The sequence below is a fragment of the Urtica dioica genome, chromosome 7 (genome assembly GCF_054948205.1).
Source record: "Urtica dioica subsp. dioica isolate 48M chromosome 7, U.dioica_male_clone48M_v1_H2, whole genome shotgun sequence".
NCBI lineage: Eukaryota > Viridiplantae > Streptophyta > Magnoliopsida > Rosales > Urticaceae > Urtica > Urtica dioica.
In genome coordinates this window covers 47,850,686-47,911,867 of record NC_142762.1, presented here as the reverse complement: position 1 = coordinate 47,911,867, position 61,182 = coordinate 47,850,686, and the positions used below count along the sequence as shown (strand labels likewise).

At 35.2% G+C, this 61,182-nt stretch overlaps 8 protein-coding genes across 11 annotated transcripts; 2 read left to right on the top strand and 6 right to left on the bottom strand.

The window, feature by feature from the left end:
* Window positions 1-14,541: 14,541 nt before the first annotated feature.
* Window positions 14,542-17,135, bottom strand: LOC149392431 (DNA-directed RNA polymerase). 3 transcript variants are annotated; one of them, XM_089618663.1, is made up of 7 exons: window positions 16,938-17,135; window positions 16,555-16,706; window positions 16,130-16,239; window positions 15,960-16,045; window positions 15,347-15,451; window positions 15,151-15,269; window positions 14,542-14,814 (listed from the first exon to the last, which is right to left on the bottom strand). In XM_089618663.1, exons 1-6 carry the CDS (start codon window positions 17,045-17,047, stop codon window positions 15,164-15,166), a joined length of 669 nt encoding a protein of 222 aa, XP_089474789.1. In that variant the 5' UTR covers window positions 17,048-17,135; the 3' UTR covers window positions 14,542-14,814; window positions 15,151-15,163. The 3 variants fall into 3 exon arrangements, with proteins under 3 accessions (XP_089474789.1, XP_089474790.1, XP_089474788.1); XM_089618664.1 differs by having other exon boundaries at window positions 14,545-14,719; XM_089618662.1 differs by lacking the exon at window positions 14,542-14,814 and having other exon boundaries at window positions 14,854-15,269.
* A 12,142-nt stretch (window positions 17,136-29,277) lies between these two features.
* MP (Transcriptional factor B3 family protein / auxin-responsive factor AUX/IAA-like protein) lies at window positions 29,278-34,177 on the top strand. The gene is made up of 14 exons (XM_089620273.1): window positions 29,278-30,370; window positions 30,462-30,574; window positions 30,683-30,781; window positions 30,874-30,930; window positions 31,018-31,170; window positions 31,268-31,352; window positions 31,430-31,520; window positions 31,610-31,774; window positions 31,857-31,979; window positions 32,075-32,150; window positions 32,234-32,369; window positions 32,448-33,499; window positions 33,590-33,780; window positions 33,866-34,177. Exons 1-14 carry the CDS (start codon window positions 30,271-30,273, stop codon window positions 33,999-34,001), a joined length of 2,577 nt encoding a protein of 858 aa, XP_089476399.1. The 5' UTR covers window positions 29,278-30,270; the 3' UTR covers window positions 34,002-34,177.
* A 2,857-nt stretch (window positions 34,178-37,034) lies between these two features.
* LOC149392429 (putative methyltransferase At1g29790) lies at window positions 37,035-38,735 on the bottom strand. Its single transcript, XM_089621066.1, has one exon. It carries the CDS (start codon window positions 38,601-38,603, stop codon window positions 37,329-37,331), a length of 1,275 nt encoding a protein of 424 aa, XP_089477192.1. The 5' UTR covers window positions 38,604-38,735; the 3' UTR covers window positions 37,035-37,328.
* A 1,598-nt stretch (window positions 38,736-40,333) lies between these two features.
* On the top strand, window positions 40,334-42,878 carry LOC149392428 (TLD-domain containing nucleolar protein). Of its 2 annotated transcripts, none has more exons than XM_089619563.1 (7): window positions 40,334-40,633; window positions 40,701-41,321; window positions 41,417-41,604; window positions 41,717-41,955; window positions 42,045-42,244; window positions 42,342-42,467; window positions 42,567-42,878. In XM_089619563.1, exons 1-7 carry the CDS (start codon window positions 40,475-40,477, stop codon window positions 42,663-42,665), a joined length of 1,632 nt encoding a protein of 543 aa, XP_089475689.1. In that variant the 5' UTR covers window positions 40,334-40,474; the 3' UTR covers window positions 42,666-42,878. The 2 variants fall into 2 exon arrangements, with proteins under 2 accessions (XP_089475689.1, XP_089475688.1); XM_089619562.1 differs by having other exon boundaries at window positions 42,042-42,244.
* On the bottom strand, window positions 42,861-43,610 carry LOC149392427 (39S ribosomal protein). Its single transcript, XM_089619564.1, has 2 exons — window positions 43,186-43,610; window positions 42,861-43,071 (listed from the first exon to the last, which is right to left on the bottom strand). The coding sequence occupies exons 1-2, from the start codon at window positions 43,540-43,542 to the stop codon at window positions 43,042-43,044; spliced, it is 387 nt and encodes a 128-aa protein (XP_089475690.1). The 5' UTR covers window positions 43,543-43,610; the 3' UTR covers window positions 42,861-43,041.
* Window positions 43,611-43,899: 289 nt separating this feature from the next.
* Window positions 43,900-44,430, bottom strand: LOC149392426 (uncharacterized). The gene has a single exon (XM_089620112.1). It carries the CDS (start codon window positions 44,428-44,430, stop codon window positions 43,900-43,902), a length of 531 nt encoding a protein of 176 aa, XP_089476238.1.
* Window positions 44,431-46,581: 2,151 nt separating this feature from the next.
* On the bottom strand, window positions 46,582-49,672 carry LOC149392425 (Zinc finger C-x8-C-x5-C-x3-H type family protein). The gene is made up of 4 exons (XM_089621064.1): window positions 49,261-49,672; window positions 47,967-48,182; window positions 47,732-47,856; window positions 46,582-47,645 (listed from the first exon to the last, which is right to left on the bottom strand). Exons 1-4 carry the CDS (start codon window positions 49,318-49,320, stop codon window positions 46,853-46,855), a joined length of 1,194 nt encoding a protein of 397 aa, XP_089477190.1. The 5' UTR covers window positions 49,321-49,672; the 3' UTR covers window positions 46,582-46,852.
* A 3,693-nt stretch (window positions 49,673-53,365) lies between these two features.
* Window positions 53,366-57,610, bottom strand: IQD32 (IQ-domain 32). The gene is made up of 6 exons (XM_089618934.1): window positions 57,261-57,610; window positions 56,020-56,607; window positions 55,775-55,948; window positions 55,440-55,517; window positions 53,855-55,349; window positions 53,366-53,753 (listed from the first exon to the last, which is right to left on the bottom strand). The coding sequence occupies exons 1-6, from the start codon at window positions 57,339-57,341 to the stop codon at window positions 53,734-53,736; spliced, it is 2,436 nt and encodes an 811-aa protein (XP_089475060.1). The 5' UTR covers window positions 57,342-57,610; the 3' UTR covers window positions 53,366-53,733.
* Window positions 57,611-61,182: the final 3,572 nt, after the last annotated feature.

Genomic DNA, 61,182 nt, shown 5'->3' with positions numbered 1-61,182 from the left:
GTCACTGCATAATAAATTTATCCGTACATTTATTAATCCTTGTCTAAATCATCTCTTTTGTGTTGTCACATCTTTTGTGTTGTCATACATCTCTTGGCAACGTTGACAACGTGAGTAAACCTGGCTTGGCGGTATCTCCCGCCGCTCCCGCCCAAGCCCGGACTCCCGTTATTTGGCCAAACGGGAGTCTCGTCCCGTTAAGTAACGGGACGGTAGAAGTATATGCCTAACGGGTATTCGGACCCCGTTAGGCATAAAAAAAATGTTTTAAAAGAATTTAAATAATTAAATAGAAGGATGTAATTGAAATGATTTTAAACTAAGTGCGTAGAAAAAAAAAATAATAAAGAAGAATGTGAAATTATAAATAAGCCTACTAAAAAACCTCACCGACCCCTAAAAATGTGCGACGGCGAGGAAAAACAGCACCCATTTCCTCGTTCATTATTTGAAAATTTATATAGGACAAGTGCCGGGATATCCCTTAGGTATACAAGTTAGTCTAACCATTTATGTTTACATTTGCGAAATCAACTTCAAAATCGTCAAGAATGTCGAAGCACATGAATGTTTCTTGTGCTCGATTTCTATGTTGAATCCAATCCTTACCACACGTCAATGCTTCGACCATCTCCGGTTTCAAGCTACATCTTCTATCGTCGATGATGCGGCCCGTGCTACTAAAAGCCGCCTCAGATGACTCGGTTGAAACAAGGATGGTGAGGATGTCTTGAGCCATAGATGACAAGACCGGGAACCTCATCGCGTTCTGTCTCCACCAAACCAATAGGTCGATGGCTTCGTCATCCGACCTGACCCAATCGTTCCGATCGTACTCTTGGATCTCCGGATGTGACCGTGCGTCGGTTGCGCTCGACCTCGTCTGACTTGTCCCACCTTCTTGTTGTTGAGGCGATGGGCTGTAAGCGAGCGCGTTGACGAAGACATTCGTGTATTGGTGTCTTCTCGGCCGAAATGGTTGTAACGGCCATATTCAAACGGCTATAAAAGATCCAACGGCCGATATTAAAAAAAAACACACGGGACTAGCAGGAGTCCCGGTCCCGTTAGCCCCATTAATGGGAGTCCCGTTAATTCCGTTAGTCCCTAACGGGACTCCCGGTACCGCCACTATTCCTAACGGTAGCGGGGATCCCGTCCCGTCCCGCTACCGTTAGGCCACGATTATGATGAAACAACGTGGATATTGAGTGAGTATTTTGAGTTTGAGATACAACCCTACAAGTCACTGGATAATAAATTTATCCGTACATTTATTAATTATTGTCTAAATCATCTCTTTTGTATTGTCATATTTTTTGTGTTGTTATACATCTCTTGGCAACGTTGACAATGTGAGTAAACCAGGCTTGGCGGTATCTCCCGCCGCCCCCGCTCCCGCCCAAGCCCGGACTCCCGTTATATGGCCAAACGGGAGTCCAGTCCCGTTAAGTAACGGGACGGTATGGGTATATGCCTAACGGGAATTCGGACCCCGTTAGGCATAAAAAAAAAATAAAAAAAATGTTTTAAAAGAATTTAAATAATTAAATAGAATGATGTAATTGAAAGGATTTTAAACTAAATGGGTAGAAAAAAATAATAAAGAAGAATGTGGAATTATAAATAACCTTCCTAAAAAACCTCACCGACCCCTAAAAATGTGCGACGGCGAGGAAAAAGAGCACCCATTTCCTCGTTAATTATTTGAAATTTATCCAGGATAAGGGCCGGGATATCCCTTAGGTATACAAGTTAGTCTAACCATTTATGTTTACATTTGCGAAATCAACTTCAAAATCGTCAAGAATGTCGAAGCATATGAATGTTTCTTGTGCTCGATTTCTATGTTGAATCCAATCCTTACCGCACGTCAATTCTTCGACCATCTCCGGTTTCAAGCTACATCTTCTATCATCGATGATGCAGCCCGCGCTACTAAAAGCCGCCTCAGATGACACGGTTGAAATAGGGATGGTGAGGATGTCTTGTGCCATAGATGACAAGACCGGGAACCTCCTCGCATTCTGTCTCCACCAAACTAATAGGTCGATGGCTTCGTCATCCGACCTGACCCAATCGTTCCGATCGTACTCTTGGATCTCCGGATGTGACCGTGCGTCGGTTGCGCTCGACCTCGTCTGACTTGTCCCACCTTCTTGTTGTTGAGGCGATGGGCTGTAAGCGGGCGCGTTGACGAAGACATTCGTGTATTGGTGTCTTCTCGGCCGAAATGGGTGTAACGGCCATATTCAAACGGGTATAAAAGATCCAACGGCCGAGATTAAAAAAAAACACACGGGACTAACGGGAGTCCCGGTCCTGTTAGCCCCATTAACGGGAGTCCCGTTAATTCCGTTAGTCCGTAACGGCACTCCCGGTACCGCCACTATTCCTAACGGTAGCGGGGATCCCGTCCCGTCCCGCTACCGTTAGGCCACGATTATGATGAAACAACGTGGATATTGAGTGAGTATTTTGAGTTTGAGATACACCCCTACAAGTGACTGCATAATAAATTTATCCGTACATTTATTAATTATTGTCTAAATCATCTCTTTTGTATTGTCATATTTTTTGTGTTGTCATACATCTCTTGGCAACGTTGACAATGTGAGTAAACCAGGTTTGGCGGTATCTCCCGCCCAAGCCCGGACTCCCGTTATATGGCCAAACGGGAGTCCAGTCCCGTTAAGTAACGGGACGGTATGGGTATATGCCTAACGGGAATTCGGACCCCGTTAGGCATAAAAAAAAATAAAAAAAATGTTTTAAAAGAATTTAAATAATTAAATAGAATGATGTAATTGAAAGAATTTTAAACTAAGTGGGTAAAAAAAAATAATAAAAAAGAATGTGAAATTATAAATGGGCCTCCTAAAAAACCTCACCGACCCCTAAAATGGTGCGACGACGAGGAAAAAGAGCACCCCTTTCCTCGTTAATTATTTGAAAATTTATCCAGGACAAGGGCCGGGATATCCCTTAGGTATACAAGTTAGTCTAACCATTTATGTTTACATTTGCGAAATCAACTTCAAAATCGTCAAGAATGTCGAAGCACATGAATGTTTCTTGTGCTCGATTTCTATGTTGAATCCAATCCTTACCACACGTTAATGCTTCGACCATCTCCGATTTCGATGATGCGGCCCGCGCTACTAAAAGCCGCCTCAAATGACACGGTTGAAACAAGGATGGTGAGGATGTCTTGTGCCATAGATGACAAGACCGGGAACCTCCTCGCATTCTGTCTCCACCAAACCAATAGTTCGATGGCTTCGTCATCCGACCTGACCCAATCGTTCCGATCGTACTCTTGGATCTCCGGATTTGACCGTGCGTCGGTTGCGCTCGACCTCGTCTGACTTGTCCCACCTTCTTGTTGTTGAGGCGATGAGCTGTAAGCGGGCGCGTTGACGAAGACATTCGTGTATTGGTGTCTTCTCGGATACTGCGTCTGTGATTGAGATGGTTGTGCTCGATATTGCGGTAGGAGTTTCGCCTCGTATACCTTGAAAAGATAAAAAAAAAAGCTTGCACGATCCTCACGAGATCAAGTGAAATGTAATCTCGGTCCTCGAAATGGTTTCGAATGTACTTAAGAAATTTTTTTAAACCACCAATTTTACATCGGACGTCTAGAATGGCTCCAAAACCGTATAATAATGGAACATTTCCAGCCCCCCCAATATTTTAGAAACTTGACTGTCATTGCTTGAATAGAATCTTGAAAAATTGTTTGGTTTTTATATTTATCATGATGCACAGCAATTGCGGTCATAATATGAAGACCGAGAAAAGAAGTAGGAGTGTAAACAGCAGAGAGATAACAAGTTTCTTTTTAAAAAAATGTCGAGAAAAGAAACAAATAATTCAGCCATCCTAATATCATATTCGGATATAGCGTTTTCGCCATGTTCGTTGTTAATGTAAGAAACAATAACATCGACGTAATGCTCGGATAAGAAGTTGGTCAACATGAGAAGGGTAGAATTACACCTAATTTTGTTATCTAGGTGAAAGGTGCGCTCTTGGAGACCGTTTACTCTAAGGCGTCTCTTAAGCTCATCTACTCTAGAGGTTGAACTATTTATCCAACTAATGTAATTCATAATCTTGTTGATCGAAGGGTCATAACTAGCGGCTCCGGCTTGAACTACGAGGTTTATGATATGAGTAGCACAACGTTGATGCAAAATGGTATCGTCAACATTAAGTTTCTCCTTTAACTCTCTAATCATGGCGTTGTTGCTTGTGGCATTATCTAATGTTACAGATATAATCCTATCGGTCAAACCCCACTCAGCTATAACACTAACTATGATGTCTAAGGTGTTTTCACCAGTGTGAGAACCTTCCATCCTCCTAAAGGCTATGATACGTTTGTTCAGGTTCCAATCGTCGTCTATATTATGCACTACAACGCTCATGAAATCCATCTTAGATTGACCAGTCCAGATATCCGAGGTTAAGGCTACGCTATACCTACCAGATGATATTGTTTGTTCCATTTGTTCCTTTTCTCCTAAAAACCATTTTAGGATATCGCATATCAAGGCTTTCCTATACATTATTTGAACGTTTGGAATTATAGAACTAACGAATCTAGCGAAGCCTTGAGATTCGATATGACTAAAAGATTGATCGGTGGATACAAAATATTCTACTAAATCACGTATAAAGCTTACAGGATCAATGTGACTTACCTGGCTTGACGAGGCTCTGGATTGATTCCCCTGGCAGTGCCTGTGATGACTCCAGAATAGCGACGTCCCGACTCTTGTGTTGTGAGCGCTGAAGATTTTGCCACAACTGTGACATTTTTCGGCTTTCACGCCATTCGCAATCACCTCTTCAAAGAAATTCCACACAACGGACCTAGCACGACGTCGTGGTGGTTTTTGTTGTTGAGGTGGTTGTTGTTGTTGTTGAGCACCTACACCACGTTGTTGTTGTTGTTCTTGTCGTGCTCGTCGTTGTCGTCGTTGTTGTGTCTCCTCTTGTTGTTCACGTTGTCGAGGTCGTGGAACTTGAGGTGGTGGTGGTGGTAGGTCTTCTTCTTCCTCCTCCTCCTCATCCTCTTCTTCATTTGGATTTTGGGTTTGATCGTCATCTTCTTCTTCATTTGGATTTTGGGATTCACGATAATGTTGCTCGAATACTTGAAATTCTTGAAAAGCCACTTCGGATGGCGGAATTTGAGCTTGATAAGCTTGCTCGGGATCCATTTGAGGGTAATATGGCATTTGGGTGAATTCCGAATGGTTGAAAGTAGGAGCAACATAATTTGGATCGAAATAGTATTGGGTGTTTGGGTCGGGGCGTTTTGAGACAAGTGCAACCAATTTTCTTAAAAACGGTGCATTTGTTGATCTCGGGAAGCTCTTCCCCTTCGACCTCCTCGGTTGTGGGATGAGGATGCCATGAAAAATTGAAAGCGTTTGAGAGAATTTCAGATTAAAATCGAGAGAGATTGAGAGAATTTGAGATTGAAATTGAGAGAGTTTGAGAGAGTTTGATGGAAAGGTGTGAAGAAAATGAATGAAATGGGGGGGTATTTATAGATTTTAGAAATAAGTGGGAAAAAAAATTAAAAAACTCGGCCGAAATGGGTGTAACGGCCATATTCAAACGGCTATAAAAAAAACGGCTCTTTTTTTTGGGCCGTTGGATCAAAGATCCAACGGCCGAGATTAAAAAAAAAAAAAAAAACACGGGACTAACGGGAGTCCCGGTCCTGTTAGCCTCATTAACGGGAGTCTCGTTAATTCCGTTAGTCCCTAACGGGACTCCCGGTACCGCCACTATTCCTAACGGTAGCGGGAATCCCATCCCGTCCCGCTACCGTTAGGCCACGTTTAATTGCGGCCGTGTTAGCAAGAAGACTCTTTATAATTTGATTTTTTTTTTTTTTGAAAAAAGGCTTTATAATTTGATTAAAAAATCAATTTATATACTTTATATACGAACTAGCCAATTTCGTTCTTAAAAAAAAAAGAATATGAACTAGCCAATAGGTTAAAAAAAAATGAAGCACGAGCTGTTAAAGACATTTATCGTCGGAATTGAACCCAAAACTTCTATTTTGTAGGTGATATGAAATTAACAAAATATCAAATTAAGTACCACATGCTATTATAATTGTTGATTGCTAAATAAAATAAATATTGACTCCCAATATCTCTAACAGTAGAGATTTAAAATCACGAAATAATTGGTTCCGCCCTCAGTTCGTGGCTACTTTTCATCTATATTCAGCAAAGAGCCTCCTTAAGTCTAATAGTTTTTCCCATCGTAAAAGTTAACTTAGATGATTAATAATAGTGAATATCAACTCCAAATGTATAAAAATAAATAAATAAATAATAAAAGTTGATTAAATGCATGTAGAATTTAGTATTAACATAAAGCAATTACCAAAAACAATGCATTTTCATAAACTTTTGTCGAACAATAGGTAATCTCATTGAAAGCCGATTTTTGTGAAAAAAAAATATATCAACTAATCGAATAGCTATCGTCAATCAAAGTTATACTTAAATTATTTAATTATTAATTAAAAAGTAGACTAACTCATACCATCTCATATTCAAAAGCGCATGTACTTTATCTTAGTTTGGACTATTTTCTTAATTATGAGATACTTAAACTAAAAATTTTAACTTAAGACGTTTGTATCTCCCTTTTTTCTAATCATAAATTGATTTTCGAGTTTTAACATTTTTTTGGTAGATAAACAATATTCTCGTAAAATTGTGTAACTGATATTCTGCATAAACGGACACTTTAATGTTTGATTATAATATTGTCATACTATAACATTAACATATACCCCTAATCATCGCTTTAACTATTTTTTTTTTATGTATCATCGCTTTAACTTTATACCCCAAAAAAAATGACCTAGTTACATCCTTATTACACCGGTGATATATGTACACACACACACACACACACACACACACACACACATATATATATATATATATATATATATATATGTTATGAATTTTTAATCATAATAGGTTTTTTTTTCCAATAGAGTGAATATTTTACCTCTACGTCACTACATGGAGTGCTTTATTATATATATATAATTTTTAATCATAATAGGTTTTTCCAATAGAGTGAATATTTTACCTCTACGTCACTACGTAGAGTGCTTTATCACCGGCAGCAATAATTATAACTAGATAATTACTATTTATAATTTAGTGGTAAAAAAAAATAGAATTGTATAATCAAGACCAGAACCTAAAAAAAAAGCTTTATAGCAAACATACATGCGTGGATTGAGTCAGCGGTTTGTACGATGAATTGTATATAGTGGGACGAAGACGTGTAGTACGTTAAAGTTACAAACCGTATAGGAAAAACAATAAAAATAAAAACCTCCATCATAATATTCTCTTTAGCATCTTCCAATAATAATCGGCCTACACGGATCTATGTTTTTTTTTCTTCCTCATACTGAATGTCTCTTTTCCATTTTTAATCCACCATTCATCCACTTCTTTAGTAGTTAATTTTCGCTCCGCAACGACAAAATTTCTGTTAATTAAAATAATAAACTTAGTACTATTTCATATCTGGCACATGCCAACCTAGCTTGGAAACCCTATTTTGTTCTTCAAGCAAAAGCAGTTTCGACAGATTGCCACGTCTCAAATGCGACTACTGGCCCTTTTTTTATTTTTAAGTAAATAAATAAAACATTTCAAGTGTGTTTGTGAGTGCTTGGGATATATAAACAATTTATTTGTCCAACAAAAAAAAAAACATAATTATCTTTTGATTAGTTCGATACAATCGATCCCTATAGTCAGTCAATCCTAACTTGTTGGATAAGCTTCGTTTCAACGTGATAATATATAATTACTATGGCTTATTATGTCAGGAACAGTGAACCATAAATCACATGTATTTCTTTCAATGTCCCTTTGACTCAAATTTAACCATGTTTCCGCTAAAAGTTAATTTTGTGAGAAATCCATCGTAACGTGAACGTTGTAAACCCATAATAAATTAGCACCTTTTTTTTTTTTTGCGGCTGTAAATTTTATGCGAAACTTAAAAATGAGGCTTTACGAAAAAAAATATATAAAACTTAAAAATATGAGTATAATTTTTAATATTGTCTTCCTAAAAAAAAAATGAGAAAATGTTTATATATATAAAGATCTTTGTGATTAAGCATGCGTCTTCAACTTCTTAATTTTCGATCCAAATACCTAACAAAATAGACAACATACAAACAAAAAATTTAGCAAATAAATAATTTTAAAAATTAAACTTTTCTAATCTTGTGTGATGCAAACGTATTAATTAGATCTATGAATTCAAGCTCGGATAACATATTTTTTCAATTGACAAAATAGTTAACTCGTTCAATGGCACTTACAATATAATTGATCTCAAATAAGATTTTATTATTTTAAGGATAAATTACATAAATGCCCTCTGAACTTTTGACCATTTAACAACGTGGTCCATACTTTTATTTTTCTTACAGCGTCGCCCTTGAACTTTGACAATCTTACAAACTTAGTCATTCCGTCTATTTTTCTCAACAATCCATCCATTTTTTCACATGTGATTGGCATGTGACTATTTAAACAGGGACAAAATTGTAAAATAACAAAAAATATTGATTTTATAATGATTTAATATTATTAAAAATTATTATTTATTATATAAAAAATAAATAAAAATAAAATAATTATGTAAAATATGAATTTTTAATAAAAATGAATTGTAAAAATGAATTATTATTTATTATTAATTTTCTATTATCGTGAAAAAAAGTATAATGGAAATGTATAAAAAAAAAGACAACAAACAAAATGAAAAATGAAATTTTTTTATTTTAATTTATTAATTTTAAATATAAAATAATTAAATAAAGAATATATAGGTAATTTTAAATATTCAAGTTATTACACAAGTTAAAATAGACGGAATATACTCCCAAAATTTGACGGGATAACTAAGTTTGTAAGATTGTCAAAGTTCAAGGGCGACGCTGTAAGAAAAATAAAAGTAGGGACCATGTTGTTAAATGGTCAAAAGTATATGGAGCATTTATGTAATTTATCCTTATTTTAACTTTGAAAAATTCCTTTTGACGGAAGTTACTATTTCTGGAATAGTTACTAATATTTTATCAACAATAACAAGCATGAAAATAATATATATATATACATATATTCTTGGAGTATATATATATATATATATATATATATTCTTGGAGTGACAACCTAAATGAATACACAAATCTCGAAAAATTGATGGGAGAAGTAATAGGTTTTGAGATGGAACTAAAATGACGATGAAACTTAATTAGTTGTATTTTTAAAATTTTAATAATTGACACAAAAGAGGAACTCAATATAAATTAATCAGTACAGAAATTATCTAGCTCAATTCAGTTAAACAAGAATATATACGGTGTCGTTTTTACCAGTACTTTACAGAACTATAATTTGTACATTAATCAATGGCTTTATTTGTTATAGCAAACTTGAATTGGATTTTAGTGATAATTGCTAGACAAAGTACAAATCAACCAATGTTATTCTCGTCTATTATTTATTTATTTATAATTTATCATTATTTTGTGATGGTACAAGTTAGTTCACTTTTTCCAACTATTTAACTTGTGTTTTACCATAGTGTGTTTTAGCATAATTATTATATACAGGCAAACTTGGTTGTAAAAAAAATTGACACTATCACATTTAAATCCTTAGTCACGAATACGTTACTATACGTGTGTATTTTTGTTTGATAGCGCTATTATATACTGAGAAAAGGAAAAAAAAAAAATCGAAATTTTAACTCTTAAAATTATAAAAATATCAATTTGCTACAAATTCTAACAACTTTGTCTTTGATTATTTACCAACTTATAAACCACTGAGTAACTCGATTGAGCTCTAAAGCACGACCACAATGTGAAAAGTATGAGACGACATTGATATATGAAACGTAGGGCGATAGAGTGAAAATTGAGTGAAGATCGCTCATTTTAGGTTTAAATTCAAATGATTATGACTGATATCTTTTAAATTCAAATGATTATAGCCAGTCGGTATTCTTCGAATTAATGTTGAAAGTCAATAAATAATGTAGTTAATCAGTATTACGGGTAATTTTTCTTAACTTAAACATTCCTCCCTAAAAGTTGTTAAATCATATATAATAGTTTTGCAGAGGAATATTAAAAGCTTATCATCAAATACTAATAACAATTTTTTTACGTATGACTTCACATTTTTTTAATAGAAAGGGTCGTCACGGGAGCACATCGATAAAATTTGAAATAACTAAAATTACAATGAATATTCGAAGAAAATCCATAACTCTTTATGAAAGAAGATTAAAAGTATATCACAAACGTAGTCACAATTAAAATAAGAATTGTGGGTTACCCGTTTTTTAAGATAACACGTACCAATAGGCAGAGACGAGCTAGCAATAGTTGACATGGCGTTGACTAATTTGAGCTCGAGACGACAATCACGAAGAGGAAAAAAATTTGTTGACGATAAAGTCCGCAAAAATCGATAAAATGGAGATATAAGTAGTTACCTCCCTCGAGTGACGGCGCTGGAAATTGAATCTATAGATGTTAATAATTAAATTATAAGATATTCTATTATCCTTCATCAAAATTGGGACTGTGATGATATTATACTGTTTGAATTTGACTATGTACTGGAACATGTATTATAAATAGCCAGCAAGATCATCTATGTTGCTAGCTAGCTAACATTTCATTTCAAAAAATTCGTTGACTCGAATTATTGCTCTAAAATTAATATTTGATATTAGTCAAACATCTCAAGTGGACAAAATTAGTATTTTCTTTATGCGTATACATGACGTTTAAGCGTTTAATATGTCCCAAATACTGCCCCGTAATGCATAAATATTAATTTAATAACTTTCCTTAGTAAAATAAAATAGAAAAAACGGCGTACGTCATTAGTCAAAATGGTCCATTGTTATGCATATGATAATAACTTTAATTATAGTAATAAATGTTGGCTTTCGTAATATTTTAGTTTCTTTATAAACATAATTTACAATAAAAAAAAAAAGTTGGCACATTTTTTTTTTATCATTTTAATTAGTTGGCGCTGAGGTGCTGATTTCCAACTTTTTTTCGTACATGTAGGTGTAACAGCATAATTTATAAGTTTGAAATATATACCGTCATGAATAGTTAAATATGGACGTATGAATTATTATTTTTTATGTGTATTTATCCATGGGAGCCGCAACATACGTAAGAGAAAATGTAAAGTTAAAAAAAAAAAGTATTTACATAAAGATTTTGAAAAATAATACAGAGTTTGTTTAACTTTATCCCTCGAATAAAAATAAAAATAAAAATTAAATATTGTGGATATGACGTACAGGGCATTTTGATTCCAATTGTAACCGAAAGAAGAAGGCAGTGCAGATAGATTTGCACTATCAAGTACAAAAGTATATTGTTAGCAAAATAGAGGTACAAAAGTATATGGTAGATATACTTCAGTGTCTTTCTACTTTAATTTTTGTTTTAATTATTTTTTACGTAACACCAAATGCATTTTTGTAATTATCTCAACGCACGCCCAAACTAATAAAGCTTGTAGCTGTACCAGCTTTACAGACCATGTTGTGTGGACGGTGAATTCAATAATGAGAATCTACCTTTGGATTTTCATTATATAAATTTTGGGTGATAGTGAAGACATAAGAAATAAGAAAGGAAATATAGTTCGGAATTTAATTAAAATTTACGGACCTTGGTATTTTCTTCAAACCGGCCTAATACAATGAAGAAGCTAGGGCTATCAAAATAAATAATAAATGAATAAATAAGCTAGGGCAGTTTTAGGCTTCTTAGGCATGAAAAGCTGCTTGAAACAAATATCTAAAAATGAATTACTTTTAATTTTGTGAAATCAATTTCGGCTTATATCAACTTACTATTGTGTTTGATCTCATATATAATACAACATCTGGATCGCTGACGTGGAAAAGAAACATAAATCAGAATCAAAAGTTGTATATGCATTTCGACCGTTTCATGGATTACTTAGATCGCAAGGCAGTGAGCAAACTTTATTTTGTCGGTCTATACATGAGGCAAAGAGTTTTGTAATATGTGTGAGAGGGAAACACTAAATAGTTGAAGATTAAAGGAAACCATTGAGTGTCGAGTGAATATTTGTGTGAGAGAAAAATCTAACACAAAGAAATACATCTAATAATGTGATACTATATAGTTGGTAAAATAAACTTCTATTTATATGACAACTACAATCAATAGATGACGTTTTATTTTCTTATACACACACACACACACACACACACACACATATATATATATATATATATATATATATATATATGTAATATATTAATGTTTATATTTGTTAATAGGTCATTGTTGTATTATAAAATTGAGGAATTGGAAATTTTGATCCTAGACATTACCAATATTTTTTGTGGCACTTTTAATGTATTTCTAGCTTCATATATTAAATTGATTGGATAGCCAGCCCATAGAAACTTTAAAGAGAGGGAAAAAAAACACTAAGAAGAAATGATTGCTGTTATAATATTTTGTATTTGGTCATTCCCAAAGTGATCCGAATGCAGAGTGAGGCCATGACACCCATACCTTCAAGCTCTCGCAATAATAGCCGCTTTATTTGTCTCTAATAATTACAAACATATATAGTATATACATATACATATCTATATATTATTGATTAAAAATAAGCAGCACTATATTTGTAATAAGTTTATATAAATTAAAATGGCTCTAAATGTTTTAGTGTGTGACCTAGTCGTATCAATTAAATTAACTCATTGACGCACACTCCAAGCTGTCCCACTAGCAATGGGAATGGAATTATGAAATCAAGTAATATTCATATTATCCCGAATCCACAATTTAATTACTAATACTTGCTAATATTCATTTATAAAGAATTTAATATATGGTTTTTGTGGTCTTTCTTTCCTTTTTCTAGATAGAGAATACGGGATTAAGGACAATTTAATATTTAAGTATGGGTGTTCACATAGAAAGTAGTGTTTAGTGAGACGGACAAATCATGGTGGGTACAAAAGCCTCAATAATTCCTTTAGGTGATTACGGTTTTTTGTTTAATTACAGCTAATGATTGGAAATAAATGATTGACATAGTTGAGCAATTAGATTTGGTTGTTTATGCCAATAATTACCATTACATTATCAAAATTTAAGATCTTTTCAGCCTATGAAATGGTCAATTGTTCATCTCAAAATTTGGTTGTTTAGGAATTATTAAGATTTGTTCCCATTGTATTTTATGTTTACTATATTAATTAAAAAAAAAATATACACATTGGCTTGCCCTTACAAACACATTGACTTGAACGAATGTGGATTAGTTGCAACTTGTATGTTATAGAGTGGCCTATTCGAGAGCTTTCAATCTCTTCTGAAGGGGAATATAGTTGGACGTTATATTTCACTTTCTATCAATCATTTTCATAGTGATCCGTATTGTATTAACTATTAGTCCCCCAAAAAGGGAATCGTTTGGTTTGTGATTAACACGTCGTTTTCATGGCCAGCAAAAATATCACTTTAAGCGTCAAAAATATATAATCAGCTGTTCAACTCGAGTCTTGAGTTCTGACCACACTAGTTTTTTTTTTTTTAATTATTTTTTATTACCAAAAGATATGGCAAATCAATAGATACAGATTTAACGGTTAAGTTTAATGCTAATTCATTTTTTGTGTATTGAGATCTAAAAAAGATCTTCGCAAAATCCACTCTCAAGTCTCAACATGCAGTTGGAGTTTGAGAAGTATTGTCAGAGAGCTCAGATGTGGGTCATAATATTTATGAATAATAATGTTAATCTAAAATGGTGCAATGTAGTGTTAAATTAAAAAAAAAAAAAAAAAAAAAAAAAAAAAAAAAAAAAAAAAAGATTCTTAGCTATAAGTAAATGATATCAAAGAAAACGACGTCGTTTGTTGGCCATACACATGCCCTTAACTACAAAGCATGCGAGGAATTATAAATAAACAATATTTAGAACATGTTAAACTCCCGGATTATACGGAGAACTTATGTGCCAACTTTTTCTACCTCATAACTTTTTTCTCCTTTTTTTTAAAATTTATTTTTCTAATAAAAATTAAACAACTCCACAGCTCACATGGGGATTTGGAAGCAAGTGAGAATCATTCACCAACCTGAAAACCCCATCTCCTCCCACCTCGTCTTTATTACCGCTTATTTATTCAATACATATACACTCTAATATCAATTATTTTTTTCATCATTCAATTATTTTTTAAAACCTATCATATGTCGTTTTCTCAATCGTGAAGTTTGTAAGAGTATTGGTTTATGGTAGAAGCCCCATAACTGTTGATAAGATCATGGAGAGAGAATCTTGATTCCATATGTAAAAAGAGACATTATATAGAGATATTTATTTTCAGATATAAGGGTACATATTCAACAAGCCACACACGCCAAAAAAAAAAACAACAGAATGTACTTTGGTACCACAAAAAATATGATATGAAGGATAATTAAGACAAACTCTTCCCATACATTATATAGGCGAATCAGATTGATAGTTTACTCATTTTAAAATTTCTTCTCTCAAAATGTATGAAGATCAGTTGACTTGAGATATTGTCAAATCTGGAAGCGGAAAAGATAAATGGGAATGTGAATGAATGTGTTGCTTGTGACTTGTTGTGACTGAGTGAGCCCCAGAAGAAGAAAAGCCTTTCCAGCTATAAATTATCCAACATTACATGAACACGAGCCCACCAAAAATTAAAACAAAGTCCCAATCAAATTGTGCTATTTGGAGGGCCCAATACAAAGAATCACTCGTTTGAATTTTTGTCCTAGAGCTAGAAATAGCACTAACAATGACCAAGATTTCGTATGTTTACAATCATACCAAGAACTAGCTATATTTTCAATCAAATCAAGTATGGCTGGATAAAAAGCGGTTCTATGCTGATGGATTGGCTCTACTATTTACCTTAATCCCTCAGTTAAAGAGTTTTCAGCCCACAAAAATGAAATTGTACCCGAGATTTTGAAATATCCAAGTCACGTACCTTCGAGTAGAATTCAAGACTCCTCTCTTGACCTCTTTGATTTCTTTGACTTTTTGGTTTTGTGTTCGGCATTGTCCGAGAACTTAGAGTCGTGCTCGATCGGTCTCTTCTCTTTACTCCTACAAAAGTGAAACCCTGTGATTAAATATTTATTTATTTATTGGTCTCTGGCAATATTTAAATAGTGAGTTAGAACCTGTGTGATACAGTGTCATCTTCGGAAAATTTTGCTAACCAATCAAGGTTTCCCGTGCGATCCGGAGTCAGAGAACCAGCTATATGAAGAACGTCTTCGTCAAAACTGAAAAATTGAACAAGCATTCATTCACCAAAACGGACAGCGTTTAGCTCAACTTAGAATCAACAATGGCTTCTTTCATACAACAAGAAATTGAAGTCTCGAGAATCCATAATGAAAAAAGAATTCGGTGAATGATCAGAACTATTTGAAAAGGATGAGAAATTGGAAAATGAGTAATTATTCATTCCCCAAAATAAATAGAGTTTAGAGCTTAACTCACGATCACCAATGGATTCTTTCATATAATAATAAATTGAATTCTCGAGAATCGAAAATGAAAAAGAAGTCGGTGAATGACCGTGCGGAACTATTTGAAAAGGCGAGAAATTGATAAATGAGTCATTATTCATTCACCAAAATGGACAGTGTTTAGCTTAACTCACAATCAACATTTGGTTCTTTCATACAATGAGAAATTGAAATCTCGACAATCCAAAATAAAAAAATGAAGTCAGTGAATCATCATAACAATTTGAAAAGGATGAGAAATTGAAAAATGAATCATTACCTCTTGACTAGAAACCGTACCGTGGAACCAACTTTTAAAACGTGACGCTTGTGTAACTTGCTAAAATATCTTCCCTCCCCATGTTTCTGTGAAAATCATGATGTCAGATTTTATTCTAAGGAAAAAAATAGTGAAATTCCAAAATCAAGATTAAAAAAATCAGCACTGACAATTTTATACTCTAATTCATTGCGAATTTCCGGGTCTTCTATAACGGCCGACGCAAATCCATGAATAATGAGGTGAATCGATCCTCGGGTGATTTTCGCGACTTTTCCTTCTGAAACAGAGACAATAATAGGACAGAAATGAGCAACGCAACAACACAGCACAAAAACTACTAATGCAATCCGAGTGTCCTCTTCTTCTACCAATATTTAACTGAGAATATGTTGATTATAATATAGTATATAGTTACTGGGTTCATATACATAGCTAAAACTTGTGTTTGAGATTAGAAGAGGAAAGACAATGGACACTTAGATTGGTCTGTAATATAGTTGTAGCACCCGGAATATATTGAAATTGACAATTCCAATCTCCGAAGCCCTAAGAGAGTACAAGATTAGGCACAATTGGAATCAACAGAAATTACCTATAAGCATGTCGGGTTTAGGAGAGAAAAGCAATAGCGAAGCTACGAGTTTGACACGAAGAAATGGATGAAGACCATTCATGATCTTCACGGTCTCATCTATGTCGTCTATTCCGTAAGCTAACACGACTCCATCGAATCTCTCGTTATATCTGCAACATAAAAAAAAATAAAAAAAAAAATTAGAAACAATGATTAAGCTCAAATCAACGCATTTACAATCGCCAGAGACAACCGTGACTCTCTGAAGCTCGAAAATACCAACTGTTGAACCTACGCGTGAATAATTTCAATCTTGAAACCGAACAACAGAACGAAAATGAGAATGAAGTTCAGAGATTGAGGGGGAAAAAAAAAAAAAAAAAGAGAGAGAGAGGCAATACGTGAAAAGCAAAGTGCTGAGCTCGGAAAGAACGGCGTCGTAGATTTTGGTGCTTTTGGAGGGGTGTATGTAAACCACCAAGTTGGCCTTAGAGACTTTCAGACCTTCCATGGCTCTGGAGAGAGACGAAGCTTAGTCTTCTCTGACAAACCCCTAAACCCACCAAAACCCTAACCCAACTGTAAACGTCTTTCATTCGTTGGCCGTTAACTCTAAGAAGGCTTTATTCGTTTGGGCTTTTTCTTCGAGCCGTCTGTGAAATGCTCATTTTAATTGGGCCGCTAACTTTTTTATAGGATAATTCTAAAACTATCACCATTTCGATATTTTTTAACTAATTATTTTCTATAAAAAAAAAAAGAACTATACCAAAAAAACTATGACTATGACATAATAGATGTCAAGTTTTGGGTGCCAAAATCGTTCATGATTAATCATCTTTCCCTTGAGTTCTTAAACCATGTATTGTCGAAAAAGGCATTTAGTCCCCTGGGATTTTTTTAAACCATTTTTTATATTTCCTGAGATTTATATAAATAAAAACAACATATTTCTAATTTGATTGGAGCTCGTTAATCTATTGTTTAAATATAACCCTTTTTAAAATATGTAAAACAATTTTATTATTTTTTTCTTTACAAAAAAAAAAATTAGTACAGTCCCCCTGGACTAAATATCTAGCTTCGTCCCTACTCACGGGTCGGACTGGTTAAAGACGAAGGTTGGGTTCATTATTCATATTTATTTGTTCTATATGTAGATTTCATTATTCATATTTATTTTTTCATTATTCATTTTTTTATGTTTATGGTTTAGAGTTTACATTAAATATATTTTTTTTATGTGAAATCAAGTGGTATGTCATATTTGTCAATAATTTCTTAGATATCAGTAGGATTTGTGAATTTCTTTGAAGATTTATTCAAGTATTTGTCCACAAATTATTAGATGTCAATAACTCTTTAAAAAATCGGTTTCTTTAAAAATTTATTTTCATATTTGTCAATAAATGTATGGGTGTCAATAAAATTTTCGAAGAATCGAATATTTTTTTTAAAATATTTATTGACATATTTGTCAATAGATTTATAGATGTCAATTAATCTTATCATTTTTGTGAATTTTTTATGATTTTAGCAAATTAATATACCCCGTTTGTTTGTTTTCCTAACACCAATTTCGATTTAATTAGGACACGTGTAGATGAAATAAGACAAGGGATGGGAAAATAAAAATTTAAAAACGTAACGCTATAAAATAGATCGTCATAATTTTGGTATAAAATACAACTAGTCTATAAGTTTTTAAATGAGCATGATTTTGGTTACCATAAAAGTTTTTTTTTATATATATAAGTATGTTTCGAAATTTCCTATGGGTATTGCTTTTTTTATTTATTTATTTAAACTTCAAAGAAAAATAGTCCCACATTAATAAGAAAACTTTATACAAAGGACAAAAATGCTTACAAATTACCGAGTACGTTCATATTCACCTTTGTGGGTTGCTTTTGCAACACCGTTCTGCATCTAATATCATATTACATGTAAATCACATATTAATACAGATTTCATAGTGTTTTCTTAAATTATTTAGGATTTGAAATAATTAGACTTTTACGGGACTGTGTGAATTCTTTTAATTGATGATTAATTACATATTTTCCATTATTGCACAGTTATACTCGTAATGCGTCTTTCCTCGATGTTTCAAATCACCCCTTTAAACTTTTAATGTTTTATATATTTAGTCTTTTTGTCAAATCCCTTTTATCTTCAGGGGCTTTATAGCTCTTTGTTATGATTTTGTTAAGTGTGTGGAATTGTTGAAATAACATGATCCACAACTCTATAGTAGTAATCCCTGTCGACTTTATCAATTGGCTGATCGAGTCATTAGACAGCATACGAAGTGTAACCAGCGATCTCTTGTTGGTCGGGCTTATGGCGACTCAACAAACACAAGGAGCCTCCTTGAAACCCAACGTGACTGATGTGACCGTTTAAACCCAACATGACCCTTGAAACCATACCATGAGGGTAGTTTTTTTGCATACCTTTATTACTCCTCTCACTCGTCCGTTTTGTCTTTTGGTCGAAGAAGCTATAGTTGTTTTACATAGTTTATAAGAAGCGCTATGTTTGCGCTTCACGTGGATTTCGATGCAATCCGATTGTGGTCAATCCCGCCAAGAAGAAGATCCTGCCGACATCATCACTCTCGCCCCTAAATTTTGTTCGTTTGATATTATGTTTCTCATAATTTGCATTGTAGTGGGTCATAAATTTTCCAAAAAATAAAAAATAAAAATTATTTGCGGCTAATGATGTATCTCGCCTATTAAGTGAATTGGGTCTACTATAACCATTTCTAAAAAAAAAGTGTTTAGCATTTTAAAAACGCTATTTTTCAAGAAATTTAAAATACCTACTATTATGAAAATGTTGCACTTTACAATACCATTGATATAATTTTGGAAAAAAATGTATACAAGAATAGTGTTTATAAAATACAACATTTCTAAATAGTGTTGTATTAATCCTTTCAAAAATAATAGTTTTTCAAATTGTAAATAATTATATGGGATTATTTTACAGTAAACAAAGGTAGTAAACATTAAACAACTTTCTTATTAACAACATACAAAACTCTATTTTCGCAATAAAAACACGAGACACGTTATTATTACGATTAAGTTTGAGAAAGAATTAGGATATCACGTGTAATTTTTCCCTTGTTATTTGGGCCCGTAGTTTGAAATTTGCTCAATCTTTGGGCCGTGAAGTTTAACATACAAAAAGTAAAACATATATTTTTATGTTCTTTTACCATATATATATACAAGCAATGAGGTATTTATGCTCTTCATAGGCGAGCCCAAGTATATGGCAAACCGTTGCCGCTACTTAATATTTAATGATATATCAAACAAAAAATATTAATTTATTTGTATTGAAGGCTCAATTATTAATTTACACTGCCATAATGTTTAATCGATTTTCACCTCTATGATAAGATGTAGTACCCAAAAAAAAGTGCCGTAATCTACTAGAAATAATCTAAAATTTTACATTTAGTGTACCAGCTGCATGATATTATTGCTAATAAGACGATCGAGCAAGTGGTCCCAAATTTATTTCAACAAGTACGTATATTGTTAAATCTGAAAATTTTACTGTGGATATAGGACAGCTTAATAAATCAGAGTTACACATATTAGCGTCCCCTATGTCTACGAGGTATATATTTGATATTAAATGAAATATACTTTAACATGATCACTTTTCAATTCCAATCTTCATTTAGACAACTAGTGATGTAAGCTTTCATAATCATGTCACTATTTTAACAAGTTGAGAAAGGTATGGCTAGACCTATGAAGAGGGTTCTAAAATATTCATAAAATTAGCATTACCAACAATAAATACCAAAGCTTTATTAGTACTACTATCTACTAAACAGGCATTATAGACCTGCTTATAGAGAGGGAAAAATAAAAAGGAAAGAAGGTAAAGTCAATGCAATGCAAATAACTTGAAGAATGAAATGTGAGCTATAAATAAACATTAATAATTGAATTTGACCTTGGTGTCTTCTTAACCTATAAGTTAATGTCTTCATCATAATAAAGATTACACGTAACGTAAGTGAGCATAAAGATTACTAATAGTATCCCTATAGCCTAACAAAACAAAAATTCAAATACACTGCTTGAGACTTAAGATAACTATGAAAACATCAACGTATTTATATCTTTAAGTTTTCTACTTACTAAGCGTGAGAGAACATTATCCTATTTATCTAAAAATAACCATGAAAATATTGTAGCATGAACAGTAGTAACATTGAGTTCCACCGCCAACTATCTCTCTATTTGCTAGCATCTATGTGAATTTGTATACGTAGTAGTGTGTGTGTATATATAATATAATTTGTATAAATATTAAAAATATTACGATTTGTAATCAATTTAACTGTTATAAAATATCTTTAAAACTGTAGAAAACTATAAAATAAATCCTACTCATATCATTATATAAAATATTATTACGAAGTGATGGATAAACTTAAAGTAGTAAAATTTAAACTATAAAAAAACAAAACGTATGAAAATAAATTATAGTAGTTAATTTATTAATATAAGAGATTCAATTGTTATTCAATTTAATTAGTTTAGGTGTAACCTAATCAAATTATTTTGATTAGGGTTTATGATTTTTATATATAAAATTTAATATTATAGATCGTGATTAACTAAAATTAAACTCGATAGTGTAAATGAGATACCCAACTCTTCGCAGCAAAGCGCGGATATTTAGGCTCGTATATTATATAATCAAATGATAATTATAATGTATAATGACAAGTATCTATAGTGTGTTATTTTTCCTAGCAAGAAAATCACGAGAAGAAGCAGAGTATGAGAACATTGGCCAAAAGTTTCAGTCAACGGATATAAGTGGATTCGGTAGTAAAGTGACGAAGATGATTGATATCATTGCATGGTTTTCTTATTCAACTATTATAAATAAGGATATAGTTATATTATGTGTATGACGAAACCAATTGTTTAAATTGCGGATTGAGGACGTTTTCAATGAATGATATTTAATCAAATCATATCAAAGTAAGAAAGGAAAAAAAAAAAAAAAAAGGTGTGTGTTTACGATATGACTATGAGTGCGCAAGCCATTTGCATGAAAGTCAAACATGAAATTGTGAAATTCAACTTTTTTTTTTTTCTGTTTTTTTTTTTTAATCTATTGACTTGATGGCTTCCATCATAAATTTTCTTTTCATTTTCTAACATAGACACATATAACATGAGGACTTTTCACCTTTATTAAGGGTCGGCATTGTTTTTTAAGCAATATTAATTTTCAGTTATTACTTGGAGTAAATGAACAAATTGGTCTTTAAAAATTGAGAGCATTGTTTTAACTAATAATGACTTCATGTATTTGCTGGCGATATTTGTTTACATTTCAGGAACACTATAATCACGTTAATTACATTTAAAGGATATATGTTAATAGAATATATATATATATATATATATATATTATATATACGCTGTTACTACAAGAAAGCCATGCAAGTGATTTAAAACACTGCAAATTAACGTAATATTACATGTATATATGTAATATAAGAAACAAACCGAAGATGTCAGCAAAGGAACGAAACAATAATACATAATAAGATGAAATTTTTCAAAAATAAAATAAAATAATACATAATTCATTACTATAAATTAGGTGTAATGTAAAATAGCCATTAAATTTAAACCAACTACCCCTGATATAAGCAAATATGAAATTAATGAGGTTCTATTCTATTCTATTTCTACGACTCTATGAAAAATTGAAAATAGAATAGATGGAGAGAATAAAATCGAAACTGAGCTGCATCTGAATCTAAATGCTAAAAAGAACTGAAAAGCCTTTAAAGCAGCCTCGAATTTAGGCTCTCCAATCAAAAAGAAAAGAAAATAAAATAAGTTAATGACCTCTCTTCTCAATGTGAGAAGAAGAAGATTGATCATTGAGCAATACGGAATTTTATTTATTTATTATTGTTATTATTTTTATATACAACTACCCTTTTTTCTCTTTGTCTCTTTCTCTAAATTCTCATTCATTAAATCTTATTTTTTAATAAGTTTATACAAAAAAGTTTATCATCTTTCTAAAAAATTAGACAACTGTTTTTTAATATGTTGGTATAATGAATGGTACAAACCTCAAAATATTAAATTATCAAAATCATCTATTAGACTAATTTTTTCAATGAAAAACTATTAACAAATTATTTTTCTCAAGCTTGTAAACATGAATTTATTCTTTTTATTCAAATCTTTTATATTCCTAAAACTGAAAAATAATAATTAAACAATACCTTATTAACAAAAAAAAAAAAAGTATCCATTTAAATTGATCGAATTATATTATTTTATTCAACGAGTTTTCCAAAAGATAGTTAAAAATAGAAAATAGAAAAATAAATTGGAGAGACATTGATGTTTGCGAGATCAGAATATTTCAGAAGCAAATGTTCCCTTATATCCATACAACCTATACTGCTTCCATGTTTTCCTCATCCCACGCTCGTCTCTCTCTCTCATCGCCTGTGGACCCCATTAGTGCTCTTTAGGCCCATTTATTCTCTTACCATCTTTTTGTACATAACCCACTAATTATATATTTCGATAAATAAAATAAAAAACCAACTTTTATATATATATATATATTATATATATATAGAGAAAATATCATGAGTACCCCTCTTGTTTAATCGAAATGCGAGATTTATCTCATCTATTTTTAGAAATATCAGACATATCCCTTCAGTTTAATATAAATGACATATACATCCCCTAAAAAATGTTAAATTACAAATATCATCCTTTTTCGTTTATTTTTTACAAAAAAATAATTTAAACTCCCCAAAATATCCTTAATGAAATAGTTTTTTTATTTTCTATTCTATATACAAAAAAATTAAATTAAAAAATTTCTTTATAAAAAGTTAATGATTTTTTTCTAAAGAGAGATTTTGATTTTTTTTTTAATAAAACAGTAAATAAATATTTATTCTATTAAGGGTATTTTTGGGAGTTCAATTTTTTTTTTTTGTAAAAAATAAACGAAAATGGTGATATTTGTAATATAACATTTTTTTAGGGGAGATATATGTCATTTATATTAAACTGAAAAGATATATCTGATATTTCTAGAAATAGAATGGATAAATCTCGCATTTTGATTAAACACGAGGATACTACAGATATTTTCCCATATATATATATATATTTTGTTATCACAAGCAAAAAAACCTCAATAGTATTTTAATTTAACTTGTTGTTTAGTTTTTTATTTTTAATAGTTTTTGTAAGCTGAATTGGTAAATAATGTCTTTGAATTCTCAGAATCAAAATATCGATGATTATAGGTGGGTTCAACATTGATATCTATCTAGTAGACAAATACAAAAAGTAATGTGAAAACTGACTCGACTCGAAATTGTGGGATATTTTTTTACTCAAATCGACTAGGGCGATAGAAAAACTTATAAATTAAATGTAATTTCGGCGGTGAGTGAATAGTCTGACTCTAAAAGCTCGCGATTAAGATTTCGACATATCAATGATTTTTTTCGAGATAAGTGAACATATTTCAAAATAATCTCAATTCTTTGCGTATTTATTTATTTATTTTCTGACGTATTTATGAATTATATGTTTTGACTATAGAGTCGATCTATGATAAATAGAATTATTGTATTAAAAAAAATTGAGAAGTTGTATAATTTACTATTATCTTAAAATCAAACCCTAATTCTATGTTATTCGACAATTTAAAATCAACATATTTTTATGGGTGATGTGGCATCTAACAAATTTAAAATTATGGTTTAGCAAAATAGCTCAACTTTCCAAAGTTAAAATAAATTAGTAAAAAAATTTAAAATCACAAAAATATCCTTTTGTTTAGCCATAATATCCAAAGACATACTTTATTATTTTACAAACGCCAAACACTTCTAACACACAAAGCTCAAATCCTATCTCAAACGTTGTCGCCTCCGTGACTCCGTAGTAGTCGAACGCGCCATCGTCGTCGATTTTCGTTACCATCACTGTCGACCTCCGTCATATTCGAACTTACCGTCGTCTTCGATCTCCGTTGCCATCACTTAGATTAATTATTTTGAATTGATGGGAAATTGATTCATGAACACGAATATTAAAACAAGAATTCTAAATCTAATAAATTATGATGAAAATCAAAATGAACAGTTTCGAAAATTGATTGATGGACCGAAATCTGGTTTCGGAGCTTAATAAATTGATCAAAATCACGTACAATTTTTTTTAAATGAAATAATATATACCCAAACATAAAAGGGAACATACAATGGTATATTAATATTTTTACATTATAAATACTTACTATACAATAACATATGAAACTTTATTTATTCTGCTACTGGATTAGTTTAACTTGGTTACTTCAAACTAAATTCCTTTAATTATTTGTTTATTAATATCTTTTATATTATTCGTATGGTAACAATATCTTTAAATTTTGAAAAAATAAGAATTTATGTTTGTATACATATTTCAGTCGTCAATTATTATTTATGCGACGTAAACAATACGCTGAGTAGTAATATTTAGCTTACAATGTAAGTTGAATATTAATTATTTTAGTATTTAAAAATAACATATACGTATTATGTCTAATTACCATAAAATGTCATACTGTTATTGTTACAAGTTACATCCTCTTATAAGACGACTTAAGTTACTCATTGTAAGGTTATATTGTTGTATTTTTGTTCATAATAATCTCAATCATTTGCGCGTTGTGTAAAGTGAGTGCATTCTCAACAACACCACTTTCAAACCTCCCATTTAGTGACCCTTTAATTTCACATCTTATAATTGGATTCCCAACCAAAAGATACACCACGCAAATTATTTTGTTCATTTAATCATATACAGAAACTCTACTAAATCAATCTATCCCTATCTCTCTCATACACGCACGCACAAGCATGAACTATTTAGAGCTTTAAGAAGCAAAATTATAGGATAACGTCCTATCCTAGACATATATAGTGCGTAGAATTTCCTCCCATCGCATTAAAATGCCAATTACTTTAATCCACTATGATATTAAAAAATAAATTAGCAAAACCCTAGTTAGAAATAAGATTCTACATCCTATATTTTTTGGTTCATTAACAAGTCACTATATGTGTTAATTAACCGGAGTCATAATCAAACTCAGCCACTCATTATGTCTAACGCACTAGCTACGGGACACTTATTTTTGTAGAATAAACCTATAAAAGTAAAAAAATCATAAGAAAAATTGTTGGTCGTGTTAAAAAATATAAATATGAATGAAAGTAAAAAATTGTTGCAACTAGCTAATTCTCTATTTTTAAAAAAAATTATAACTAAAATATCATTTTATTAAAAAAATAGTTCATTAGAACGAAGTAAATTAAATGAACTAAAATATTTAATTGAATTTACGTCGGTTAAACTGAAAAAAATTAATTTAATTTACTTCATTTTGGTGAACTATTTTCATAATAAAATAAAATTTTGACTTTTTTTAAGGGTGGATTATTGAGCTATAGTTTCTATATATATATATATATATATATATATATATATATATATAGTCTCTCGAGATAATAACAATAATGTAACTGGTCCACCTATTATATATGATATGCTTTTCTCATTGTGATGTCTTTATTAGCTGCAGATCTAGAACCTCTCAAAGTGATCATAATAACCAATATATTGCATATATATATTAAAATGACCAATTGGAGTTTTTTGAAATTTAAATATATATATATATATATATATATTATTTATTGGAAAAAAAAATCTTCTAATTTAAACGGATAAGTGAGAAAATATTGAAACTGTATATGAACTTATTTGATGAATTTCAAACAACTACGCGGCTAATCCATACACCACAGCCTATATAAGCCGACATAAACAAAACTCGCACAAGATAATCTCCGGAATAACATATTATAAATTAAATGTAATCTGAGTCGAGTTACTTTACTATCTAAACCTAATCTATCCTAAAATGCTTGGTTATATATGCGAGCTTTACTTGAGCTCACTGGTACGGTCATATGAGATTAAACCAAGCCATTTTGCTATGTTATGGATATAGTTTGCCAACTACATTAATCTATAAATATTATAAAGTCTATCGCTATTACACCAAATATATATAGCCTACAGTCACTTACATTCTACATTTCAGAACATATTATAATATTGAATATAGTTTTCTACGCCTACTCAAGAGGATGAGGATTGAACACATGCACTCACAAAAGTGCGATTTAATTGACATAAAAACAAAATTTCAAAACCTCACTGTCGAATAAAAAGTTAAATCTAGTTTAAGAATCATAAAATAAATTGTAATATAAGAGGCCCTTTGACAATACTCAATTATGTATTGAATAATTGATAATGCATCACATCTGATATGATTTTCACCTGATTCTCTCCCTTTATTTATTTTTTCTTCTTTTTTACTTTTGAAGTCACTACCATTGATAGATATATTAATAAAAAAGCAAAGGAAGATATACACAAAGGTGACACTTTTTATATCATGCGTGTCCATACCGTGCCATGCAACAGTAATAAAATCGATCATTTCATTTTCTTATAATCATGTTTATTGCATGTAAAAGGTCATGGTCTACTTTTTTTTAGTGGACTCTGTAAAGTTAATCTCTTCCTACCAAAAAGACTTTTTCTTTTTTCCACTTTTGGGCACCAATGTATGTAAAGAAAGATCTCAATTCACACAACTTACAAGTCTTCTTCAATGTAAGTTTCAGAATATATACACTACATAATTTTTACGCAAAACTCCCTTTTATTATTGTATAATTTGGCATTTCTCATTTTGCCATTCTTGTCGTTTTCTTGCAAATATTCTTTCCCTGTAGCTATTGGTTTATGACGTGCTATGGTTAATCAACTCATTCTTATATATCTATATACACGACGCCAAGTAAGGAGTTACGGATTATTGTCCTCTTCAATTTTTTTTTGCCATTTTTGCCCCCTTTTAAATATTTTTTACTTTAAAAATTTACAAACCAACCACTCTTCAATTTTTTTTCGCATATTAATCTCCCTAACTTGAATTCCAAACTTCATCCCTATATTTGCACTATAAACTTCTATAGTTTTGCACACAGTGTTATATCTCGCATATCATGGAAAAATGGAAATCGTGAAGAGAATTTTTTTTCATAATATAGTCTAATTGATAATTTCACAGCATATGCAAAATTAAGATCGTGCGTTTAATTTCTACTAGTAGCAAAGCTACCTTAAAAAATAAAATAAAATAAATATCAACAACTCTCAAGCTGAATAATAATTAATTCTTTTATTCTTTTGATTTTATATGATTTAAAGGTCACTAGGGATCATGTATTCTACATGATCAAACTTTTGTCCGATTTCCAAACAAAGAATGAAAGTTGGTTATTTGTGTTATGTCATCCACACAGCCATATAATTGTCTTTACGCCACAATTATACGAAATTTGATGATAATAATATCACACACTATTATTAGTTTTGGTAAAATCAACTACCCTGTTAATATTCGTAGTCAATACCTTGATATACGAGTCATTTATCACATCACGCCTCTTAAAAAAAAATGGTGATTCTCATACCGTAGCCTCGTTAAAAGATAATATTTTTATAATTGCACAAAGCAAACCAAAAGTATGATTGAATTTGAAAATGAAATAAAGAAAATGAAACTCTACCTTCATCATACGAGTATTCCTTACCTGCAAAGAAAATGAATACTTACCTTGTATTATTGTATGGAAAAAAAAAGAATGATACATTTTACGTTTTGATTTAATTTTTTTTGCATAGGGATTTTAGTTAATTAATTAAACTTAAATAGCCTAAAGGGTGTTCTTATTGGGAAAAAAAAAGAAAGAACAAAAGAGAGGATTATCACAAGATCCAAAATTCCGATTTAGGCTCTCCAATTTGTCTCTTGTACAACTAAAAACTCTAATTTTATTTATTTGATAATATCTTTAGTGTAGAGACGTAGGTCCCACAACTCAGGGAAAGCCCAATTGAGTGAAAAGCATAAACGGCGCCGCGATTGATCAGATCAGAAGACGACACGTGTCACAGACCCAAAATATTTTATTAATTATTTTCTCAAGCTTCATCAGAGCGCTTTTTTGTTTGTTTTAATTTTATTTTTGTCGTGAATTGCACGCGTGAGTGACGATCGGTCAAATATTGTATGCATTAAAGCAGCTCTAAAATCACACAAAGGACATTTTCTTTTGTTTTCTTTCAACGAAAAGAGAATAAAAAATCTTCTTTATTCGCCTAAAATTCAATCGGATTAATGAATTAATTCCAAACTCATTAAAAGAAAAAAAATTGAAAATGAAAACTCAGTTTCAGTTTGTTGTCTTGGGTTTATAAGTTAAGAGAGCAGGTGATAAAAGAGCAAGTAACGAAAGAAACAAAAGAGAGAATAATAAAGAACAACAAATCCTCGTAATCCACGTGCTACTTAAATACGTAAAATTACTTAAATATATAAATAATATATATAATTTATTCTGTATTATTAGTTATTTTAATTCTCTCTCTCTCTCTCTCTCTCTCACTGTAGTACTGTTTTTCGTGTTCGCCTGGTTTTGCTCTGCTTTTCTTTATTTGCCTTCGTTTCTTTTCCTTGAAATATAAAATAAATAAATAAATAAATAAAACTCCTTTCCATGTAAATATTTACTCTCTCTCTCTCTCTCTCTCTCTCTTTTCTTCACTTGTACAGTTTAAAGCTGCAGAGATTAGAGTTTCTGAGCTATACATACATACAACAATATATCATCAAAAAGCAAAGTTTTTTCTTGAAGATAGAGCGAGAGGAAAAGAGAGACAGAGGAACAGAGAGATAGAGAGAGAGAGAGAGAGAGAGAGAGAGAGAGATAAAATTTTCTGTTCATTTTGTTGATGAGAGAGAGAGTAAAGGGAATCATATGTGTTGTGTTGATGATGAGTTTGTTTCGATTCATCGAAAGGTCTATTTCTTTAGGAAGATAAAAACAAATAAACAACAAGCACTCCATTCTCTTACACTATATTGATTTATTTATTTATATACGATCATATGAAAGCAATAATATAGTCGTATATATATATATTATTATTATTGTTTGCTTTGGTACGCGTGCTTTCGATGCAAGACTGTGGAAGAGCTTTTGGGTCTTGCTGTGGCTTTGTTTGAAAAACTTTGAACAAAAAGCCCCACAGCTTTGAACAAAAGAAGAGAGAGAGAGAGAGATCTTTGTCCCCAAAAGAGAGTGGTACTAGTACTACAATTTTCAGGTTTTGTTTCTTAGATTGCTCGGGGCTTCTGATTGGCTTGGATTATTTTGTTATAACATAGCAGAGAGAGAGAGAGAGAGAGAGAGAGAGAGAGAGAGAGAGAGAGAGAGAGGGACATATGAGGGGTTATTTGGTTTGGTGGTAATTGGACAAAGCACTTGTTAGACCCTTTGTGGAATAGCAAGAATGAAGGGCTTGTTTTGGAGATGGGTTTAAGGTTGTTTTGGCATTGAAGACGTGGAAGAGAAGAGGAAAAAAGAAAAAAGAAAAAAAACACAAGACAAGGCAATACTATTGTATTAATGGCTTGTTTTGTTGTGTTTGAAGAAGAGCCATAGTATAAAGGAGAAAGAAAAAGAAAAGCGAAAAAGGGAAAAAGAAAATGGGTAGTTTGGATGAGAAGATCAAAAGTGTGACAGCTTCAACGAATCTGCTTGACGAAATGAAGTTGTTGAAGGAACTTCAACATGATCAACAAACCGGTTTGTTCTCTATCTCTCTCATTTCAACTCTTTTTTCTATACCTCTATCTTGTTTTTTTGTTTTGATAAATATTTCTTTTGTTGGGGTTAGGGACTAGAAAGTCAATAAGCTCGGAGTTATGGCACGCCTGTGCTGGTCCGCTCGTCTCACTTCCTCTTGTGGGAAATCTCGTTTATTACTTTCCTCAAGGCCACAGCGAACAGGTAAATTAATTCCACTTTTTTTTTTTTTTTTTGGTGCTATATAAAGTTTCAACAGAAAACCTTGGGAGATTTGAACTTTGAAGTATTGAATTTGATGGGATGAAACAGGTTGCAGTGTCGACGAAAAGATCGGCGACATCGCAGATTCCGAATTACCCGAACCTGCCTTCTCAGCTTCTTTGTCAAGTCCAGAATGTCACTCTTCATGTACATGTTCTTATCTCTCTCAATTTTCTCTCTTTTTTTTTTATCATGTTGTTCTTATTGTTTTTGGGGTGTGAATGAATGGGGTTTCATAGGCAGACAGAGAGACAGATGAAATCTACGCCCAAATGAGTCTTCAACCAGTCAACTCCGTGAGTCCTTTTGACACATGAATTATTATTAGATTCTGTTATTGAAAATGCTTTCTGACTCTTGCAATGGTTTATGGAAATGATTAGGAGAAAGATGTGTTCACGATCCCGGATTTCGGTCTGAAGCCGAGCAAACACCCGACTGAATTCTTCTGCAAGACTTTGACCGCAAGCGACACAAGCACTCACGGTGGCTTCTCTGTGCCACGAAGAGCCGCCGAAAAACTATTTCCTCCACTGGTGACTTTTTTATTTATTTTTTTTTATTTCATTTTTATACAATGATAATAACCACCACTTACTAAGAAGAAAGAGTCTTTTATTTTTCTTCCCTCAGGACTATACAATGCAACCCCCGAACCAAGAGCTTGTTGTCCGAGACTTGCACGACAACACTTGGACGTTTCGCCATATTTACCGAGGTCAATATTACTCTTTTTTTTTTTTTTTTTTTAGTATTTCATTTAAAAGGAAAATTAAGTATACTTTTTTTTTTCAGGCCAGCCAAAGAGGCATCTATTGACAACTGGATGGAGTCTTTTTGTCGGCGCGAAGAGGCTTAGAGCCGGCGACTCGGTCTTGTTCATTAGGTAGAAAAAAACACTTCGGATAAACCAAGTCCCTTTTTTTTTTTTTTTTGGAAGTGTGACTTGAGTGACAAGCAACATGTTGATGACAGGGATGAGAAGTCACAGTTGATGGTGGGAGTGAGGCGGGCGAATCGGCAACAGTCGACACTTCCGTCGTCGGTTCTTTCGGCGGACTCTATGCACATCGGAGTCCTCGCCGCCGCTGCTCACGCCGCCGCTAGTCGAAGCCCTTTCACTATCTACTATAACCCCAGGTTTTTTTTTTATTTATTTATTTATAATTCTTTTCAAGCTTCGTCTTGTAATCGTTTGTATTTTGTGTGTGTGTGTTCTTAGGGCGTGTCCATCGGAGTTTGTCATTCCATTGAATAAATTCAGGAAAGCCGTTTACGCGACTCAGCTTTCCGTCGGAATGAGATTTGGAATGATGTTCGAGACCGATGAGTCTGGAAAACGCAGGTGACCAAACTAGGAAAAGGACACCGTGCTTGAAATCTTCTTCAGTCTTCCATGACTAGTCCTTGATTTTTATGTATTGTTATTTTTTATTGCAGGTATATGGGAACTATAGTTGCGATGAGCGATGTAGATCCGCTGCGATGGCCGGGCTCGAAATGGAGAAATCTTCAGGTAAAAAAGCATGAGCGCCTTTTACTTGCGTTCCAAGTAAGAGAACCGTGAAGTAACACACTCGATGCTTAATGGGTTTCCAGGTAGAGTGGGACGAGCCGGGATGTTGTGACAAGCAGAACCGAGTCAGCTCTTGGGAGATCGAGACTCCCGAGAGTCTTTTCATTTTTCCCTCTCTCACTTCGGGTCTCAAGCGACCGCTTCATCCGGGATATTTAGGTTTTTATTTTTATTTTTTACGATTTATTAAAGATTTCGTATGATCAAACAATTTATTCTCTTCTCGTCCGTTTGCAGAATCTGATTGGGGAAATATGATGAAGAGACCGCCGTTCATGCGCGTCCCAGAGAATATGACCGGAGATCTTCCGTACCCGATCTCGAATCTGTATTCCGAGCAGTTGATGAAGATGCTGATGAAACCGCAAATGGTGAGTTATCAAGGTGGAGGAACATTGGCTTCGTTGCAGCAAGAATCGGCTTCCAAGGCCGCCGAGTCGTTGCAGGCTCCGATGATGGCTCAGCAGAACCAAATCAGTCCTCACTCCTCTGTGGAAAACTCCACAGTCTCTAACCTGAACTCGTCTTCGACCACCAATAGCCCGACGGCGACGACAACGACAACAACAACAAAACTCGAGTCTCCAAAACCTCTCGTCGGAGAGAAGCCAAAGCTGGAAGGAGATCTTGTCTCAGTGGATCAGATAAGCCAGTGGGGTCAACAGTCACAGTTTGACTCTCTGTTCTATCTCTCTCAACAAACCGACGCAAACCCGTCCGATATCACAGGACTCAATGTCGGTGACGAATGTATGCTTTACCCTCCTCCTTTCGCCGGAGGAATGGCGAGATCGCCGGGGAATTTACCCTTTTACGGGCTCCAAGATTACTCCACGGTTTACCCCGAATCAAACAGTTTCGCTCTGCCTTCTTCGGCAAGTCACCACGAGATGTGGGACAACGGTAACATGAAAGTGGAGCCGGGTAATTTCAACTGTATCTCGAACTCGAGCAGCGCGAAGGACTTGTCCGATGAGAGCAACAATCAGAGCGGGATCTACAGCCTTGTGGTCGACCCTTCGGAGACGATCTTGGATGATCTTTGTACGATGAAGAACGTGGAGTTTCAGACTCCGGCGACCACTGAGTGCATTGTGGGGAGTTTCAGCACGAGCCAGGACGTTCAGTCTCAGATAACTTCGGCGAGCCTCGCCGACTCTCGAGCTTTCTCGAAGCAAGAAAACAATTCCGGCGGAACTTCTTCGAGCAACGTCGATCTCGACGACTCTAGTCTTCTTCACAGCAATTCTTGGCAGCAAGTAGTTCCGCCAGTGAGAACATACACAAAGGTATAATCCAAAATATGTATTGGAATGAGATTATCAGTTTCCTCTCGAGGGTTTTTTTTTTTAATTTGTTTTTTTTTCTGGGGTTTGCAGGTTCAGAAAGCAGGATCAGTAGGAAGGTCGATTGATGTGTCGAGTTTCAAGAACTACGACGAACTCTGCTCGGCCATCGAATGCATGTTTGGGCTCGAAGGTCTGCTCAATGACCCGAGAGGTTCCGGGTGGAAACTGGTCTATGTCGATTACGAGAATGATGTTTTGCTCGTCGGTGACGATCCGTGGGAGTGAGTTTTTACCGTCTTTGTAACATCTCTGTCGTGAATTAACCGGCGGTTTTATAATCCACCTTTTTGTGTTTCTGTTTTGCAGGGAATTTGTGGGGTGTGTTCGGTGCATAAGAATTCTATCGCCGACGGAGGTTCAGCAGATGAGCGAAGAAGGAATGAAGCTTCTCAACAGCGCTGCAATGCAAGGAATCAACGCTCCGGAACCTTCCCGTGCCTGACACCAGATTTAGAGAGAGAGAGGCTAAAAGATTACCAGCTTTGGTTTCCTAGTTTCTACTTGTATTGTAGCTATACTAATGTTTTAGGTTTGATGTGATGCAATGTAATGAAAACAGACTGACTTTGTTAATCAGAAACAGTTCAAAGTAAGTGGGACGTGTTTACCTTTTTTTTATTTTTATTTAGTATTTTATAATTTTTTAAATCCCTCTTCGCCCCCAGGGACCGGAGAAAGAGGAGAAGAACGGAGATCAACTCCTGCGATTCATTCTCGCTGCCTCTCTTCCGGTTCAGCTCAATGTTCATCACCATGAGCGCTTTCACTAAAGCAATACCTTCGTCGTCAATCCATCAAAACCATAACAAAATCACAAGCATAAATAAAATGGGAGTTCCAAATACTAATAGGGTGAAAAAACGTTGAATTCGGTCTTGGTGGTGATGGTGGTGTAACGGTCTTCTTCTCCGGTCTTTCTTCTCTCCCAACCTCTCTAAACTAGCCAAAAACCTAATTTAAAAACATAACTTTTTCTGAGTCTAATATATATTTAATTTTAGGCTTACTTTTGGAGCAATTAGAATCATTGGATTTGATCCAACGGTAGAAAACAAACTAAAATCGCGAAATTGGACCTGAAATTCGTCTCAGCCCGCTGGAATTTTTGCGCGGCGCGCCATACCTTCTGCGTGGCACGCGGGTCCCTTTCTCTTCACTTTGACTTGTCTAAATTTTCGTTTTGACATATTTTAATACTCATTTCACTCCGTTTTTTCACGATATGATAAAATAACACATTTAGTCCCTCCGAATCGCTCTCAAACTTGAAAATTTCTCAAAACACATAAACGCTAAAGGTCACTTAAAAACTCGTGAGATTCAAACCGAACAATATGAATTTAACGCGTACGAAACACATCTATAACGTGCTTATGTTATTTATTCACATACTAGAGAACCAAATGCAAATATGCAATACATGTTTACGCAATATACTAGAATAAAAAAAAACAAAGGAAAAAGAAATGAAACGAATGGTACTAAATTAGTATACACTGCCATCTACACTTTCACGCTTTATTGATTCATGCGTGCAAATCCAATACAACTAAAGTCAAACAACTCTTTCAAAAAGTCCCACATAGAAGGAAATTTAGAAGGAAAAAAATGTTAAAAACTTCAAAATACTTGTTTTTCGTTGACTTTATTTCATGCGCTTAGGCATATATAGGCGATTCAAAATTCTAATAAAATCCAGAAATATCTTTATTCACCTTCTTTTTTCCGTTTAATTTTTTTCAACTTGTCGATTGCCGAAACTGATTTTATTTCCATTTTTTTTTTACTTGCCTTACTATGATCAAGTCCTCGTGTCTCATATTATGGTTTATTAGGGTATCAAATCAGGATAAGAATAAGGTGTATTAATAATATTACTATTACTGACGTGGTAAACCAATAAATACCGGATTTACAGAAGGATATCTAGTGAACAAATATTTGTGAAAATTCACACATATATAATAATAATAATAATAATAATAATATTTGAAATTACTCAACATGTTTTAAGATGATTGTTCAACTACTGGGTGAAACAACTTGATGAACAATTAATTGTTTTAACAATATTAATTTAATCAACAATCAAAGAAGCAACCATAACAAAAAAGCGAATAAGGAAGCAGTTGATAACACTGTTTTATGATAAAGCGTCTACTCATTAGAGACTAATATGTTCGGTGGTGAAAAGTACAGTAATTGCTGACTCGCTTAGCGAGTTTGAAATTTTTCTAGCTTGTTTTACTATTTTTTATTTTTATAGTTCAAACTTTAAAGTAAGTGGTATTAGTTCACCTTTTTATTTTTTATTTTTTTAATTATCTTGTTATATAGTGACTTAGAGTTCTGTTTTTAAGTTGTTGAGAAAAAGGAAAAAAAAAAGGGAAATATATACTATCTATGCTTTTATATATAGAGTGCTGTTCCTTTTGAATAAATAGTTGGTTTAGATTAAGAAATAAGAATCCACTTTAAACAAAGAGTAGTTTTTCGCTCTATGATTCTTTTAGACCTCATTCTTTTATCTAAACTTAAAGCTGTAACATCATATGAGTTGGAAAGTTCAGTTTCACACACACCCATAATACTTTTGCTCATACTGTAGTTCCAGCTCCACAAATCACATCCCTTGTCTAATTCCATTGGCCAATTTCTTTTGTAGCATGAGCCAAAAAATGATCCCACAAATTGCCAATTCATATTCACGAGGTACAACAAGAGACCCCAGATTAAATGCCAGCATACCATGCCATTTGAAGTTTTGAACTTTGAAGAGTGTCGATATTTGGAAGCGGTGGTCACCCTCATTAAAGCGAGTAAAGTCTCGACAATCGATATGGGTTTTGTCATTGCAGATATTATAAGCACTTGTTGGCGTGAGATTTTATTTACTCGAAAGAGTTGTAATAATCTGGCTCAGAAACTTGCTAAGAAGAGCCTTCGTTTGGTTGATTTATGTCGAAACCCTTACCGCCTTCTTTATTTATAAGAGGCTTTGGTTCAAATGTCTAATGATATTTAGGTCTATGGTCGGTTTTACTTGAAAAAAAAAAAAATGCCAACATTTGTTGATTTATGAGGCGTGGTTAAAAAGTCAAATACAATTGGAATATATGAAGAAAAAAGAGGCTTTTCTTACCCCACACCCACCTCCATTAAGTTGTCATTTAAACTGCAGGCAATAATGATCCATGTAGTTGAAAACATGGTACCAAATACCAATTATATTCCAAAATATTAATCATTCAACAATATTAAAGGATTAAACATAAACATTCTTAATATTATGTATTAATTCTATACTACTCTACATTTACATCATCTCTTGAACAATGGGAGAGTGTCCATCTATGGTTTCTAGGCAATACCCCAAATATAAATTGATTTATTGGAGGATTGATTGATTCAAGAATACACTTTCATATCTTAAGAAGAGAACATAAAAGAACCAACCACAATCAAAGAGATAAAAAAAAAAAAAACTATTATATATTGCATTACAAGGTAACCCTTTTCTCCACTGCCGGTTTGCAGATAGGGAAATAATTCATAATCAAACTAATCCTTTTATTGTTCGTTGTGCTTTCAAAGGAATTTTCATGATTATCAATATCAATAATAAAAAAAGCAAATAATAACAAACAATGATGATGAAACATACAATTTTCTTCTTTTTCTTCTTCTTCCCTATGTTGTCTAAAATCCTAAAAGATATATAGAATAGTAAGAAACAAATTATGTTTAGCCAAAAAAAAAATGATAATGATCATACTCTAACCGGCTTCTGAAGAATCGCAGACAAGAAAACCTCGGATTTCCCCGAAGATCCGAGCCTGTCTCCGACGACCCACTTGAGCTTCTTGTAGCCGAACCTCTCGATGATCCTGGTCAAGGCCTTCTTCTTGTCCTCGTTGGAGCAGAAGAAGTTATCGAGCCAGAAGAACCCGCCGGGTCTGATTATCCGATCGATGTCGAACATCAAAAACTCGAGCTTCTCGGGCCTCGCAGCACCAGAGTCCAATTCGCTCCCGGCGTGAACCACGTCGAAGACATTGTCGTAGATCGGAAACCGGTGGTCCAAGCTCATGTAGAGAGGGAAAAGCCCTCGAGCCGCGATGAACTCGCTGAACGGAGCTTCGTTGTTCAGCGTAACTGTCACTACAGTGACGTTCCTCTCGGCCATCCTCGCAGCGAAAGTCCCGGTCCCGCCGGCTAAATCGAGACCGATCCTGATCCCGCCCGAGCCGAGAGCCAAGACCTCGTCGATCGAGAACTCATTCTTGCTCTTCGGCTTCACAAACCTCACGGTCTCGGAGCCGTTGACCAGGTTGAAACAGCCATTGCAATACTCACCGCCTAGTTTCTTGCCGTTCAAGCAACTAAAGCTTTTGCAACCTAATCCGCTCCAACTAACGATCTTATCTGAAATTGGCTTCCATAGAGACTGAGGGAAAGGGTTCAGACCGACCTTGGGTAGGGTTTTGGCGAAGCAGCGTCGTCTCGGGAGAGGCTCGCAGCCGCGGAGGATGAGCTTCTCGGCGACGCTCCGGTGATCGTCGGGACAAGCTCCGGCGACTTTGTAGGTCATGTACTGAGAGAGCAAGTCGGTGGATTTGTGACACGTGTGTCCGACGGAAGAGACCATCTCGGTGATTTTGGTACGCGCGTCTTTCCCGAGCGGAAGCGCGTGGTGAGCGAGGAAGAGGCTGAGCTCGGCGGCGATGTTGGGGCGCGAGAGATCGATGGTATCGTATCCCAACAATTGCTTCTCCATCTGAGCGAGCTTCTTCTGCGAAGAGTCGATCTCTTTGATGATCAGAGCCACTTGGTCGGAGATGACGGAGATGTTCTTGTTGTGAGCTAGGGTTTGTGTTTGGGTGTGGTATTGGTGGTTTTTGGGAGAGTATGTGAAGGCGTAAAGAGCGAAGAGATTCGTGGTCACCACTGATAAGAGCATCAGGATATTCACCGCCGATGAACACAACGTCGCGTTTCGGAATCTCGCTGTTCCGTCGCCGATTTTCAGCGAAACCGAACCCATTTTCGCCGGATCTGATTCTGATCTGAGAGAAACGAGAGAGGGAGAGAGAGAGAGAGAGAGAGGAGTGTTTAGTAGTGAAGTTGAAGAGACTGTCAAAATTACTTTGACTCAAGAGAGCGTTTTTATTTTTATTTTTTATTATTGTCGGTTGCTCCAAGAATTTAAGTCAAGTTTAATGTCCTAAACTATTTTGATTTCAAATTTTAAATATTTTTTTCATTTGGGGTTCCGGATTCCATTTCTGTGGCTCTATTAATTTACTTCAAGCACAATCAAAGAAAATAAAGTTTCGCAAGCGATTTTCATTCCAGGTTTAGAAGTTACAATATATATGTTTCGTCTAATTGCATTACAGACTAATTTATATAGCTAATAAGTTTTTACTAATCTAGTAAGAACTCAAGGTGCATTAGGGTAAATAAATAGAGTAACTTTTTTTTTTTTTTTTTGTTGAAATATTTTTTTATTTATTAGATTAACGTTTTATTAGGTGTGTGTGTAATTAAAAAAAAAAAAAAAAAAGGTAAAGAAATGCTTTTAAGATTTGGAATCCGATCCGATTTATTATACTTCCACTTGTAGAAAAAGTTAAAGACTCGTGAATTATGGAGAGGCAAAACTAGATCTCCTCTTTATTATTATTATTATTTTTATTTCTACGGAAATGATTTTCATTGAATCACTACTCTCTATTTTATTGTTTTTTTTTTTGCTTTCATTTGTCAATGCCATATGTTTTTTTGGTTGTGAATGTTTATGCTACGCGACTTTATGCATGAAAGTTTTGTTTTGTAGTAAAAAAAAAAAATTGGCATGTGGAATACGATTATACGAACATAAGTTATTAAGCGTTTAAAATAGGTTAACGGATAATACATGTAACATTCGATAAGATACAACGATGTACGAGATAAACAAAACATCAACTTATTCAATTTCGACGAATTTGAAGTTGTGCCAAAACACTACCACCAAACCGAAAAAAAAAATTGAGAGAAAAGTTGGACAGATTTTTCATGTGTATGAGTATTGGTAAAGCTGGTATTAACCCGTTAACCCGATCCGTTATAAATTTTTTTTTTTTTTTTAAATTAGATACCTTTTTATTTTTTAAATAGTTTGTTTTGTAACTATGAATTTTAACTTGCTTTAGTGTTCTCATATTGAATAATATTTTGATTCTAAATTGTAGTTTACAATTTATATTTATTTTTTATTTGTGAACTGGATTAACGAGTAACCGATATTGTAATTTCACACTCGCTAATCGGTGGATATTACCCGATAGCCGACCCGTTTAAAAAGAGGGTTAACTAATGCGAGTTAATGGGTCGAATATCAATATAAGTGCACCTGTTCATACCCGTATCCGTTGCCATTACAATACATAACTTCGTAAAATAAAATCAACAATATATCTACAATAACAACCTAGTCCTCTAGCTAAAATATCCTTAAAATAAAATGCTCAAAGCCTCAAGCTGCAATAAATATACGCGTTTATTCATAACGTGTAAAACTATAAACGTACGTCATAGAATTTGCCCCGCTCTTTAGTACATAAGAGTTGCAATGAACGTAGACCTCATATTGTAACTTTTCGTAATATGTATGATTAATATCTATGTTTTAATTTCGATAAAGAAAAAATATCTTTGCTTTGAAACGTGCCACGTTTCCGACAGGTGCTCGACGGAAATGTCTCGAAGATATTTTTATTTAATTGGAATTCAACTATTACCTCGCTTGGACACGTGTCCCTTATTGGCTTCTCTGCTCTGCTTCTTCTTCTCGCAACAAAGGAATTCAAGCAAAGAAGAGCGATTCCGTGAAGAAGGAAAGCCAATCAGACAAATCACAGAAACCAGAAAATGGGTGGTTCATCGTCCACAGAGAATTCCAAGGCTTCGATCGACGAACGCGAAGCCGAATCGCTCGCCGCTTCGTTCGGCGCTCTTCCTCTTCTTCAGGCGGCTTTCTCTGCCCTCGCCGATCCTTCTTCCACCGCTATCCCTCTTCATTCTCTCAAGGTATTCCTAAACCTAAAACCCTGATTTCTTGGCGCAGCTGAGACAATTGTTTCGAATTCTGGTTCAGAAATGCTTGGATTTGAGTTGCAAGAACTCGATCAGCGAATCGCTGACTGTGCCGGACGGGTTTTCTGGATTGCTGGAGAATCTCGGATCGTCGATCGCTGACCTGTTTTTCGTGTCTGACGAGGACGGAGTGAGTTGGTTAGAGTTCGTGAGAGGCTACAACAAATGTAGCGCGAGGATGTCATCGTCAATGTCGCTTAACACGCTGCTGAGAGTTTTCGCCTCTGCTGTGAAAACCTCTGGACTTTCGTTGAACTTGGAGATTGACGCCGAGGACGAGGGCGATCATAAGATCACCGGGTTTCTCACTCCAAACGACGTGCTTATGCTTCTGTGGCTATGTTGGTCCATGGTGTGGGATTCTCAGAGCTCGAAGCTTCCGAAGAAGAAGAAGAAGGGAAGTCTTTTCTTGCCCGACGTCAGTCATATTGTGTGGTCGGCTGTGACTTCGTGCTCTGAAACTGAAAGCGAATTGGACGTGTGGGACCGAGATATCACAGGTTTGGAAGTTCAAATTCCTGCCGGGAAGTTTCTTACTTGGGTGTTGCATACTTTGCCCAGCCTCCCCGATTGCTTTGCTCACTTTGTCCACTCGCGAATCCAAAACTGCGATGCTGATGAGGTATGTCGGTTTCAGCACTACTTGATCCTTTGACTGGTATTGACTTCAATTTAGTTGTTTACTGTGAGTTCATTGAAATGGGATCTTTGGTGCAGGATGATTCGGAGTCCTCATGTGAATCAGCAGAAGATGTTGTTTCCTCAACCGGTTCTAACCTTTTGACCCCCGGAATTTCATGGGCAATTTCACTCACCACGAGAGGCACAGTTAGAGAAGAACTATTAAGAGTGTGCTTTCTGAGCAAAAACTCTGACGGAACAGACGACGAAAACCTTCTGTATAGGTTTGATCTCACCGCATCTCCACACTCAAGGGTCGCACTTACACAACAATTAGAATGTTCTTTCCTTTTGTCGTTGAACTCGTTTGTTGGTCTCCTTGTTTTTTTTCAACAGGTCATCGTTGCACGGAAGAGGGATGAACCGGTTCTGGTCTAATGTGGAAGGTTACGAAGGTCCTATGTTGATGTTGATATCAGCCTCTTCTCAATGTGACAATGCAGGTAGTGCTATCGAAAGAAAGTGGACAATCGGTGCGATGACCGGTCATTGTTTCGAGAACAGGGATGCATTTTACGGAAATTCGGGACATCTATATGCTTTGTCACCTGTCTTTCATTCATACTCTACAATCGGTACGCAGAAAAGGAAGAGAATCTGGGGTGATCCTTTTTTTTCGAAACTTTGATCAGCTAATATAATAAAGAAATGATTATTGTAGCAGGGAAAGAGAAGAACTTTGTGTACAGCCACTTGCATCCCAGTGGTAAAGCATATGACCCGCATCCGAAGCCTGTGGGTCTCGGTTTCGGGGGACAACTTGGTAATGAAAGAGTACTCATCGACGAAGATTTCGGCAAAGTTATTCTTCGCCATCACGCTGTTGACAAAACTTACCAACATGGCGTCCTCTTCCCGGGTCAGGTGCGACTATAAGCTTGTAAAAGTTTCAGTCGACTGTTTTGATAGTCGTGTAAGAGATTTCGAGTAAGTTTTCGGGTTTGGGACATGCGAATTGCAGGGATTTTTACCAGTCGAAGCTTTGATAATGGAAGTGGAAGTCTGGGGGCTCGGTGGGGCGCGGGCCAGGCTCGTTCGAGACAAGTTTAAGCAAAGAGAAGAACTTTTCACAGAGCAGAGACGAACGGTACGATAACAATAGCAGTGTCGTAATCTGACTACTGATTCTCGAATTCTTTTTGTTAGCCCTTTAAGAGAGGTTAAATTTTGTTTACATCCTCTACAGATTGACTTGAAAACATTTTCAAACTGGGAGGACTCGCCGGAGAAGATGATGATGGACATGATGTCTAACCCAAACGCTCCTCGGAAAGAAGAGCGATAAGAGTCATTGTTTGTTCATGTCACAACTGAATCTGGCGTTTATTACTATCTTATTTTGGGTGGTCTGTGTTTATTATGAATGTATACGACAAGATGAGTGACGAAACGATCAAACGGGCTAGTCTTTGTCCAGAAAAAACTGGAGTTTTTCATTTCAGTTTTCATCAATATGACAGATATATAAAGAAACGTGAAATGTCAAATTATTTGCTTCTTTTTTTTTTCTCCAGCTATAACAAGTAACACAAATTCGATGTGAACATTACTAGAACACAAAAGTTGAAAAAGAAATCAATGTAGTATTCTCTAACCACTAAATTGATGACTCGCGGCAAGGCTTGGGTTGATCAAAGCACAGCAGACTCTTTGTAAAGCAGCTATTGCTTCTTCTCTTCTGCTTTCCTTGGCTGCCAAATGAAAAAAAAAAAAAAATTATAAATTGCAGAGTTGGATAAAAAAAAAACAGCATCGGCGACGAACACCAAGTGTTCGACGAAACGCCCCAATGAAAAACAGCAAACCTTGGTTCCAGGAGCGAATTGTTGGATCTCGTGTTCAGGGATGAAGACGGGCCAGGACTCGCCGGCGTCGCGGAACATCTGCTCGGTCTCGAGGAAGTGACCTTTGGAGAGGATCATGTCGCGGATGGTCTGGGCCGGTGTGGAAGTTGCGTCGAAGGTCTCTTGGACGCCATTGACGAAGGTGACGCTGATCTTCGGAGGCTCGTCGTCGGTGCGGCGTTTGACTTGGAGCTCACAGCCTGGGTTTGACTCCTTTGCCTTTCGAGTGTTGCACTGCGCCAAGAACTCCATACACGACGCCGTGCGAGGGTCCAGCGCGTTGAACTCGATCTTCACTCGAGATAAAAACTTCAACATTCTCTCTTCTCTTTTCTTTCTCCCCAATCTCTATTCTCTATTCCATTTTTAAGGGTTTTAGGCTTTATACTCAAAACCAAGAGGATCGCCAGTAAACGACAATCTGTCCTCACTCTTCAAAAGGAAACGACAATTATTATTAGGGAATGCCATTTGTTGGAGTAATCGAAGTATAAAAAACCTTTTTTTTAAGGAATAACAATTGCTTCGTATTTATTTTTCTCAAGATTTTTATCTTTTATTTTGAATTTCATTATAGTACAAGTTATAACTGGAAATTTTTTTTTTTTAGGAAACGTGGTCGGAACCACGATGAAATAGATTAAAATCATCACGTATGGCGGAGGAACACTGTGGTTACATCAAAAGAATATCTTTAAGAACTTCCCGGACGGCACATGGCGGGACAAGCCCCGACCAACGAACCTCCGAGTTAACAAGAAGGGCATACATAGCCAAGTTATGGGCAGCAATATTACAAGAGCGAGGGATAAACAAAAAAGAAAACTCATGAAAAGCAAATAAACTCGCTTTGATATCCTCCAAAATGGTGTCGAGTTCCGTCGTAGGAAAGCTTCCGGTGTTGATCGCATGAACCACTTGGAGGCAATCGGAATGGACCACCACCCTTCTACAACCCGAGTCTCTAGCAAAAGTAAGGCCCCTAAGAATGGCGGAAGCCTCCATAAGCGGCGACGCAAGTCCTTGAGGCTTGGCCACAACTTCCGAAGCTAAAACCACTCCCCGGTGATCCCGAAGCACATACCCGATCCCAAAACGGCTGTACCTAGAGTCGATGGCCGCATCCACATTGATCGCAACGACTCCGGGTCTCGGCGGCGGCCACGCCGCGTCTTTGGCCTTGCTGCCCTTGGGGGTAACCACCATGTTCGCCGCATGAAAGCTTCAAGGAAACCTCCGGACCACTCCACAAGCGAATCGGGGGACCACTTAACATCGCCGGAGAGACTTTTATTCCTATGGCTCCAAATATCCCAAGCCAAAACAATAAAAAAATTCAAGATTGCTAACCTCAACGGAATCCATGACATTGGAGAAGATGCCAATGGCGTCCTCCCCTTGAGAATCTTTAAGCATTTTCCCGAAGCTAGTGACATTTCACACCTTATGCACCCAACGACGACCCTAAATAGCATGAGAAACCGTGTCCGGTCCACCACGACACAAAGGGCAGCGGTCATCGTCGGTAATCTTGCGGTGGCGGAGCAAAGTTTTCACTAGGATCCACCCTTTGCACACCTCCACGCAAACATTTTGGCCTTCGGGGGGATCGTAAGCTTCCAAAGAGTATTCCACCACTTCGAAGAGGCCGAGGGTGTCGATGAGCTGGCCATCTTTGAGGTTGAACAAGCACGCCAATACCCGCTTCGCACCGAGTATTCCTCGTCCTTGGAGTAGGGCCACCTAATAGCATCGGCCGTCCCTACTCTACTCGTAGGGATGGCGAGAATGGCCTCCGCATCTTCCCGTTCAAACATATCTCGAACCAAGGCTTCATTCCACTCACCGTCGTTGTTCTTGAGTTCCGCCACACGCATATCATCGGGTATGAACGGAGGATTGAGAAAAGAGAAACTATTAGGTCGGGGGATCTATTTATCCATAATTACGAACACCGACTCCCCATCTCCAACTCTCCACCTCGACCCCACGGTTATAATATCTTTACCCCACACAAGACCACGCCAAAGATTAGACCCGGTCGAGGAGCAAGTGGCGCCAAGAAGATCTCCATCCGGATAATAGCTTTCACGCATTAGTCGCTCAAAGAGGCTGTGCGATCGCCGAAGAAGACGCCACACACTTTTAGCAACGAGGGCTTGGTTAAAGTACTCCAAATCACGAAACTCAAGCCCCCCTCGCTCTTATGCTTAGTAAGCTCTTCCCATTTACACCAATGAATTTTTCTTTCCTCTCCACTATTGCCTCACCAAAACTTCGCAACCGCTTTGTGAATTATGGTTATAAGAGTCTTGGGTAACCGGAAGCAACTAGCCGCGAAGCTCGGAATGGCTTGGAGGACCGACTTAATGAGCACTTCTCTCCCGGATTGAGAGAACCAAATGCCCCTCCACGACTTAATCTTCGCCCAAACTTTTTCCCGATTGAAGTAAAAAATCTCCACCTTCCTCTTGCGGTAAGCGTAGGAAGTCCGAGATACCGTTGATGGCATTCCGTAATAGTCACTCCAAGATTGAAGGCAATCTCATTACAAACTTCTTCCTGGACACCACACCCAAAATAATATCGGACTTGGCAAAGTTGACGAGTTGCCCCGAGGCCGCGGAATAAGTCTCAAGGCTGCCCATAATCGCGTTACTCTCCTCGAGACTAGTGCGGAAGAAGATGAGGCTATCGTCGGCGAAGAGCAAATGCGAAACCCGGTAGTCGCCTCGGCCGAATCGGACACCGGTGATGTTTCCCCTCCTTTCCCCCTCTTTGAGGAGGCATGAGAGGCCCTCCGCGCAAATGAGACAGAGAAAAGGGGAGAGCGGGTCCCCTTGACGAAGACCTCTTCCGGCATCACCCTCCCCCGAACCGATCCGTTGATGTTGAAGGAGAAACTAACCGAAGTAACGCACCGCATCACTTTCTCCACCCACTCCCCGGCGAAGCCTAACTTAAGCATCATCACTTCAATGTAGGGCCACTCCACACTGTCGTAGGCTTTGGCCATATCAATCTTGAGAGCCGCGAAACCCCCATTCTTGAATCTTCCACGCTTCATCGTATGGATTCCCTCGAAGCACACCATGATGTTATCAAAAATTTGGCGCCCCCTACAAAAGCACCTTAGTTTTCCGAGATCACCTCCTCCATGATGTTCTTAAACATCGACACTAGACACCGAGACACCACCTTATAAATTACGTTGCAAAGAATAATGGGTCGGAACTCACTTACGCGCCTAACTTGAAACTATCTAAATATTAAAAATAAAATCTCAACTCATGCATGCCTATATCTTACTTTTGTATTCTCTATCGAACATATGGAACATGAATGAAAAAAAAAAAAAAAAAAAGATTTGTCCTTCAAGCCTCATTCATTCTAAGAACATACAATCTTTGTAAAACATCAATCTCTCTAGCACTAAGCCAGGAGAGTCAAAGTAAATTAAGAAATCTGTGACATTCCTATTAAAATTAAAATCAATTAAAAAAAAAAAAAAAAAAAAAAAAAAACAAGCAGGTAGAATCGGAGGAAAAATTTGGAAGCTGCTTAATAAAGACTTCCATGAGCAGAAGAAAAAATTGTTTGAAAAAAAAAAAAAAAAACTTTTTTCTTTTCAACTGCTAATCTCCCTATCAAATTTTGTCCTCTTTGCAGTTTGCAGGTCGGGTATAGCACCAGCAGCGCGGTGCTGGTACGAAGGGTCGTGCTGGTACGAGCAATTTGCTCCGTGCCGGCAACCCCTCGAGCTATTAAAGTAAACGCAAGGCCTCATCACCTTCGGCTTCGACTCTCCTCTCCCTTTGTGCCCGTTCATCCCCGGCTCTTGGTGCTGGTTATTATACCGGTTATTATTGCTATACTGCTGAGGTGGCTGAGGCTCTTGCCTCTCTCCACCGTGTTGCTGAATCAAGCTCTTGTAATAACTGAAGTCTTTGTGTCCGGGTCCGGGGGCCGGAATAGAGCCTTGTGGATTCGGCGGCGGGTATTGTTGGGCGGCCCGGGAATTGGGATAGTGGTTTCCGTTGGGCTGAGGATATTGAGGCCCGCTCGGTGGCATCGTCATGGTGGGCCTTGAAATGGGTGGTGGGTTGATATTAATGTTGTTGTTGTTTGTTGTAATTGTTCCGTAATCTATGGCTAGCTTCTCGGCTAATATTGGGTTGCTTAGGAATTTGAGAAGCAATTCGCGGTCGATCATGTTTCCTTGATCGTTGCTGTTGTTGGCGAGCCCGGACAAGGCGGCTGCGAGGAAAGCTGAGCTTTCCGTGCTGAGAGAAACGTTCTGTGACGACGACGAAGATGATGCCATGGGCTCGGCGTCTTCGTCTTCAATGGCGGTGATTGGTATCGACGGAGTTTTCGCATCGTCGAATGGCAACTCTTCTGTGCTCGGTACAACCGAGGGACTGAAAAGATATGATAATTTAGTTCAGAGTCGTCGTTGAAACCCAATATCATGTAAAGTTCGGAAAAGATCTAGAAAGATACAAACTTTGGTGGAATCGCAGATGGGCGAGGGTAAATAGCTTCGAGAACTCTCATTTCCCTCTGATTTTGAGACTCGGACTCGTTACTTTCCTCTCCGGCCACCACTTGCCAGGTAAGCTCCAGAGAGAACTGTTGACACGCAAATGACCGCAAAAAGGACAAAAAAATGCAGGTTTGGATCACACATTCATGATTATGTATTCGAATTGAAAGGTGTAAGTAAGGCTGTTGATTTTTACCCTCGGAGGAGATTTCCATTTAATTGTGGGGATTTGGGAAACCACGGACTGTGAATGATTTGGAGAAAGAGCCGCTTCGAATCCGGGAGGAAGGACATCTTCGGTACCACCCGGTGTCGCGGGTGAATGTGATAACCATGACGTCTTTGCTTGAAGATGATCTTGAGAATCTAAACCAACTTGCGATGGCGATTCCTCGGATAGAAACAGCCTTACCTGTATGTGCATAGGTTTGACATATTAGTGCGATAAAAAAAACCAATCATGCACTTCAAACTATCTAAAGTGATCCTTTTCCTAATCGGTCATCATGTCATAATGAAGTTTCTTCAGTGCAACATTTACTTTTCGAGAAAATCGAGCTTGGTAGCAAAGACGATAAGAATTCAAGAAATTCAAAAAGATTACCCTGAGCTAACTTTGAATGATGTAACCAAAATTGTTAACAAACTTTACGTATAAGCAGATTTTTTTCGATGCCATTCGCGTGATCAAAATGATATTACAGAGACAAAATGCATGTAAACTCGAAGGTGGGATACATTTATTTCGAGCCTCTCAAACACCAACCAAGATATTCGGTTAGTTGTCTGATTTCATCTTTCAGCTAATCATTCTAAACTTTCTTACTGTGATATTCTTCCAATAAAATGTATTGAAACAGCTGAGAACTCATAAAAATAAACCAAACGCTAAACCAGTTCCAAGTTCCAACTAAACTTCAAAGGTCACTAATTTCTACTCTCACATTATACCGAATTCAAGCAGATGACCGGTCTGCGTTTCCAAAGAATAAAGAAGAAATTCTTATAAGTCCCCACTTCACGAGCTTTAAAAGTGCTATCACACAACTTTCACCTTGACAACTAAATTTCCTCTCTTTGTCTCTGTTTTTTAAGCAGCTCGGTAAATCTAACTCAATGAAAATAAAATTGAATCCTATACTTATTAGCTCTAATCTTTACATAATATAAATAAATCAATCAACTCTGAATTAATGCTTGATATCAGAGTCACAAAACAGAAGGCAGTACATGAAACAAATACACTACAGATTTCAAAATGAAAGTATAATATAATTCTAAATCATGGAAAAGTAACCCCAAAAAAACTGTCCAAATAATGAACTACGTAAATCAATGAATGAAAAATAAATACAATGCTCAGATAAAATAACTTAAATCACCAACACAGAACAAAAACTAATAGTTCACACAGCCGATTCATTTTTCCAGTATTATAAAAGCAATTCCAATCTCAAATTCGTCGTTAACGAATCAGTCATGTTATTTACCTGACAAAGGTTAACATCTGAAGCCCAGGAGACTCTTTTCGATTTGTGCGATTCCCTCATATTTAATAATAAATAAATAAATGAATAAATGAATCTAACTTTTTTCTTTTTTTGTTCTCCCTTCCAATCCCAGGTATTAGAGCTTCGAAGTCCGATATAAAAAATGAAAAAAAAAAAAAAAAAAAACCCTAGTGGACTTAGATTTGAAACCCTAGTCTTTCGCTTTCGTCGCAAATGAAAAATTCGATCGAATTTCGAAGCTTATACAATCGAATCGCACGATGGAGATCGGAATCTACCGAGCAAATGACGCCACGGAAGAGACATCGAATGAAAACCCTACAGCGGCTCTGGATTTTTGGGTTTTCGAAGTGTTGTTCATATATAATCATATATAAAGTCCAAATATATGTCTATCTATCTATTACACACAGTTGGTTATAGTTTTGAGGAGTTTAAGCGAACCGAGTGTGATCGCGCGTGGAATTGAGCGGCCTCTCACTGCCATTTGAGATGGCGCGTGCTTTAGACGCGTTAAATATTGTTTAGTTTTCTGCCACTTAATTTTTTTCTTCTCTTTTTTTTTTCTAATATCTTTTATATTTTTTTAGAGTGAAACTAAACTGAGGGCGAGAGATGAGATGACTGAAGGCCAAAAGTCATCTCTGGCTGCCACTTAATTTTTTCTTTCTTTTTTTCAACGCATGACGTGTCAATTCAACGCCACGCCCGTACCCACACAAATTAAGTTTTTTTTTTTTTTTTTTTTTTTGAGGTCAGCTTTTTATATGAAAACAAATTAGGCGTTCATTGGAATCCGATACTTTCATTAGCTTAATCTTCTACACATGTCACTTGAGTTACGGCTTTATTTGGTTTTTCCTCTTTCCCTAAGCGAGTTATTAGAGAAAAAAAACAAAAAAAACAAAAAAAAAAAGCCTTGGTGCTTTCAGATTCATTACTGTGTGTCACAATTTTTAGAAAAGCTTCAAAAATGTTTTACTAATACGCTGAACCAAAGGTAAGGTAATAACCATCTCCATCGGCTTAAAACTTCAAAAGGGGTGTACTAAAACGATTTTTTTCATGATTTATATCAGAACAGCCAAAAAAAGAAAGAAAAAGAAGAGACGGCAATCTATTTCACAGATCAACTACGCATAGATTCATATCATATATACTGCTTGATTTTTATTGGGCCTTCTAGCTAAATAGCGAATTATAACTAATAAATTTGCAAAATTTTGAGTTTTGTCTAATATTAATGAAATAGCCAAAATTAACGAAAATTGAGAGTAGCAGATATGATTTTTTTTTTTTTTTTACCCTGTCAATACATTTATATACATTTAACGGAAATGATATTTCTATTAACTAACTGGAATTCTGCGCTTCTAATAGCTTTCGATTATATAATTAAAAAAAATTAAAATAATATCAGCCCTTGCATGAAAATAATACCAAAAGTTCATAAATTTTTTAATTAAAAAAATAACAATATCTATGATTCACGGAAATTAGTGGATGGTATACCTTCCGATAGCATTCTTTCATTTCCTAAATATTTTTTTTGGAAGAGTTTCTTCCGATACCATTAGTCACGAAAGCGGTACTTTCACTATGCTAAATTAATGCATCGGAATCAGAACTTCCAATAATTTTCGATTTCGATGCCCAGGATGAAATAGGAGGGATTGTATGATAGAAGGATTATGATAGAGGGATTTAAGTGGATAGATTAATCATATTTCTTGTTTGGGATAATAAAATGAGGTAATGAGAGAGGGAGGGGAATGACCAAAAAATCACCCCCTCTATTTTAGAAGGATTCGTCTGAGGCAACACAACTTTTTTAAAAATTACAATACTAACCTTAGTTATGTTAACTTTTATTTAAAACAACATATAAATTGCTATATTATTAATCTTTTGAATGTGAACAACAAATCACAGAGAAGTTTTTATTTCTAATATTTAAAATTATCGTAAAATAATTAATTTTGTTTAGGTACTATAATAGTGTGATTTTTTATGTAATACATATATTTATTTTGACTCATCCGTATGGATAGTATAGGACTATAGGCTATAGCTACTTTATTGATATGTTTTTATATTTTATATATATATATATATATATATATATATATATATATATATATACACACATTTTTTTAGTAACTTATATACACATATGTCTGTGGTGGTATATATATAAATATATATACACACTAATTTGGTCTCATTATAATCGTAAGGGTATTAAAGTAATTTTAGTATTATGGAATTAATCATTATTTTCATTACATTATCGATACCAAACAACATATGGATAATGGATGGATGGTAATTTGTCCTTCTATTATATCAATCAAGTTTTAAGAAAGTTATAATTCACTACTTTCCTTTTTTTTTCATCCCATTAAATCCATCCGCTCATTTTTCCATCCATCTTACCAACCAAATTGTAGATAGTTGGTCTTAATATATACAATTATCTTTTTTCATAATTTTTTTCCCGTTTATAGTTTAATTCGGAATAAGATCTGCATACATTTTTAATTTAAAAAGCAGATACTTGTTTTAAAAAAAATAGGTATTTGAAAAATATTTCCTTTTTCTTTTTGGAACGAATGCAAATTACTACCAAGTATATTATCGCTTCGGTTCTAGTTATGCATTATTTATATTGTTGTTGGAGTTATTTCACAAACATGTTATTTTAAATGTTTATCCCATGAATATAAGTTGAGCACTGACCAATTCTATTTTCATAGATCGATTGATCAGAATGTTGACGGAAATTTCAATATTATTTTGAAAATTTTGTTGAGTTTAAATTGTCAAAATCTTGTGATGATGGAAGCTGTTTGAAAATCTCATAACAAGAATGTTTCTCCATAATTCAGGGTATTCTTGGCAGTGAGAGATTATTGCAATTTGCTGCTCGAGGAAGATGCTCTTTGTAGTTGAAAGCGTGCTAATCGCGAGGATATTCAGATTCCTCCTGGGTGGAGTAACTCGAACGGTGGGTTGGTGACACTCAATTTCGATGCAGCTTTTAAAGATCTGGAAGGCAAACCTTTATGGCTATGGTGTAGCCGTATCAAAGCCGATTCGACGGTTGAGGCAGAGTCACGGGCTCTGTATGCTTGCTAAATTCGGAGATGTGACTAAAGTGGTGTTTGAGGGCGTCTTGGACAGCTTGCCGCAACGAAGAAATGTCTGTTTTGGCATTTATTGAATGAGCTTAAAACTTTTTCTATGGCATCTATTGTTTGGATTCCTAGAATTATTAACGGGGTTTCTCATGGTTTGTGTAAATGGATAATGCTCGACAAGTGTCTTGGTTTTCATAATGTAAGTGGTATTCTGTCCCTTGTGCAGAATCTTATGGAGGCAAAAGCCGTTTAATTGATGAAAGGGGTGTTCTTCCCCTTCTAATTTTCCCACAAAAGTTTCTTAGATATCGATCTATAACTTTTATCCTAGACACACAAAAACGCGTTCTTTCTTGACATAAATTTAAAAAAAAAAAAAAAAAAAAAAAAAAAAAAAAAAATCTACCATATACTTCGCTGAAACTCACCGCCTTAAGTGATGCCAACATCGACTACAAAGACGGTGGAGACTCGACGGCTTTGATACAAAAGCCTACTATTATGCAATATCTAGAAGAAGAAAAATATATTATATATCGATTTTGAATCGTTAGTTATAACTTTTTTATGGGTCCATTAGAAAAATAACCAACTTAAACATTTGACATTACTTAATAACTATCGTTTGGTAAATCTTAAATAAATAGTCACTTTTAGACGTGAATCTTAAGTAAATAATCACTTTCATATACCAAATGTTAGCTATTTATATAAGATTTACGTATGAAATTGGTTATTTACCAAACATTGACTATTTAGCAATGTCAAACGATTTAAATCGACTATTTTCCTAATTTTATGTTTTTTTTTTACTAAGCTTTACTATAAAAAAACGTCCTATACCGAGATATTTTAAACCTTATTATCAAACCGAAACCCTAGTATACTTTATAATATACCAAAACAAAACAAAAACAAAGTAAGTAAGTAATGAACAAATGAGAAAAGATGAAGAGATTATTCAGATTAATTATTACAATAAGACCAGCTGATGACCAGGCAAGGAAGGAAATTGTTCAAGAAGTCCTCCACCTTATAACTCCCTCAACTTTGAATTAACAATCACCAAATGCGTCTATACCCAAACCCCTATTAATAATATCACACACAATGTACCTTTTATAAAAGTCAGAAAACAATAGAAGAAGAAGAAAAAAAAATATATGATAACAACAACGATGATAATGGGAGTGGTAATAACAAAATAAATGTACAAAACAAAATAATTAAAAAAAAAAAAAAAAAAAAAAACAGAAAATGATCAGCTAATTATCGCCCCAGTTAAAGAACTGGTCATCTCTTCTTCTTCTTCTCACCTCTGCCATTTTCTCTCTGTACATAAAGAAACTCAATATGTGTCAAACAGAGAAGCTTTATTAGTTTAAAGGTCAGTATTAAGAGCCATGAAAACGAGCGAGAACATAAAATAATACCGTTGTTTCCTTTGGAGCGTTGGGCACGCGGCGGAGATCCCTGGCGGCCATTGGAGGCGGCGGCGGGGAAAGAATGTCTTTTTTTGAGGAATGTCTCTCCTTCTCCGACATCTGGGCTCGATCTCGGAGAGTTCGCGGCGGCGGCGTTGAGCTTCGCTCTCGCCGATTGCGTGGCTTGCATGAAGTGAGGAATGTTAGCGTTTCTGTCTTCGCTGCCATTGCTGTCTCTCGGCTCTTGCTCACCGTTCTCGGGTTTGGGCGACCCAAACGAGTTCCGTCTCTTCGCGCTCTTCTGCTCTTTGAGTAACTGCTTTTCCGCGGTGTTGCTTCTCGACCCAGAGTTTTCGTGCTTCGTCGGAGGAGGAGATTTCTTTATGGAAGACGACGGCGAAGCGCGTTTCTTTCCCGATACACTTTTCCTTTTCTCGGTTTTCACCGAAGCCTGGCTCAATGGCGTTCCTTGGGATTCGGGGACGGTCATGTGGCTCATCGGGGAAGCTGCCTCGGCTTGTTGAACACGTGTCTCGTGTTTCTTTTCCTTCTGAAGATCGGGTGTCTCTGGGTTCGGCTCTACTGCCTTTGGCAACTCCTCTGAGACAACAGGTGTGACAATTTCGACGTTGGCGTGGTCGAGTTTCTCTTGCTTGTCGAAGAGGACATCCTCTGAATTCTTCACATTGGTGATAAGATCGCAAATCACTTCCTCTGAGACTTTGGCTTCAGGGACGTGTTCCATGGCCACAATTTCAGATCTGTCCGGTGAGTCGAGAGTTGAAGTGACAGAGAGCTCGGTACCGCATTCGGAACCGGCGACCCGATTCCTCAGCCAATGAACGGGACTTTCTGCTTTGCTTATTTCCTGTGTCCTGATAACAGATTGTGCCTCGGACGAAATTATGTCTTTGTGTGATTCCTCGGCCAGCTCTTCAAACTTAGACTTTTCCTCGAGCTCTTCTGAGGCCAATCTTTCCATCGAACGCTTCGGTTGTTCAGCTTCCACTTCAGGATCTTCACAAGGAGACTCGTGGTGAGTTCGCGAATCCACATGCGACAGATCATCTTTGCTTGTAAGAGCATCTATATCTGAAGCGGTCTCTCCAACATCAGACGTGCTTGTGTTCTCAAATTCAGGCTGCTCCGAGTTCTCTCTGGCCAAAGAAGTGGTTGTTTGAAAGTCGAATTTGCCTGCCTCGTAGATAATCAGATTATCTTCACTTTCAGACGGCGCAGTAGATTCGTGAACACTACTGCATTTCGAGCCCGCTGACTCGCAAATGATTTCAGGCTCAACTTTAGTTTCCGGTAGTGAATCATCAAACTTAACATTCTTTTCATTTTCCCGATCGTCTGAGACTTCAACTACTTTCTTCGGCTCAGAAGCAGCGTTATCCGATGATGCCCACATCCATCTCTCCAGCCATTTCCAAGCAGAGTCGGTTTTGGAAGGATCACATTTAACATGAATAGGTTTGGCCTTTGGAGTTGAATCCAGCATCTAAATAAAAATTGATGGATCAATAAGCAAACATATACGAAATATAAATAGCCATGAATATACTTGCAGAGGAAAGCGGTATCAAAATACCTGTTGGGCAAATCTATTGCTGAGTAGTTTTTCCATGCTAGCGTTCGATCCACCCGATTTATCGACTAAAGTTTCATTCTGTCGAAGTAAATAATTAAAATACAAATTTGCGTCGGTATAAAAAAATATTAAGGAGGTCAATAGATACTAAATACAAGACTCGCTGTAGCGATTGCTAACAAAGGTTCCTTTCTTCCGATTAATAATCTATGCCAATTAGGATAGAACATAGCTTCCTTTCCAGCAATCATTTAGGATCTTTTAGCATTATTTCTTCTTCGTGTACTTGTCAATTAGATCTCGTAACTCTGTTTAGAGTAAAAACAGGCTTTTACCTTCAAGTCAGTCTCCAGAGATAACCGAGCGCGACGAGCACGGACAAGAGATTGCATTTTAACGATGGCTTGAACGCAGCGAAGAGTGCCCACAGCATGCCTTCGGACAATATGACCTCTAACGGCAGCTTGCAACTTTACCAGCTTCTTCAGCTTACGCAGTTCTCTTCGAGCCTGTCCAATATTTTAAACACGAAATTTAAAAATTCGTACACATACTTTGAGTAGGGAAACTGAGAAACTACCAAAAAGCCTCTAGCAGCAGTCTGAATCACGATGACAACAGACTCGTCAATTTTGGCATCACTCCCTTGCTCGTTTTCGACAGCAACTAGATCGTCTAGTACTTCTTTCGCCACAGCCGTTTCTGGTACTCTTTCGTTTACCACAGAATGAGGTTCTTCCGGTTTCATGGCCGTTTCGGGTTCTTCTTCTTTAGCTACCACTACAAAATCGGGTTCTTCCGGCTTCGCAGCTGTTTCGGGTACTTCTTCTTTCACTAATACAGACTCGGATTCTTCCGGTTTCACAGCCGTCTCGGGTACTTCTTCTTTCACTACCGTTTTGTCGGGTACTTCCTCTATCACCACGTTCTCGAGCACTTCCGGTTTGAGATATGTTGCCAAATGGGGCTTCTCATCGTTACAATGCACCACCGAGATCTTGTCGGGAATAGTTGCGTCGGGTTGTGATTCGAAGTTAACAGTGGCAGATTCTGAACGCTCCTTGATTCCAAGAGTTGGGGATTCAGTGGTCACGGTGTTGCTTAGCACCCGATTCCGTGTGGACTTCTTCCGAAAACTCCACCCACGTTTGTCATTCGAACCCTTCTCCTACAAGGAAATAGATCAAATCTCAACACACGGATTTAAACCCGACAGAAAAAATAATTCGTATATTCGTAAGATTTTGCTTAATTTACATGATATAGGCGCTTCCAAGTAATAATGTCACCTTTAAATGGAAAAAATAAAAATTTGAGTATGAGACCACAAAATAATAATACTAAACGGCGCTGTATGCAAACTGTGTAAAAGGTCAATTCTCCTGAATTCTTGTATTACTATAAAAAGCGATTTGGATATATTTACAAACCAAAAAGATTCTAGTTAATTGACTCCACAATACTTATACTTATAGTATGATTCGAAAAAATTGACAGATAAACGCGCGTTCTTTGAACAAGCAAATATAAACCAAGTCATTACACTAAGACAAGAGCACAGTACACAGTACAGATTTCGAAGTCGGAGATCATAACAAACAATGACCAATTTCACTCGATTTTAGATTCACACATCACTCCGATTATAAAAAATTGACCAAAATCACTCAGATCTTTGAATTAAAATAATTAAAAAAAAAATCAAAAAACACTTCTTATCGCATAGCATTGAAAATTCTACGACTGAACTTGACGAAAGGATAATTCAAGCGAAGAAAATGAAAATGAATTATTAAAAAAAATAGAAAATTCAATGTGTACCTGAGTAACTTCGAGATCATCTCCCTCGACAGAATCCTTACCACAGGTAATGATTTTGAAACAAGACGGAGATTTCACCATTATGGATCTTCTTCTTCTTCTTCTTGTTCTTCTTCTTCTTCTTCCTGAGAGACCAGTAATGAAAGAGAGATTTCTCTCTCACATAATAAACACAGAGTTTATCTCGGACTTTTTCAGTCACTCTCTTCTCTCTCTCCACAATATATCGCTCGCAGACAAAAAAACCGCCTATGTAGGTAAAAGGCGTTGGGAATTGTAGACATTTTTACATGCTTAAAAGAACTCGGACCTCAAACAAACTCATTAGATCCAATTAAATTTACGTTTTCGAGTCCGAGATTTATTAAATCATCAAAGCGCGGAAGAAGAACTCTATAACAGTAGTGTGTGTGTGACAAATATTTTCAAGGCAAAAGGCTGTCAGATCTCTTCCAATTTCTATATTATTATATAATATTCAAAAGTAGTTTTAGACTTTAGTATAAAAAAAATAAACTAAAAATAAATCAATTGTATACTATACTTATCCAACCGTTGTAATTCACGCGAGAAATTGAAAGTACGCTTTCGTTAAAATATCGCGCTTGACCGTTGTGTCAGATTTTTATACCATATTTGGCTAATAATATCAGCTGATAATTAATTTTAAAAAAATCATCAATTATCTGTTGTTGCCTTAATTAAATGTTATTTTTTTGTCTTTATAATGCTGGCGATCTGTAACGCAATGTTAGCTTATTATTAATTAGATAGGAAAGCGAGGATGAGGAATCACACAATTGTTTTATTTGGCAAAGTTTCTTTTTAATTATTTCATTTGTTTAATATTTGAGTGTGGTGGTGGTGGAGTCTAATAAAGAATTATCGAAAGATATTAATTCCGGAAATGTGTATTATTTGAAAAAAGAGAATGTCTCATTGGAAATGAAAACAGAAAAGCAAATAAAGAGATACATTGAAAGATGATTAAAGTTAGAGAAAGACAAATTAGTCCCTCAAAAAAGCTAGAGAAAGACAAATTAGGACAACACCTGTTTAACCCCACGAGTCATGATTAGAGATATAGCTTCTTCACTCTACTTAAAGAGTTCTGTTTGTTTTTTTTTTTTTTTAAATGTAAAGAGTTCTGTTTGTGATCATGTGAATGGAGAATTGAAACTGAAAAAATAGTGAAGAACCTCCAATTTACTCTAAGCGTAGCAAGTCATGATGGACTATATCCCAAACTCTCCATATTGGGCAGTACAAAACTGAACCAAAAATAAGATAAAAACGATAATCAAACTGATCCAAAATCGAAAATCGGCGCCACGTCATATAACCGAAATTCGAATTTGGATTACCGATCATGTTTCAAAATCTTGACCGAATATCAATTTTAAATAGTGAAAAAAATCGGATATCGGATATTTAACCGATTAAAAAATAAAATCAAATATAAACAATCCTGCTAGAATTGTACGATATGTTTTACTCGAATTTAGATCATTGTACTAATTTTATAACCGGCATAAATTTTAAAATTAGTTTTAAAGTAATTATGGATTTTAAGAAGCGAATAACCGATTTCTTTAAATCATTTTAAAACTGAATCCGGATTTTAAAAAATCAGGTAACCGAATTTTGAAAATAGAATATTAAAATTGGATATTTGATTTAAGAGATTGTATAATCAAATATTTAGATAATCGAATTTCGGTTTTTTATTAAACTTGACCGGTTATTTGACCAAATTTTTTAAAATAAAAAATTCAAATTCATATATGAAATATAACCAAAATCGAATCATACCGATCAAGTTTCACCCCTATCCCATAATATGTTCATTGTTAGAGATATGTAATTTTTATTTATTTAGTATTTCATGTGATAATCTTCGTACTAATCTTTATGTTGTGTATAATGTATGCTTATCTTAAAATATAGCATTTAATTGAGAATCTACAAAATTGTTTGTAATTCATGTAAAATGAATAAAATAAATTAAAAAATATGATTTGACATGAAAGACACAATTTAAGTATATGTGTGTCAAATTGTAATATATATATATATATATATATATATATATATATATAAGAATGTTATAGATAAATAGTCATTTAAAATTAATGAATACGTAAAATAATTAAAATTTGTCTAAAATAGTTAAATAATCGTACTATGCAAGTATTGGGGTTTGATAATAAATTTTTAATAACGTGATTAAATTTGTTGAAATTAATAAATTACTTATAAATCGTCAAAAAATTAATTACATAGTAACTATGGCTATTTTACTAAAAATTTGAAGCTTGAGTTCTTTTACTAATCGATGAATTGCAAATGGTTATTTTTATAATTTTGTTAGATGTAAAATAGTCAAAATTATTAAAATAGCATATTGATAAAGTATATGACTTTTAGGTGTTTGAAATAAAAAAATTCGGTTGAAAAAAATAGTGTTTAATTTAACATAAATTATATAATTAAGTCAGAGAAATTATCTAATATAATTTTGGGTTAGAAATGTCATTGTTACTTAAATTTGTAACAATTTTCAAATTATCTCTTTCTTATTAGGCGTGAAATATGATGTAGTTATTACTTTTTATTATTTTTGTAGTTCTTTCTCTTGTTTTTTTATGTAATATAATAAATAAAATAAAAATCCATCAGCTAAAACAAGTGATATATCACTATATCTTCCTTAAAAAAAATATTAAAAAATGAATAAAAAGGGTGACATGTCATCATCGTCTCACAACAAATCCGAATTCCGTGTATCTTTAGATTAATAATGTCGTTAGGGTTATAAATGGAACAATCAAATATCAATTATCAATTACGAAGGAAGGAAATGTCATATTTATCCCCTTGGAGTCAGTCTTGTCACATGCTATCCAGATAAATTGAAAAACTATAAAGTATAAACCAGTTGATTTATTATAGGTATTTGAAAGGTAATATGTGGGACCACATTCATGTGATGGATTACATTTTAGTAATAATTTAGAGGGGAAAAAGGAAGCAGAAAAACATTAAATAAATACACTATTTCATTAACGGATTAAAAAATTCTTTAAAAATATTACGTGATCTTCACCGTCGATCTTTACCGTCGAAATCAACATGTCGCCAATCTTCAATGTTAAAAATAAAAGGATTAATACTTAACAAATGAACACGAATTAACAAATAAACACAAATATATCAAAATCAATACGCATAAACCGAAATTAACATAAATAAACCGAAATTGACAAACACTCACATTTCCTTATGACTCGTTTACAAAGTTAACAAACACAAACACATTTTCTAATCCCTAAACCCACTACCATATCAATAAGACATTTCAATAACATATCAACCAATGAGATTTGCCGTGCTCCAGAGAAAAAACGTCATCTCATGGTAGAACCGGGATAAAAGAAAGAAGACCGAATATGTGTAAGACCGAAATAAACGTCATCTTCTTTCTTTTTTTATTACCTTCCTCGCATATGTGTAAGACCAAATCCATTCGATTTATAAAAATGATTACTAATCTTGAACTTTTCGATGAATCCTTCATCAGTGGTTGTGAATGACTGATTTTTCTTGAGTTTGCCTCATCTCTACCGTATCCGGAGATTTGTTCACAAATGGCAACCTGAGGATTCATGTGTTGATAACCAAATTCATCAACCTCTCTTTAGTTTGGAGACATGACATCAGCGTTTGGTATACCCGTTGTCATCGGAGTGGACTTTGTTCATGAATATTAAATCAATTAATATTTACAGATATTTCCCCAAAATCAAACACGAACGCCATAATTAGACTTTTTTCATGGATATTGAAATCAATTAATTGGACAATTGATACAAACCTAAATCGAACATCGCGTTAGGAGGATTCCTGATGAAGGCCTATGTGG

Coding starts and splice junctions, on each gene's coding strand:
- LOC149392431 (XM_089618663.1), bottom strand. CDS start 17,047: ATGGAAGGTCTGAAAGTCTCTAAGGCCAACTTGGTGGTTTACATACAC. Junction 16,707..16,937: donor CTCAGCACTTTGCTTTTCAC/GTATTGCCTCTC, acceptor TTTATGTTGCAG/ATATAACGAGAGATTCGATG. Junction 16,046..16,129: donor ATGAATTAGAGTATAAAATT/GTCAGTGCTGAT, acceptor TGATTTTCACAG/AAACATGGGGAGGGAAGATA.
- MP (XM_089620273.1), top strand. CDS start 30,271: ATGGGTAGTTTGGATGAGAAGATCAAAAGTGTGACAGCTTCAACGAAT. Junction 31,521..31,609: donor GACTCGGTCTTGTTCATTAG/GTAGAAAAAAAC, acceptor TGTTGATGACAG/GGATGAGAAGTCACAGTTGA. Junction 31,775..31,856: donor ACTATCTACTATAACCCCAG/GTTTTTTTTTTA, acceptor GTGTGTTCTTAG/GGCGTGTCCATCGGAGTTTG.
- LOC149392429 (XM_089621066.1), bottom strand. CDS start 38,603: ATGGGTTCGGTTTCGCTGAAAATCGGCGACGGAACAGCGAGATTCCGA.
- LOC149392428 (XM_089619562.1), top strand. CDS start 40,475: ATGGGTGGTTCATCGTCCACAGAGAATTCCAAGGCTTCGATCGACGAA. Junction 41,322..41,416: donor AAAACTGCGATGCTGATGAG/GTATGTCGGTTT, acceptor TCTTTGGTGCAG/GATGATTCGGAGTCCTCATG. Junction 41,605..41,716: donor GACGAAAACCTTCTGTATAG/GTTTGATCTCAC, acceptor TTTTTTCAACAG/GTCATCGTTGCACGGAAGAG.
- LOC149392427 (XM_089619564.1), bottom strand. CDS start 43,542: ATGTTGAAGTTTTTATCTCGAGTGAAGATCGAGTTCAACGCGCTGGAC. Junction 43,072..43,185: donor AATTCGCTCCTGGAACCAAG/GTTTGCTGTTTT, acceptor TTCATTTGGCAG/CCAAGGAAAGCAGAAGAGAA.
- LOC149392426 (XM_089620112.1), bottom strand. CDS start 44,430: ATGGTGGTTACCCCCAAGGGCAGCAAGGCCAAAGACGCGGCGTGGCCG.
- LOC149392425 (XM_089621064.1), bottom strand. CDS start 49,320: ATGAGGGAATCGCACAAATCGAAAAGAGTCTCCTGGGCTTCAGATGTT. Junction 48,183..49,260: donor CAGATGTTAACCTTTGTCAG/GTAAATAACATG, acceptor ATGCACATACAG/GTAAGGCTGTTTCTATCCGA. Junction 47,857..47,966: donor AATGGAAATCTCCTCCGAGG/GTAAAAATCAAC, acceptor GCGTGTCAACAG/TTCTCTCTGGAGCTTACCTG.
- IQD32 (XM_089618934.1), bottom strand. CDS start 57,341: ATGGTGAAATCTCCGTCTTGTTTCAAAATCATTACCTGTGGTAAGGAT. Junction 56,608..57,260: donor ATGATCTCGAAGTTACTCAG/GTACACATTGAA, acceptor ATTTCCTTGTAG/GAGAAGGGTTCGAATGACAA. Junction 55,949..56,019: donor CTGCTGCTAGAGGCTTTTTG/GTAGTTTCTCAG, acceptor AATATTGGACAG/GCTCGAAGAGAACTGCGTAA.